Below are 72,089 nucleotides of genomic sequence, written 5' to 3' on the forward strand. Positions count from 1 at the left end.
GAAGCGGATGACGGGTTGTTGGCGTGGCTGTAGGCGTGGTCGGAGCCAGATGTCCCGTGGTCGGAGCCAGGTCCATCGTGGTCGGAACCGTGTTCACCATGGTCGGAGCCGTGTTCACCGCGGTCGGAGCCGTAGCCGATGCAGGTGAAGTAGTCGTCGGCGCAGGCTGAATCCATGCCTCCCCCGTGGCCATGGCGATGGAGTCATCGGAGCTGGTGGTCCAAGTGATCTGGCCGACGGTGAACGTGAGGCCGCTGGGCGTAGCCATGGAGCCGGAGATGATGACCATCTTGTTTGTTTGGAGAGCAGTACGCACACCCCCTACCTAGCGCGCCACTGTCGACGAAATATGGTCGGCAGTCTACCTAGGGGTATGCCCAAGGTAGTAGATTATCGGCAGACAGATGCGCAAGCCCCAAACAAGATGGTGACGCAAGACAGACACGAGGTTTTATCCAGGTTCGGCCGCCAAGAAGGCATAATACCTACGTCCTGCGTCTGATTTGTATTGCTGTATGTCAATGAGAGATATTTTTTAGAGGGGTCCCCTGCCCGCCTTATATAGTCCGGGGGGCAGGGTTACAGATCTGGAAACTAATCCTAGTCAGTTACAATTGCCATATCTGGCCGGATAAGGATTCCTATTCTAACCGACCAGGATCCTGCTTCGTCGCCAAATCCGTCTTGATTCCTTGTGCGGGACTCCGATCAGGTTAACTGGGCCGCACGTCATCTTTCGGGTGGACTGAACCCATCGATCCGGGCCAGCCCAAGCTTAGCCGTAAGGGTATAGGGGTTAATACCCCCACAGCATCTAACCGGACCGAGCTGACTGTCATCCCCTCGGTCCTCGTGGGGTCAATGAGGCGTGCCTGCCCTTGTCATAGTAGGTGTACTTGGTGGGGCTCGACCTCGCCCAATCCCTTTCAAGGGTCACGAAGGGGGCAAGGTCGAGCGCTTTTTGAGCACCGTGCGGCTAAGGTAGGGGAAAGAGGTCGTGGCTGATCCTGGCCCTAGTGTCCAGCCTGGATCGCTCAGCTTGACTAGGCCTTGGTCGTTCATGCCTTCACCAGCTAGTGCATTGCAGGCCTCGTGGCCTGCTAACTAATCAGTGCCTTGAGACACCCTAGGGTTATAGCCCCGACACCAATTACTTGGAAACTCGAAATTAGAGAAATAAACCACTCATGAGTTAGCCAACAGAGTAAACAAGGTATGTAGAATATATCTAGGAGGTACAACCCTGCAACACAAAGATTAGAACAAAGAATAAATAAATTGGGCGCTAGGGAGAAATACTAGACGCGTCTGTTATACACGGGTTCTGCCCACGATGATAGAACTTGCTCCTCTTGTTTCCTCCCTTCGCACCAAGTTCAAGGCACTCATTGGTGACCTATTCACAAGCTCAAGCAACACACAAAGATCACAAATACCAAATGTAAAGAGAGATCGAGACATGGTATTTGTTTTACCAAAGTTCAGACTCTGTCGAGTGCTACTCTCAGTTGAGGGGGCTACGTGTGACCCGACGAAGGTCAGCTCTAGAGGACCACGGAGGCCATTCTAGCTGAAATCTTTTCCAACTCCTTTTTCTCCCTCCGCTAGCTTGATTCCATACCTTGCGGTGGTAGAATCGAACCATTACAAACTTCCCGAGGCACACCACAAGCTCTTGGGTGCTCTCCGATGACGCTTAGCCATCTAGGACCGAAGAGTCCAAGAGTAACAAATGCAAATCACGAGATCGACAAATATGCACAAGTGCTCAAGGGTGGCTTGCTCTCAATTTGAATCTCACTCAACTCACAAGATGGATTTTGCAATTTTGAATCTATCACTCACTAAGAGAGGGTTAAAGAGTGCTCTCAAGGCTCAAAAACGTGTAAGAAAGTTAGTAGAATAGCAGCCTCCAAAGGTGGAGGCTAAGGGGTATTTATAGCCCCTTTGAAAAACTAGCCGCTGGGGAATATCGGACACGTTCGGTATCAATACTGGACACGTCGTCCGGTATTGCCTGTACAGCTCCAACAGTCACTAAGTCAGTGGCGCTGTGAGGCGTCGTAACTCCCTATGATTGCTGGAACTTCTAACTCCCAGAACTCCTGACATTTGTCGAAACTCTCGACAAACCAAACCGAGAACACCAAGAAGATTCCTCTGGCTGAGAAAATACCAGACACGTCCGATATTGCCAGACTCAGCAAAAACAAATTAGATTTTTTGGCTCTCAAAACACTCAAACTTCACATAGGTTGGCTTGAGCACTTATGAATAAGTATCTATCAACATGATGCATCCCTCTTAACAGTACGACATACCTATTAACTTAAGATCGAATAAAAACAGAGTTGAGTCGCTTGAGTTGATTTCCTTCAAACCAAATGCCATAGCCTTCAATCATCATCAAGTGAGGGTGTCAACATGTCAATTTTTATTTTCTCCTTAAACATAGCCATCTTGAGAATGTGACTTGATTCCATTCAATGATTATGAGTTAACTTCAAATGCATCAAGTCACTTCCAACAATTCATCCAAGATTTGATTCTCCACTTTAAATGTGATCATCATGGTTTGATTGGTACATCAACTAAATGCAAGTACTTCCTTCTTCACCCTAGCTAGGTTCCTCGGTTGCCAAGCCATCGCTTGCCCTTCACCCTTGCTTAGTACCTCGAAGCCTTTCCTTGCTATCTTCACCATCTCAAGCCATCAATTCACACTTGGTGTTGAATCATTCATTAAGATCATTTGTATCATTGTCTTTCAATATAGTAAGCTCTAAAAAGTGAGACCATTCCATATGTAATCCCTCATGTCTTATTAATTATCTTTCAACGTGCTTGCTTTCATATGAGTCATCGAAATCCCACCATGAATAAGCATTGCATGAGTTACATTTGCATTGTTGTCTTGTGTTTGAACTAGATTGTTTATACAACAACACATCATTTTGGCTTTCATCAAATACATGTGAGATAACCCACTTTCTGTCCAACACTTAGCAAACAGGTTAGACCTTTAATCACGTTGTCATTCAATCATCCAAAACCCACTAAAGGGCTTGATGCACTTTAGGGGAGGTGGCTCTGGTGTTTAGGCAAAGCGCAAGACGGCATGAAGAGGAGTTCTGGTGAAGGTGATGAGTGGTTACTGTCAACTTTTTATGAGAAACTAGTTGTTTTTTAAGGAAGATGATCATATTAAAACTCGACACATTACGCCCTCTAATTACACAAAGAAATACGACATTCTTTCTAGATTCTTCCATCATCTTTCCTCTCTAGTGTTTTTTCTTGATGCAGAACATATCCTTGCTAAAAACCAAAGTTAAAGTGTTCTCCTTATACTGAATACAATGATAACTCCAAAACATTGGACATGCTGCAAGATCCAACATTCCATAACCAATAAAAAATGTATCTAAAACTATGAAACAATATCGATAGTTATATCGTCGAGTACAACATAGGCTACAGATTCAACATCACCTCCAACCATTGATTCATCATGTATGCCTAATTTCCTCTTCGCAACCATCGACGTTAAGTTCAATGACCTTGAGTTATTGTCCTCGTGGGATGTGCCCAGGGGCATCCCTCCTCTTGCAGGTAATGGCAAGAAATAATTGGTGTCCTACCAACAATGATATCGACATCTACAACGATGACCCCATCATGGCAATCACCGAAGTCACCATATGTAACAAGATTCTGACAAAAAATAACCTAATTTTGTCGGTAAATCTATTTAGGTTAAAACCTAAGCAAACTAGATCAAAAAATTGTTATAAAAGAGAGATGGGTCACCTCTACTTTTTTGCCACCGAAAGACTTGCTAGAGAGAATGGAGAGGAGCCCTAGACAGTGATGAGGAGCAAAAGGGGCAGCAACAGTGTCTCCTGAATGGCGTCCGGAGACACTGTAGGGCTAAATTGTATGGAAAATGCATGTCATCTCCTGGTCATATTTAACCGTTTGTTATGGATCCATGAAATCAGCTCGAATGAAGAAGCTTGGAGGAGAGCTCTGCCAAAGAAACCTGAGTAGTGGCTAGTGGAAGCCTGGAAAGTGTTGTCTCTCTGACATGTTTAGGTTGGCCAGTGTATGAAGCTCAGCTTGTGTCATTGAACATGGATGAAGTAATAGTCCGCTCAAGGACCTTGCATGTCCTTTTATGCATCCCCTTCACCATTGAGAACAAGACGTCGATGTAAGTCCTATGATAGATCATCACTTCAAAGTGTCCATCTTGCACAACACGGTGTGTTAAAAGATTTGGGTATAGTTGTGGATATGACGGAAAGCTTAGTGAGGATGTAGTGCAGGTCTATGCGAGTACGCGAGTACGCAGAACACCAAAAAAATTGTTGTCACTTGATCTCCTCAAGCCACTAACTGGGGTTAAAAGGTCGTCCCTTCTGGGACATGGTGACAGAGGTTTCTTTGTCTTTCCTTTAGTTGTGTTGTCTTCAACGTGGATAGTTGGTTCGCTTAGATTGCAAGTGGGTTGTTGTTGGTAGAGTTATCTAAGGTAGTTGTTTGTTTTTTGTCGCTACTGTTGTTGTTGTTGTTGCGTTGTTGGTGGTGTTGTGATAGTCATCTCTGGTTGTTATGACTGTTGTTGTTGTTTTTTGTTGAACCTAGTTTGGGACTTCTTCTATATCAATATAATCACCAGTCTACTAGAATTGTGTTAGTCTCTTTATCGTGTTGCAACAATCAATGATTCGATATCAAGAGCTTCATCATCCTTTTGACGCTCGAATTTTTTGCTTCCTTATAAAAAGAATGCTCGCTAATGGGCTTGACTCACTCAACGTGTGCGGCTCCATGGATGAAGCCCATGTCGTTTTTTTCCAAAAAGAAGAAGCCCATGTCTGCCGCATTTCCAACTAGCCCAATACAATGAGACCTCTGAACAGTCGGCCTAGCTCTTAGTTTGTCAATCTACTGGCTTTTGGGGCCCAAGATTGACAGTATGGTATAGTTTTTCTCTCATAACTCATAAGAACGTGCCAAATGCCCAAATCTGTGCTGTGGCTCTTGGATTAGCGTTCCAAAGCGGCCAGGACGACCAGATTCATGTCTGTGCTTGTGCATCCAAACTATTCCAAAGGATAGGACAAAAGAGGCTTCTCGGCGACGGTAGCTGCAGTGCGCCCATCCATGGACTGAAACTATCCAAACACTCCAATACCGTGGGCCCGTGGCATGTAAACACATGCAGTCTCCAATGCAACGCCATGTGCTTCTGGAGCATAGAGACACAGTTAGTACAGTAGCTTTTTTTTCAAGAAAAAGGGAGGCGGGACATGCAGCCCGATCGGCTGGGGCGGGTTGGCTGGGCTGGCTGGCCAGCCCCTCATATAGATACTATTTATATGAATTAGTCAGCAGTATTTCTCTCTCACATAAACGAACCAGTAACGATACGAACCAACCAACCAAACAGGCTGATGGTTAAAGCTTTTCGAGGGAAAAAAAAGATGTGTTCAGACAGAGCCACATGTGACGTGATTCTTTCTCCAACAGCGCTCTGTTCTGTCGCTCATAATGCCTAGAACCCTTTTCCTGGACATACGGCCAGCAGCAATGATAACCTGGACTGCTGCCTTGTTACCGATGTTAAATAGAGATTTAGAGTTGTTAACGATTAAAAAACGATTTAGGAGTACACATACCAACCAGTCGTTTGCTCGATCCAAGATCATTACGTACGTCAAGTTGGTGGGGTGCAAATCAAAAGTAGCCAGCTGCCCCGTGATGAAGTGAGGAAAAAAGCCCGTCTTTCTGGCCACATGGAACCAACTTTCTCATGTTTCCTGCCTCCTTGAGCTTCAGAAGGCAGGCGTGGTCAGCGCACAAGTTTATCGTGACAAGGATCACTGGACATTGCAAGGAGCCAAGGATTGACCCCTTTCTCCTGATCAGGAAACACAGGTCGTGAGTGAAGCACGGCACTGGTCAACATGTTGTTGCTCGACGTCAGTGTCTCTGCCATCGCAGCCACACATCAGACATCACACTCACACTCACACGGATCAGGTTCCGACCTCCGACCTCCGAGGCCCCGATTCGATGCCAACCCAGCCACTCGCTCGAACTGACTGACAGGTTGGTCCCACGAGCGATACTTAAAATACACACAGGCACCTTGGCATCGCCGCCTCACTTGAGCTCACCTTTCGCTTTGCATCGGGTTCTCTTCCGCTCGCCCACCGGGATGGCGGCGGTGTGGAAGTGGAAGCATCCCGTCCTCCTCCTCCTCCTCCTCCTCCTCCTCGTCATGACGCGCCCGTCGGTGGCCGAGGTCGGTGGCGCCAACGCCACGGCGGCGTGCCCGCTCGACCTTGGCTACGTGGCCACGCTCCCGTGGGACCGCGCGCCGTGCGAGCCGCCCGTGGCCAACGGCACGGCCTGCTGCATGACGCTCCTCTCGGTGCTCGGCGTGGGCCTCGCGTCGCGGCTCCGCGCCTCTGGCCGCTTCCGCCTCCCGTCCGCGCGGGCCTCGGCGGCCTGCCTCCGCGCCTTCTCCGCCGCGCTTGCCGCGCCGCCGCTCTCGCTGCCGGCCTCCCTCGTGCCGGGCTGCTTCCCGGTCCAGTTCCAGTTCGCCATCTCCCCGGACTACTGCGCCGGGGTCACCACCGCTGCGGAGTACGTCGCGGTCGCCGGCAACGCCTCCGTCGCCGGCCTCAACGCCTCCTGCGGCGCCGACGTCACCTCGATGTCGCTCTGCAACCGCTGCCTCGCCGCAGGGATCGACGCCTCGGCGCGCCTCACCGCCGCAGCCGGCAACGGATCCAAGTCCCAAAACTGCTTCTACCTCACCGTGCTCTACGCAGCCGGGATCTCCAGCTCCGCCGGCCCCGACTCCCCCGTCACTGCGGCGTGTGCCCTCGGCCTCGCTCTCTCCGCGCCTTCCCCCGCCACCTCGTCGCCAACCTCTAGCTCCGCCAGCCACACCAACATCGCAGTCGCCGCCACCATCCCGATCGCCTCGCTCCTGCTCGTCTCCCTCGTCGCTCTCCTCGTCTGGAGGAACAGACAGGAGCACACCAAGGACAGGAGCATCCAAATCTTGGAGGAGCGGCGTTCGATCCCGCGGCCAAACACCGGCTCCGTCATGTTCGACATCTGCGAGCTGGCGAACGCGACCGGCGGTTTCGCCGAGCGCAACCTCATCGGCCGCGGTGGCTTCGGAGTCGTGTACCGCGGCGTGCTCGCGGACGGCACCGTCGTCGCCGTCAAGAAGATGCTCGAGCCCGACGTGGAGGGCGGCGACAAGGAGTTCACCAACGAAGTGGAGATCATCAGCCTCCTCCGGCACCGGAACCTGGTGCCGCTCCGCGGGTGCTGCATTGCCGACGACGACGCCGACGAAGGCAAGCAGATGTTCCTCGTGTACGACTACATGCCCAAGGGCTCGCTGGACCAGTACATCTTCGAGGACAGCCAAGGCAGGCGGCGGCCGGCGTTGTCGTGGGCGCAGCGCAGGACCATCCTCCTGGACGTGGCCATGGGGCTCGAGTACCTGCACTACGGCGTCAAGCCGGGGATCTACCACCGGGACATCAAGGCGACCAACATCCTCCTGGACGCGGACATGCGCGCGCGCGTGGCGGACTTCGGCCTCGCCCGGCGGAGCCGCGAGGGCCAGTCGCACCTCACCACGCGCGTCGCTGGCACGCACGGCTACCTCTCGCCGGAGTACGCGCTCTACGGGCAGCTCACTGAGAAGAGCGACGTGTACAGCTTCGGCGTGCTGGTGCTCGAGGTGATGAGCGGCCGCCGCGCGCTCGACCTGTCCGACCCGTCCGGGGTCGTGCTGATCACCGACTGGGCGTGGACGCACGCGAAGGCTGGCCGGCCGGGGGATGTCCTCGCGGAGGCGCTGCGGAAGGAGCCGAGCACCAGCGTGGCGGCCATGGAGAGGTACGTGCTTGTCGGGATCCTGTGTGCCCACGTCACGGTGGCGTTCCGCCCGAGCATGCCGGAGGCACTGAGGATGCTGGAGGGGGATATGGACGTGCCCGACCTGCCGGACCGACCACAGCCGTTCGGCCAGAGGATTGCGTTCGACGAAGGCGAAACCAATTTCAGCGCTTCATCGATTCTGAGCGGCGGCGGCCCACTCGTGGACTTTGGAGACATGCTCAGGTGATGCACGACTGCACAGCAGCGACGATGGATGCGTGCAGGTTGCAAGGTGACCGACGTGTCAGGCCGGGATCACACGTACTCTAATTATAAGATGCGTAATATCCACAGTTCCACATGCTATGTTACACTGCTGCAAGTGTTGGTTAACTGGATTTCAGAGTGATGTATAGCCTTTCAGCTGATGTAAATGGATTATATGTAACATATAGTGAAAAGCCAAATACGTGTCATTGACAGATCGACACAAATATTACATCATTGTTTGACCCACTTTTAGTAGCGCAGAGAAACTATTCACTGTCCGGCAGATGCAGTGGCTACGCAATCATACAGTACCAAGTTACTCACGTTGCAGCTCCGCTGCTGGCGCCATCCTGAACAAGGATAGACCAGCTGAGAACGTGTGCCACAGATCGACGACATCGACACATCATGCGACTGACACGCATTATACATTCATCCAAACATACTGGAAAGAAAAGATACAGTTGGCAACGCATGAGGACATACAAGCCAGTGGTGGTGGGTGAAATCTTCAGATGAAACGGCAAGTGGAATGGGGTATTCAGCCGTAATTGTTGTCCTGCAAGTTGGGATGATTGGGCTGCACGCGGAAGGTGATTGGCATCTGGGCCGCCAGGTCCCGGTCAGGATGGTAACCCAGCTCAAGATCTTTCATGCTGCCGCTCAGTGCAATATCCTGCTGGTGCTGCAGATAATGAAGAAAAACAATTGCTTAGGCAAGCTTTCTAGTTTCAGATTCAGAATTATTTCGATAATTAACTAGTAGTAAGTAGTAACTACTAGTGCATAGATATTGTGTACCAAAATTTCCACACAACATCTAAAACCACGAAGGCTAACATGACATTTTCTTTTACATCCCACCGACTTGATATAGGAAGCCTGACATTTACTTATCCAGTTTGATTAGACTAAGCAAACATAATAAATACGATAGAAACACACTTCATGACATTCTAGTTGGTCGATAGGTGGTCCTAAAGCATGATGCATAATTTTCACTATAAGTTATTTGCATGAATTGTTTGTGCTTTCAATCACCCCCCCCCCCCCCCCCCCCCCCCACCCCCACCACACACACACACAAAAAAAAACCAGAAACTTTTTAATGAAACAGTGGATTAAATTGATGTCTGAAAACTGTACGCATCACACATAATTTAAACACCGAGAAGTACCCACAAGGTAGTCTTAAATTTCAAATTAATTTTTCGAGGAAAGAGTGATCAGCCTTTTCAAGTACAAATTCAACTAGTGAAATGCAACCCTGCAAGGACACTTACCAGTTTAAAGGCCAGCAATTTGTTCTCATCTTCCATCATCTTATTCTACAATCAACCAATAAAACAGTGGATGAGGGAAAGAATTAAAAAACAACCATACGCTCAAATAAATTCATAATACAGGTCAGATTAAGCTCATACGTTTGTCACACGCCTTTCCCAGTGCTCCATCTGCATCAACAAAACAACCAATATCAGAATTTATTACACGGATGATAATACCTGCAACATCAACCACATTGAGATCGACTGATTGAGTAGTGTTACCAGTTTCTCATTCAGGTTCGTCAGTCCATTATCAAGTGCCTCCTCAATCATGATCAGGTCTTTGGGTTGCAGTGAGTTTAGATCTTCACCTTTCAGGTGCCTGTACCATCACATAGGAGATCACATTCTCCATAAATATCAACATGAAACTGAAGAGGTAAATTCCCCAAAAGAAAAGAGTTTATTCTAGCTTAAAAGATTACTATGAGACCACACTCTATATAAATAGAAACTTGGTATGAAGATGGAAATTCCAAAAAAGAAAAAGACAATTTATTGAAGTCTAAGCATTTACCGGAGCTCAATCTGCATGGTGTCGTTCTCTTTCTTTATACGATCAATCTCTGCACTAAGGCTCTGAAATGGTTCATAGTGCCCATCAAATAGTCAGTCAATATGTTCAACTAATTCTAGGAGGTTAGCAAAATGATAGTTAAGCTCTAAAAAGGGGGTTTCCATTCTGTTTGCAAATCAAATATTACCTTGTGCTTCTCATCCCACAGTATCTTTCCAGAATTGGTCTGATACTTCTCCAAGATTTTTGATAGCCTACGGCATACCAAAAGGATATCACATATATATGCATGTATATTGCTAGTGTGTCAGTTCAACATAAACCAAGCGAATCAAAATTACGCAAGTCATAACGATTTAGTAAAGAGAAGTATAGGTGGTTCACCTATATACAAATAGAAAAATATTACATTGCCTGTTCGCTTGCTCGTATCTGGCTTATAAGCCATGGCTTATCAGCCAACAAACAGTATTTTTCTCTCACACCAAACCAGCCAACAGTACTTTTAGTCATGGCTTATAAGCCCAACCAGACCAAACGAACATGGACAGTCTTAAGACTTTACAAGCTCGCTCATGACAAATAGATAAGAAAAGTAGCAGCACCGGCAAAAATCTTATCCTTTACCTAATTGCGCTGTCTCTTCCCCAATCCAAAACAACTTACAATTGCATAGTTGCTATAGTAATGGAAAGTATAACAATATCCAAATCCAACTAAAAAAGAACAGTATATATATAGTAGCAGACTAAAAAATATAACTTTTCTCCAGTCCGGCAAAAACTAGAACAATATACTAAGGCACTACTGAAAAGATAATCAGACACTGGAAGCAAAACAGGGAGTAGGTAACGGCACGCACGATGTTTTGGGGGAGCAGTAGTCGTAAAGCTTGCCGGCGCTGGAGAAGATGACGACGCCGACCTCGGCGTCGCAGAGCACGCTGATCTCCCGCGCCTTCTTGAGGATCCCGTTGCGGCGCTTGGAGAAGGTCACCTGGCGGTTGGTGGAGTTCTCGATCCGCTTGATCTCGATCTTGCCGCGCCCCATCCTTCTTTCCCTTCCCTCCTCCAGCAACTTGCCAAGAAAGGCTTGCCTCTTCTCCCCTTCCTGAGCAAGAGCCGGGAGCCGCTCGTTTGGTGGTGGTGCCGGTGTGGTGTAGTTGGGAGCGGCGGTGGTGGTGGGAGGGGAGGAGTAAAGGGGATCGCCATGGCAGGAAGAGGAATGGTGATGAGGGGGCTTTCGGGTTTGTTCAGAGGCGCGCGCCGGAAACGGCAAATGGCCTGTATGCTTTGCGTCCGCGGGGCAACATGACTTCACCTCGCTGTCCGATTGCGGTTGATGGCAAAGCCGAAAGCAGGGGGAGAGGTACTGTACTTTGTGCGGTAATGGCGTTGTGTACTTCATGAGTTCGTGTCGTGTCTTGTCGACGTTTCTCCCGGTAGGCGTACAAACTGTAGACCCTTTGTCAAGTTTATGATATCGCGATTTCCTCAGCGTTTACAAAATCCGACATTTAAGTCGCTCAGTGTTTTTATTTGCCATCGATAAACTTTCATCAGCGTTTTGAAGGAAAAGTACAAAAATTCAACTAGCAAGCTGATCGTACAAATAGGACGAATAGCTAGTTTGTTTAGTGTAGTATTTGGATTTTTTATTCATATAGTTTTATTTATTTAACTAAATATAATTGTTTGTTCTTTGTATACCTTTGTTTATCTGTATGATTTTTTACTCTGGCTCGCTGCTATTGTCATCTTTCGTATCTCTTCCTCTTTCATCGTGTTGATTTTTACTCCTTCTGTTTTAAATTATAAGACGTTTTGACTTTTTAGATTCATAGTTCTTGCTATGCATCTAGATATATGTTATGCCTAAATACATAACAAATGCTATGAATCTAGAAATGTCAAAATGTCTTATAATTTGGGATGGAGCAGGTATGTCTGAGGACACCTTTACTTAGCATTGTTTGCTTACAATACGATGGATGTAAGCAGTGACGGAGCCAGAAAAAAATTATAGGTGGGGGCAAATTGCAACGAAGAAATGAAACAAAAAACACCATATTCACAATGGTGCCGTACTACAATCACACAAATCATTGCGAAACCGCTGCAATCACATATTATGACGAAAAGTAGACAAGAAACACAAGATGTTACCTCAAATTGAAGAATAAACTAGTAGTTCTTTATATGTTGATCCATACATTGCAAAATACAAATAACGAATGGATGAACCTGTAAATTGAGGTGCTGCCGTTGGTGCTCTCTAGCTAACTGTCCACGACCGTGGCTAGCCCCAGTGCCGGGTACACCCTCACCCTCCTCGTGGTGGACCTCCTCCTATCCTCCTCCGGTCCTCCCTACATCGCAGCAGCCAGTAGAGAACAGAGCACCAGTAGGCCAGCAGGCAGTAGCGGTCGGCCACAAACGCAACGCCACAACGGACGGAGGCCGGAGCCGGGCGGGCGGCGCGGCGTGGGCCGGTGGGCGGTGACCAGCTCTCACAGTCTCTCCTAGGGCATCTGCGTTTCGTCGATTCAGAAATTGGGGATGGGGATAGGGGAAAGATTCCAACGGTGGGCTTTGGTGGGCCTCTCGCCTCTACCGAGTTAAAGTGAATGAAAAGGCCTCTTGGTTTCTTCTTCTTCAGTGTTGCAGTCGCTCTGCCCGTGCTCGGTTGCTCGCTCCTCATCGCCGCGACACCGCCGTGGGCCGGGTTAGGGAAGAAGTAGGGGTCCGAGGGTCTAGTGCGAACTCGCCGGTAGCTGGGGCGGCCGCCCCACCCCGCCCCTAGGGTGGCTCCGCCAGTGGATGTAAGAGCAACTCCAAGAAACTTTCTATATCCTTTCGTACTTGCTATGAAAAGAGATTTTAATGAAAAAATACACTCTAGCAACTTCTTTATTTGGTTTTCCAAATATAATGAGATTCTATTTCAGATTCTCGCTAGCCAGAAATAAAAATGAGAATGACTCGTGAAGTGCACACACGATATAGAAAAAATTCTTGAAGAGCGAAAAGACATATAAAGCGAGTTTTATGGAAATGACATTATAAATGATGATTTAGAAAGTGGACTTTAAAAAAACTCATAAAGATGCTCTAAATAATAAAATATATTTCAAGTCAAATAGCTTTGTTATTAGATAAGGTCACCTTTAAATTCACCCAACTAACTATTTTTTATCTCTACCCAACTCCAGTAACTATTAATTGTGTTAGCTGAAAATCATTATTAGCTAATTGTTATTAATTAATTAGATGATGGTAAGACATTAACTAATAAGAATCCAAACAAACCTCTTAGCTGTGAGGGATCTAAATTGACGTTAAGAGTCTGTTAGAGGAGCCATAATAAATGTTTTAGAAAGAGCCAGTTTTATAATGAATAGTAAAGGAGGCGAAGCTGTTTTTAGGCCATGACCATGTGGCTCATTCTCCAGTGACATGTCCCTAATTTTTATAGAAGTTAGTTATAAATGGTTCTTTACTAATGGTCTAATTTCAACTAATCAATACAGTGTAATCAAGAAATCGGAAATGCAGTGCAAATTGTTGTTTCGACGGGTAGTTGGCTACTCTCCCAGACACAAGACAAAAAAAAAAAAATGATGCCAGCTTTAGGCGCTGGCCGTCGCTCAAGGAGTCAAGGTGGAAGGTAAGGCTCGACGAAAAACTCAAGAAGCTCGTCAGGTCGCTCGGCTCGTGGCTGGACTCGGTTTGGCTTGGCTTGTTATGATAACGAGTCGAGCCGAGCCAAGATTTTAGCTTGTTAGCTATAACGAGCCAACTCGAGCCAGCTCGCGAGCTAAACGAGTCAAGCTTCTAGGGAAAAAAAGTATTAAAACTTATATTAATTTTTGTATTACTTCATGTCTTGCACTTTACAATTGACTGGTAACTGGTCTAGACCTTATAAATTGACTGATAACTGGTCTAAATGTATTTCTTTTATATTATTATTATTATTCTCAAACTTTAGATAAATGCAAATATTATATTTTGCGTATTTTTTATGTCTAGCTCACGAGCTTAACGAGCCAGCTCGAGCTTTTAACGAGCCGAACCGAACCGAGCTAGCTTTCTGGCTCGTTAGAATAACGAGCCGAGCCAAGAGCTCGTTATCTTAACGAGCCAGAACGAGCCGAGCCGAGCCAGCTCGTTATCCAGCCTTAGTCGAAGGAGAGCAAAAATCTCTCGTTTTTTCTTCACGCATCCTTTGTCGCTAAAAAACGAGAGAGAATTATGTATTTGACACTAAAATAAATCGGTCTTTTATATTTGGCACTAGAAAATTTGAACTTTCTTATCTAGCATCGAGTTGAATTTTTCTTTCGTAAATGACACTACCGTCAATTTAGACCAGTAACGGTGTCAAGTGGATAGCAAAATGGCATAAATGCCCTTGATTGTAGCAAAAATCCATGGTGCTAAATAGGAAAAAAATAAATAGACAGATTGTCAAATAAGAAAATCATAGAGATACTTTGAACTAAAATATAGATTTTTGATAATTAAAGATTGCAAATAAATAATTAATAAATTTTAAATTGGTAATAGCAGGTACAAATTATGCCCCTCACTCTTCCTTTCATCTCGGCCACAGATCAAAGATGCATGGCTCAGGATGGCTGTCGGTAGAAATACGTAACTTATATTTTCAAGATATTTATCTTTTAGTTTTGTAAAAGAAAATGAGAGTATATGTCGTCATGACCGTACATCATGGCTCAAGACATGGCTCGGCCAGCGTTTGACGCCGAGCACACGTGGCTGGCGAAGCACGCGGCCCGGGCAACGCGCGGAGCTCGCGGCCTAGGCGCGCGGTGCGCGGAGCACGCGGTCTTTGCGGAGCTCTTCCGACGTGCTGCTACTCGCCATCGACTATCGTCACGAAGCTCGCCCGATGTGCTGCTGCTGCTGCTCGCCATTGGCAGCACACGGAGCTCACGGCCTGGGCGGCGCGCCGAGGACGCGGCCGGCGCGAAGCGGGTGAACTGGGCGGCGCACGGAGCACCCGGACGGCGTCGAGCGGGCGAGCTGGCGAGCCGCGGCGACGGCGGCCACATGGCCATGCGGGCAAGCAGCACGTTGGTCTAGGAGCTTCGACATCATGCGGGCGAGCAGCAGCAGCACGCCGGCCGCGTCCTCCGCACGCCGGCTGCGTCCTCCGCACGCCGCTCACTCAGGCCACGAGCTGCTGTTGCGTGTAGGAGAAGCCGCGTTTTGCGTAGCACAGCCGCCGCTCGTCCCACGCCCGGAGCCACATGACCGACATCGCGTCGAGCTCCAGCGCCATCACGTCATCTCTGGACAGAGAAGTTGCTCGACGACGTCCTCCTCCTCGCCGAGACGCACGCTATGCATGAACGGCCAGTCGCGGAGCTCGCCCTGTCGCGTCCCCCGCGTCGCGGCCTGGCACTAGCGTCGACAGGCGAGATCGCCCCGCCTCGCCCCCCGCGCTGCAAGCTGGGGCCAGCGTTGGCGGGCGAGGGACTCCTAGCGCGTTCCCCGTGCCTCCATCTGTCGAGTCCGGCGCGAGCTCCGCCATGCGTCGGGGCACACAAGGCACGGCGACGAACACACAGGACACGACATCGGGGCACATAGGGCACAACATCGGGGCACACAGAGCACGCATGAGGGCCGCCATGCCGATGCCGCCCATACCGCCACGCCTGTGCTTGTGTGCTGTGCGCTGCAGGAAGGACGCGCCCCCTTCGGACCGCTGCCGGTCGCCATCGTTGACCAGCCCACAGGAGCCGTGGGTGCGGACCCGCCTGGCCAGGTGCGGCCACGAGGAGGTGTGGTGCCAGGGGCGGCCACAAGGGAGCACCGGTGCCTTTGCGGCGAGGCCAGACGTGGCCAGGAGGGAGCACCGGCGGTGCGCGGCGAGGTCTCGACGACGGTGGCGCCGACGTCGGCGACAGGGCCCGCAATCTGGGCGGTTCTGCCTCCCGCCGAGCAGTCGAGCACGGACTGCTCCATGGCCAACAGCAGCGCGGCGTCTCAGGCCCCAGGGAACAACGTGCGGACGCACCGATGGCCAGCTCGCCTGAGACCTAGAGCACGTCGTCCTACTTGATAGTCTGGTCCTCACCCTGTGGCCTCCTCGGGCCTCGGCTGCCCTTGGCTCCTGTCGATCTCCAGTCTCCACCACTTAGCACGTACGGGTGCTAGCTAGTGAGTGCCTCGTGCTTGACAACCGGAGCGGTGGCGCGCGGGCCAAGCAAAGCGGAGGTGCGAGCCCCGGTGCTGGTCTGTGCGAACAGTGGCGCGGCACGTGTGCGCGTTGGCCCAGAGGGCGGCGGGCCGAACGATGGCACAGAGCGTGCGTCCAGCCGCGAGGAGCAGCAAGCTACGGTGGAGCACCTCGCCGGTGGCCTACACGCTTGCCTCGTGAGTCCGCGAGCTCCTGGGCAGGAGACGAGCCGCCGGGGGCATTTTGGTACTTCAAAAGAAACATGACGAGAACGTAGTCAACTGACGGATGGATGCTTTAAATGGACGGTAGTGTTATTTACGCAACAAAATTTTAACTCGATGTCAAATAAGAAAATTTATCAAATAAGAAAATTTAAAATTTTCGGTGCTAAATAAAAAGACCGATCGAGGACCATAGCCATCGCGACGGAAAGCACCGGCGATCGCACCTCCACCAACTGAATGTCCAGGTCCCTCCCGTGACCAGCAACATTGGCTGCTTCGCCGGCTGTTTCCGCCCGTATCCGACATCGTCTTCCCCCGTCGCGCACGGCATCAGCTGCATCGAACACGGCCACGGACACGGACACGGCCACGGCCACGCAGACCGTGGCCGTCGTCCCCGTCTCTGATCCGGTCGCCGTCGGCGTGGATCAAAGCACAGGGCCAGAGCCTCGGGTCTGGCAGGCACGCGCGTCGTCGTTCCGGGGACTTCCAGTGTGACGCCCTCAGCTACGTGCGTAACTTCGACGAGGGCGGCACGGACGGTGAGGGCGAGGAGGAGGCCCCACGTCGCCACCGCCCGAGTCCCCGTCGGGGATGGCCACCAGCGGCAATGGCAAGGCAGTGGAGCTGCGCGAAACAGGCCGCCTGAGATGTGAAGTTTTCAATCCCATAGAGATACGCTAATCAGCGTTTGCTTTTGTTTCATTTGTTTACGTTGTTGTAATGCACTGTACTTTGTAACATGTTCTTCGAGTGGAGATGGGTATAGCTAGCAGCAATGCCTTTTGTTTCCTTCACCAACAATAAACGAAGTACATGGAAGGCAAATACTAAATCCGTTCTAAATTATAATTCATTTGATCTTTTTTTACCCTAAATTTTGACCACTCGTCTTATTAAAAAATTTATGCAAAATATTACTTCTTTGATTGTGGCTTGCTTTATTAACAAAAGTTCTTTAATAACAACTTAAATTTGACTATACTTGCACAATTTTTTTAAATAAGACGAGTAATCAAACCTGGGGCAAAAAAGTCAAATGAATTATAATTTAGAACGGAGGGAGTAGACAATAGGCATGTGGGCCTGTTCGGCTAGTATTAAAGCCGGCTGATAAGTTGACTGAAACTGTTTTGTTATGAGAGAAAAATAATGTAGATTCTAATTGATAAGCTGGCTGATAAGTTCAAGCGAACATGCCCAGTTTAGGATCAAAATTTGATATCATAAAGATTTGTCAAGTAAATTTTAGGCAAAAAGATTTACTATAGATTTGGTAAGTCAAATGTGAAACCATGATTTGTGATCATTGGCTTGGCATTTTTTTAGAATTACACAGTACAATATCGACACCCACAACACTCACGTACACTCACCTCTATGAATACACGTACATAAACCCTACCTCTACGAGCACATCTGAAGGACTGAGGTGACAGATTTCGAGATTCACAAAGTCATCACAAGCATCTCGCTATCGAGGGGGACGTTGTTTACCACTAAAAGTATAGTGTCGTTAAATCCTAAAATAAATTTAGAAAAATGCGAGAACACGTGTCAAGTCGAGGACTTAAATCTAGGTGGGCATATTCTACCATAAGAAATCCATCCAACTAATCTATAATCAGTTCGTCTTGACATTTTTTTTTAAAGCGAACCAAACAGGTCCAATACTCCAATATAATCTAAAATTTCTTATTTACATGTTCCATTAATTTTCTTCCATTTTTTCACCAACCCTGCACCTTGCTTTTGGCGTGGGCCAGTCACGGACTCGCGGCCCATGGGCGAGGGGTCCGCGCGACCATCCGCGCGGTAACGCTTTTGTATTCCCAAGGCCCAAGCCCAAGAACAAGCAACCACCGGTCCCACAGGTCCACGCGCGCCCGTTCCGATTCCGAAGGCAAGGACGTGTACGCGGCGGCGAGACGAGGAGCCAACCCAACGGCGACGAGAAATCCACGGCGGCTAGTTCACCCCATCCGGCGCGCGCGACTCCCTCCGCCTCGACCAAAACCGAGGGCGTTTTCGTGCCCCCCTTCTCCAAACTCCGGAGTCCGGAGCCCACCTCCTCCTCCACTCCCCACTCACCTGTACCACACCCCACCCCCGCTCCCCAAAACCCTAGGTCCTTCGATCTAATGCCGTGACCTCTCGAATTCCCAATTCCCGCAGCCTCGCCTATGGAAGACCCCGTGGCGGCCCCCTCCTCGTCCTCCACCGCCCCTGCCGCTGCCGCAGCGGCTAGGGTTCCGGCGGCGGTGGCGGCGGCAGCCCCTGCCGTTACCTCTGCGCCGCCCGCTCTCGCTCCGCCGCAGCCACCTGCCACCGCCGCGGCCGCGGTCCCTGAAGCCGCGGCGGCGTGCCGGAGGCAGCTGTTCACGGTGGAGCTGCAGCCAGGGGAGACTACCATCGTGTCGTGGAAGAAGCTTCTCAAGGAGGCCGGGCACACCGCCGTGGCACCGCCAGTGAAGGCGGAGCCAGCGTTCGCTGCACATGCGGGCCCATCTGGTGCGGTAAGCAGTCATTTTGCGATTGTTGCGTGTTGGTTGGTTACCTGCTGCATCGCCATCGCTGTAATTTGTGCGCTACCTAGCTATTAGCTTTTTGAGTAGATGAAAATAGAAGGATTCTCTTCTGGAGACTGAAGGTAGGATCCACGTGAGGGCAGTTTTGGTAGGTAGCAACATGTCCATCCTCATAAAAACATACCTTTAGGGAACCTGTTTGTAGTGATGACGATGACAACATCGATGTTCTTAATTATTATATGAACACAGTGTGGTTGTATTCTGTTCGGGTTGAGCTATGTATATTTTTTTATGTTATTAGGTGCTTGTGCTGTATCTTCCAGAGATGTTCTGCAGTGAGTATTAGTTCTTCTCTCTTGTAACCTGCCAAAACCTTGAAAGCCTATATGCCCAAATCAATGAAATCTCATCCTGGTGGATTGTTGTACATGTTCATGCCAAAACCTTGTCATTCTTCAACATGATGCTCTTAGCATTCAGTATTTCAGTGTGAAAAGTATGTTAAAATTTTGGAATCCACTTAATTGCTTGACATTCAAGAAATGCTGTATTTAACATCTACTAGTTTGTTTTATCATTTGAATCAGGCACATCCTGCAGAAAATGACCCAAAGGATCCAACGCAGCCAAATCGGTTCAACGCAGTCATTGAAAAAATTGAGCGTCTTTACATGGTATACTAAACACCATGTTGCATTTGATCCCATGTTCACCATGCATGATGTTTTGACTCCATGTACAAATTGCCAGGGAAAACATAGCAGCGATGAAGAGGATCTTAATGATGTGCCAGATGATGATCAGTATGACACTGAGGATTCTTTCATTGATGACGCCGAATTGGTTAGTTATATTCAAACTTTTGTTTCTTTTGTCTACATGAGTTTGGTTTGTTGCTTCTGGATCTTTTTCTGGTCTCAGCTTTATGCTTATTAAATCGGACGCGTTAAACTGACTTGATTTTGTATGTGATATAGTTATTATGTAGGTTACATCAAATAGTATTAATATTTACCCTATGTTTTACTTTGGTTCAACCTTTCTGAACTCTTGCTTATCGGTGTGGGAATTCTATTCTGATATGGCATTGCCACTTGAGCTGTAATAGAATATATGATAGTATATCTCACAACCTGAGCTATATGTCTGGGAAAGGTTCTTCTAAAGATTTCTACCATGTGAACTACCTGATGCCTATGCAATTACTCAATTTAGACCGAAATTGTAGTGTAGTTTACTAGTTTAGTCATCTTGTGTATGAGTATATTTATAAACAACATCTGATTGTCATGAGCTATGCTAAAATCTATCAATTGAGAATGAATTTTCTTTTCTTACTACTGATTTATTTAATGTCTGCCTCTTTGCAGGATGAATATTTTGAAGTCGATAATTTGAAAACTAAGCACGATGGGTATTTTGTGAACAAGGGAAAGTTGGAACAGATGTAAGGTTCCCAAAATAGTTAACTTTGGAGTCAATAGGGATGCAGGCAGTGAAATTTGTGCTCCATACTCTTCTGCTAACGCCTGTTAATTCCTTTCTGGGCAGCACAATTGATATTTGTTTTTAGCTATTAAATGTACATGCTGTGCCAGCTGACATAAAAAATGTCATGGGCACGTGTGAATAAGCTCATAACATTGAAAACAAAATGAGAGTAACAAATCGTTGCTTGTGCTTATGTTAGGATTGGTCATTTACATCAATTTATTCAAAGCAAAGGATCAACATAGCATAATTACATGCTTTGCTTGCACACCCACACCTGCATTGCTATATTCATGTCAGCACTGATGAAATGATATACATCAATGTGATCCTATTTTGCAGTGAACCTGGCACATCAGCAAATGTCGCTCCAAAGAAAAGGAGAAGAAAGGATGCATCAAGTACTTATCTGGAGACTAATCACCTTGCTCCAGTTGATTATTTCGATATTGGTGATGTACCTGGAAAATCCTCTGCAAGAGGATACTGTGCAGGCGGGAAAACAATTAGCTAGTAGCAACATAGGTTCTTATGGTCAATACTACAAGGACAATAGAGTGGTGAAGAACAAAACCAGTGGCCCTGGAGGAGCCCCTAAAAGAAAATCTTCTGAATTCTCGGGTGGTGATGCTGCAGCACGCGCTAAGATTATTAAGGATGTCTCACATGCTCCTTTGGAGCTAAGAGACTTTGAAAAGCATAAAGCTGCAGCACTACCTGTTGACTATGCTCATAAGTCAAAAACCAGTGAGACATTTGATTATGCTTATCCAGCTTACAGGGATAAAGGCACTTCAGCGCAACTTGATTTCCAACAAAGAAAGGTAAGCGGAGAAAATCAAGATCCATCAAATAGAATCTATCGCAAAGAGAAACATGGAACAGGCGAATATCCTGGCATGGCTATGGCTAGTGCTGTCTATTCTACACAAACAATGGTAAGAGTTTCATTCTTATATTCTGTTTGTGGCACAAGAGAAAGTTGTCAACCTACTTCAACATGGTCTGTTGTTTTCAGCACCCAGTTGTTGGTAGGGAGGGTTCAGGTACTAAACCCAAAGGCACCAGGCTTGAGCGAGCTATTCGCGATCTCCAGAAGATTGTTGCAGAATGTGAGTGTTGTACCATATACCCCTGCTGTGCTAGAGTCTTTCTGTGGACAAAGTAGTGCTGGAAGTAGTTTTAAATGCTTGAAATTCTGCTTGCAGACAGACCACCTACAATTGATATTAATGAGGTAGATCCAAATGGCCAGGCAGCAGTTAAAAGACGGTTGCCTCCTGAAGTAAAGCAAAAGCTTGCCAAGGTTGCAAGGTTATCGGTATGTAGCACACTAGCACCACAGCCAAATTTACTTCAGATTCAAGTGCGGATACTACTCTGTCTGAACTTTTAAAATTTTGTTTGCAGCCAGATATGCATGCATTGGCTTATGCAATTTTGTTTTTTTCTTCTTCTAAAGTTCTAGCATACATGATTTATTTGAATGCGTCTGTTCTCTAAAATCTTCTGGCACTGATGTTAATTGCAGTATCCAGTTAATGTGATTTTCTTTCATTTGTACTAATCACTAGTATTTTGATTTCTTAATCAAAGGCACGCCATGCATAATCCTTTCTAGTACTTTGTGTATACTTTACCTATCCATAATACTGTTGTGTGGTGTAGGCAAATCAGGGAAAGATCCAAGAACATGAGCTAATGAATCGCCTAATGGGCATAGTTGGACACCTTGTTCAGCGCAGGACACTGAAGGTTAGTGATGGAAGTTAATTAGCTTATCTTGCACATGTATTGTTATTGTAGAGCACTGGTTGGTTTTGGCCTATGTTCATCTTAATCTATGCTAGCAAAAATTACAATATAGAGTTGTGTGAGAAAACCATTTTTCTTATCTACACTAGCAGTATCGTTTAGAAACGGATCACTTCCACTTGTTGCATACATATTACTGGTTCAGTTAGAAGACTGAGTGGTTGCATTTTCAAATGTCATATTAGGGTAGTGCGGCAAGTTAAGTTATGGCAAAATTTCCAGTTTGTTATTTTTCATCAAATATGAATAGAGTATAATGAAAAAAAATATATTTTTTGAGCATGCCAACTCAGGTCCTTATCTCTTTATCTGTAATACTTCCTTTATGTTGCAAAGTAATGGCAATCGTAGAAAAGCTATCATCATTTGGCTATTGAAAGTAGTCAAATAGCACTGCCAATGCTGATCTATGAGGTCAATATAAGACAATGTGCAACAAGAAGACCAACTGAGCAACAGATATAATGCTTTGGTATTTGATGTGGTGTAAAAAAGAAATCTGCTCTGTTTAAAAAGGCGATTCCTAGATCCGCCTAGGCGTGGTGCCGTGGCACTAGAGGGAGCTCCACCTTGCCTGACACCTTGGCGTTTTTAAAGTTTTTTTTTTCACGTAGAGGTGTTTTGAGCTTGATATATGTGTGAAAATGGGGCAAATTAGAGATGCAGAAAGGTGGACTACTGTCATATTACTCATGGATGCATGATAACATCATTTTTTTTACTCTCATCTGCTAAATTTTCTTTATTTAGCATGGCATTAACCTACCTGGCCATAGAATGTACAGACGCCTAGTATTGCCTAGGCGGAGCCTGACTGCCTTCCTAGCGCCTTGTGCTTTTTGGAACACTCTAATGCTGCTACCGAGAATATTTTGTTGTCGGTTAGACCATTATGTTATGGTTTCTAAGGATGTTTATGTTATAGTATATTGATCCTGTGCGATGACCATTCACTCAAACTACATGTTCACGACAATTATTATAACTTTGAGTATGTTTGCTTCCATTTCTAATAAATGCTATTTTAAACAGAGAAACATGAAAGAAATGGTAGAATCAGGTATATCTGCTAAACTGGAGAAGGCTGACAGGTTTCAGCGTGTAAAATTGGAGATCAATGAAATGATCAAAGCACGTATGGCTGCAAAGTCCAAGGTAAAGATATAATTGGTTATATGTGTGAGACTTCCTTCTAGTCTATTGAGATATGAACTCTTATTAATCATATATTTTTCTTATATATTGTGGCTAATGATAGATGTTCTGTTGTCAACATGCCACCAGGTCAATGAACAACAGGATGGTTCAGCTGATGATTTTCAGGTTGCTAATGATGACAGAAGAGCTTTAAAAACAAAGTATGCAATGGATACTGCATTGGAGGACATTTTGTGTGATCTGTATGATCTGTATGTTGAGGTATAAACCTATAAAAGTTTTTGTTCTTTTTGGAGCCTGAAAAGGCTTTAGCATGACGGGAATATTATTTAGACTTTGTTAGCTTTATCATTTGCATAGTGAAGGTACAGTTACATATGGGTATATCTGATCCTTGTTTACTCTATCATTATTATTCTTTATTAGTGAAACATGTAGATGAGTTTGTATAGAACGAAAGTGGCTTGAATGAAATCCTATCTGAATCCTTGTCAGGGTATGGATGAAGACAAGGGCCCTCAAAGCAGGAAGTTATACGTAGAGGTATTGCTCCTGAAGCCTCACCTCGTTTCTCATTTTGGTTTCCTTTAAAAAGATTCTTTGGAATAAGAGTACTGATTTGGTAGGGATCCCGCCTCTTGAAAAACAGTTTTTTGTTTCAGTTTCTTCTCCTAAGAGATGTCTGTCTGTTGTGTTTCTGTTTCTAGGGAAATTGTTTGGCAAACAAGGGCTTCTTTATTTTGTTTTGGGTTCTTGAAGTGAGAAACCGTATTTTTTTGTGTGTTTTCTGCCTTGCAATTGGATAAAGAGAAACGGTTTGGCTGGTTTCTGTTTTGAAACACCTGGTTTTGGATGGGTTGGCAGGGTTTCTATGGTTTCTGCCAAGAAACTGAAACCAGAAACACGGCCAAGCCGGCCCTGAGTTTTTCCCTTTGACTTGTTGACTGCATCGACTTGATCATGATTAAAATGTCATTTTATTTACACCAGCTTGCAGAGTTATGGCCTCAAGGTTACATGGATAATGTTGGAATCAAAGATGCCATTTATAGATCAAAGGAGCGAAAAAGATTATTGTACAGCCAGCAAAAGGTCATCATTATAAATATTCCTCTTTTCCCATTCTTTGTTAATTGTATGAGTTAAAAGTTGAAACAGTAACAGATGCGGCATTAGAGTGTATAGGTTAACTTTATATTTTGTATCATTCTGTCGCTCATTTTTCCCCCTAATAATTAATCTAGGTTCACAGTGAAGAGAGAATGAAGAGGAAGAGGATGGCGGCAGCAGCAAAGCTGCAAGATGGCTTCCCCGTTGTAATGCAAAGTGGAGTTGTCCCACAAGTTGCACAACCACCCATAACAAATTCCATCACATACCATGCGGCTGATTATGGACAGAACCAGGGGTCGAAATTTTTTGAAAGGGCTCGTGAAACGAGCTCCAGTGCAATTCCTGATGATGGCAACAGAAATGCTGGCGAGATGAAGAAGAAGAAAAGAAAACATGAATATGATCTTGTAGATACAGAAGCTAACCTACCAAAGGCTCCCTTGCAGCAAGGGAGCGGGAAGCAAAAGCCTTCTAAGCCTGCTGACGAGGCCAGTGCTGGTAGCCTGCCCTCCACGGCGACAACTCAAACTGTGCTTGGTCTACCAACAGTGCTTGGTCATAACCAACAACCTAGCTGATTATTTCGGTAGTGTTGGACATTTGGTTCTCCTTATAGGCTCTTTTCAGCTGCTGTAAGAAATTTGGGCCTTTCCATGTGTTCAGCATCGATTGTCGAGACTAACATGTTTCCGAGTCGAGAGGATATTTGATCATTTGTAATTTTCTAGCATTGCATGGTTCCTTTGCCCAGATTATCTGTGCAGCGCTGATAGATATGATCGGATGCAGATTTGCACCCGTCCAAATATCAGTTGTAATTATGAATCGTTTCTATTGCTGGTAGGCGAGACATGTATTCATATCGTTTGATGTAAAATCTCATTCAGCGATCTGCAGATTTTCTTTTACGTTTGTTCAAGTAGGTTGAAGACGTCCAAGCGTCGAGAGAAAATATATTGCCTCTGTAAACATCCGCATCGTCCAGGATAGCAACCAATATCCTGGACAATCGATTCAGTGCATGCTTGGATTGTACTTCCTCCGTTCTGAATTAAAGACATTTTGACTTTTTTTTTTTTCAGATACATTGCTTTCACTATGTAACAAAAATTATGAATCTAGAAAAACTAAGACGTCTTATAGTTTGGAACGGATTGAGTAGTAGGAATTACCTAGGAAAATGCTTCTATTTCTTTAATTTTTTTGGCAGGGTAAGAAATTTTTTGAATTACCTAGGAAAATGCTTCTATTTCTTTAATTTTTTTTGGCAGGGTAAGAAATTTTTTTGGCCCGAGCTACAGGCAGTTAAGTATATAGTTTGGACGGGAAATCGTTGAAAATTACGTTGCAGAACAACCCCTTTCTTTTTTACTTTCACAATGGAAAGCATGTGAGATTCAAAAAAAAAAAAAAAAAGAGAAAGAAAGAAAGCATGTGCGGAAGGGTGACATAGTGACGACAACTGATTGACACGAAAGAGCCCGAAGATGACACATGAACCACTTGAATCATTATTTGGACCTATACATTTTTGACAGAAGATCAAAATAAATCGCGAGCCATCTTAAGTTGCTTCTGCCTTCTAAACATCCATCATGTTCTTCCATGCCGCACAGGAAGCTTGTGTTTCGTTGTTGGATGCTTGACGTTTAACCCACAATATATGGTTCCCTGGTCATGACACTCTTTTTTTTGGATTTGTCTATACAATACTCAGGTGTTTTGGGCTCTCCCAACACTCTGAATTTTTTCTTCGTATCTTCTTCTTTCTCCCAACGCCCTGCCGTGGTAGGGTCTCGTCGGAGCTCCACGGCCGCGACGGTCTCCTCCCTCCCCCCTCCTCCCTCTCCATGCCGCCATGTCCATGGGTGCCCTCGCCCTGACTTGACCCGGCCACCTCCTTTGCCGCCAGAACCCTAACGCCGCCCCCTATCGTCCTCACCGCCTAGCCACCCTACCTTCCCTGAGCCCCTTCTAAGCCCGTCGGAGTTGGAGAAGAAGAGAGAAAGAGACCAGAGATGGAGAAGAGAAAATTCGAGTGTTGGATTTTTCCAAATCACTTGAGTGATGTTTAGCTTTAGCCTGTTTGGTTTGGGGTGACTAAACTTTAATCACTTTTAGTCCCTAAAATATACCAAACGTAGTGATACTAAAGTGGTTTAGTCACCTTTTAGGGCCTGCTTGGTTCACCACTCCTAAAGTTCTACTAAACTTTAGTCACTTTAGCTACTAAACCACCAAACAAACTGACTAAAAAGGGACTAAAGTAGTTTAGTCACATTGCTAAAGTGGACTAGAGTGCCTAGTGGACAAGGGCCGCCTCTCATTATTGTCGGTCCCCCATCTTGATTTGTGCATTTATTAGGGATAGTTTGGTCTTTGTTGAACAATTTTAATGGCCTTTAGTCACTTTTAGTCACTAGAACCAAACAGGAGTGACTAAAGTTTAGTCATTGATTTTAGTAACTAAATTTTAGTCATGGAAAACTAAACGGGGCCTAGTCAGTCAAATGACTAAACTGTAGCCCAATAAGGCCAGTCTCAATGCAAGGTTTCATGGCTCGGTTTCCAAACTGCCACGTTAATTTTATAGCTTTGAAATGAATAATGAAACTGGTTTTCTCAATGCACAATTTTATTTCACTATTTCATAGGCTACCAGGAGCATTTAATTCCTACATGTTGTTGTGATCAAAATGTGCCATATGATCTGTGTAGCCATTTAGTGATCGCAGTGCTGCATGCTTAAAGATCTCAGAGACAAAACATCGAGCGCGCTCGCGCACACACAACAGAGGAAGCAAGCAAATGTTCTATATACCGCATAAAGATGCATTCCTTCTTGCAAGATTATCAAATGGATCCAGACATCCAGTAGAGCCGTAGAGGTCAGCATGAGATAGCCGGCAACAGCCGCTTGAGTGCCTTCCCCAAACGCTCCGCACCGCCGGTGGCGGCCCACCTGGGGGTGAGCGGATCGCAGGGGCTGCCGAGAAGAACGACTCCCCTCTCGACGCCGCCGTCCGCGTTGCCGGCGATGAGCACGGCGATGGCTCCCGCGGTGCGCCACCGTGACGTGGCTGCGCATGTCCACTCCATGCCTCTCGCGTGGTACGGCGGCAGACGCGGTGCCCCTCGTCCGCAGGACAGGCGCGCGAGCAGGAGCCATCGGGCCAGAGCAGCACAGCACTGGCGAGAAAGCTGGAGGCGGGGATGGCGCACGGGAGGCGTTTGCTCGTAAATTTGCAGGCTGTTTTTCTCTCACCTCAGATCAAATCAGCCAGCGTGATTATTTACGACCTTCCGAACAGGCCGCAAAACTCGGAAACTGCCCTTTAATCGTTTCACCCCTAAGAAACGTTTCCTGTCTCTCTCCTCTTCTATACGTGCAAAGATTCCATTTTTCTAATGTGTCATCTTATTTAATTTAATGTATATAAACTCTCGTTACATCTCCATGGAGACAGGTCTAGACTCTTTTTTTTTCATTCTAGATGTTAATAAAACCTTTCTGCTGATCGTACCTTCACAGCTAGTCCCTGAGCGTCTTGTATCCGTTGTGCAACATTGTCTTGAGCTTGTCCGAGCAGGTGCGAACAAAGCTAGGTAGTCAAACACATGGTCCGACCACCATGATGAGTTGCCGAGCAGTTATGAGCAGTTGCCGAGCAGCGTGAACCGTCGTCGAGCAGCGTGAGCCATCACCGAGCAGTGTGAACCGTTGCCGAGCAGCATAACCCAAGTACGGCTTGCCACAAGGGTGTAAGGAGCTTAAGTTTAGAATCAAAAAATTTCTTCGCAGTGGACCAAGTGTACCCACTTAGTCCGACCACGAGAAAGGGAGATAGTCTTATGTAACTTCAAGAGGCGCGAAGTCTTTCAGATTAAAGCAAACACACTCATCGCAAGGTGAAGTGTGCCCACTTAGTCCCCGAGCCTGACAGTAGATGATGTAGTCATGTGGTGCTAGGGTCCAAAGTAGAAGAATAGTAAAAGACCAGCCGAACAGGCAGCCAGTCCCCGGGCGTAGCCCCTTAGTGAGAAAAAAGCACATTCACCGCAAGGTGAAGTGTGCCCACTTAGTCCCCGAGCTTGACAGTAGATAACGTAGTCATGTGGTGCCAGGGTCAGAACACAGCAGTCAATTGAAGAAAAAACCCCAATGCGATGAGGAACCGAGACGTAATACTGACGCAGTCCCCGAGACACTTTAGGAGATCTTGGAGAAGTTAAATCGCAGAGAAAATACCAGAGTAATGGCTGTACAGTAGTGGTTACTGAGCCTCAATAAATGATGGCGAAGTCGGTGAATTTTCGACGAGTAATAACCAATTGCGGCGATAAATGGGCGATACGAGCTACGGTTGCGCGAAGGCCTAGGTATCGGCCCATTAAACCACTTTGGAGAATTCGGAGAGGCGCAAATCGTGGGAACGATTTCCCAAAAACCCTCGAACGCAAAATAGTAGAGGGAGTGCTTTATAACTGCGCCGCCGCGTCCCACGCTCCCACCTTTGCCACTTTGCCGTTTCATCTTCCTCCTCAGCTCTTGTTCTTCCCGATTCACATCCATACGCGCATCCGCCACCAATCTCGAACCAGATCTGAGAAATGGTGTCGAAGAAGGGAGCTATGAAGCCGAAGAAGGTGGCCGCCGGAGTCAGCCACGACGAGGAATGGGTGCCGTCGAAGATGGGGGAGGTGGAGCTCAATAGGATGGTGGCGGCGGGCGTTCTTCCAGACTGCATCACCGCTGGATGGCGGCCAGCCAGCGGTGAGCCCTTCCCGATGCCTAACACTGATGAAGCTGTAGTGTTTGAGGATTATTTCTGGCATGGGTTGGGGTTCTCTGTTCATCCTTTCCTGCGGGATCTGCTGGAGTTCTAGACGATTAGTTTGTGCAATCTCCACCCAAACACCATATTGCACATCTCGGTCTTTATCCATTTCTGTGAGACGTATCTAGGGGTTCTGCCGCACTTCAACCTCTTCAGACACCTGTTCTGGTTGAAGAAGAAGGGCGGCGGTGGTTCCAAGGTGGTCGGCGACATATATCTGTAGCTTGGGATGAGATGGCCAACGAGTATATTAATATACCGCTGAACACTTCTCTGAAAGGGTGGAGCTCCAGGTGGTTCTACATGAAGCAGAGCCACCCTACAATCCACTGCGACGTCCACCACATCTCAGAGAGCCAGAAGAGTTGGTTGGAGAAACTGAACAACGCTAACATGGAGCAGGTGAGGGAGCTCCTTGACTTGATTAAAGGCGTGGAGATTAACGGCGAACTGGTGGCGGTAAGCTTCATAGTGCGCCGCTTCTAGCCTTGCAAGGAGAGAGCCCACCCGAGTGTCGATGTTTTACCACCGATAGCCTGCCACGGGGGTCTCCGGGGTAGTATTGTTCGGGCTTCAGCGTATGCAGAACTTGATGGTGAACGCAAGAGACAAACGACTTATCCTAGTTCGGACCCTCGATCGTTGATCGAGTAACAGCCCTACGTCCAGCCAGCGTTAGCCTCTACGTTGAATTGATTATGAAGTGTTGTACAATTATTGTTCTGTTGTTTTTTTCCCTAGGAGCCCTGCCCTCCTTTATATAGTTAGGAGGCCAGAGTCCTAGTCGGTTTACAATGAGAGTTCCTAGTAGGATTACTGAATACTACTACTACTAAGATTACATGGGAAGAATCCTAGTTAGACTAGATCTTCTCTCTCCCTTGTGGGGTATCCTGTGGATCCCGCATCGACAAGCCCCCGAGCACTTCATGGTTGAGCTCTGAAAGTCTCGTTTTGCTCCTTCAGGTCTTTGTTGAGTAGGAACAAACATCATCCGAGTGCTTTCTAGAGTGAAACCTTGTAGTGCTTCCTGGGATCTTCGAGTGGTGAGTGCTTTTTTGAAGAAAAAGTACATCCATCTGGTTGTAGCCCTCGAGCCTCTTGCTATTTGGAACAAGGAGCTGGAGGATCTTGTCTTGAAGTTGCTCTGATTGTTTGTTGAAGTTTTATCAAAAAGAACTCGAATATGACTCGTCCCGGGTTCTTTTTGTCGTAATGTCTTGAAGTGGTCTGCGTTGAGAAAGTCTTTTGGTGACGTGCGCTTTTTCGAAGAAAAAGGGCACTCACTGAGTGTAGCCTCCGAGCCTCTTGCTATTTGGAACAAAAAGTTGGAGGGTCTTGAATCTTTATGTTGTTTGAAAATTTGTGTTCTGAAGTAGTCTCCGAGACTTGGATTATGTCATCATCCGAGTAGTTTTGCGGCATCTTTCCGAAGCAGCCCTTTAGTCTTGGATTAAACCATTATCCTTGTAGTTTCGCGGCATCCAGCCTCCGAGCTTATGTCCGGGTTCTTTTATTCGGAAAGAACTCGGTTACATGGCCTTGGCATACTCTCCGCTAGTCTTCTGTTGTCGGATGTGGTTGTGTGGAGTTGGTTGGGTGTAAATGCTGTTTGTTGATGGGTTGTACTGTGGTGGTATATCCTTCCGAATATGCTTGTCCTTGGTCACTGTTCCTTCACGCCTGAGTCCTTTTTCATTGAGTTCTATCTTTTCACTGTTTCCTTTGTCAGGTCTTTACCTTCGGTGCTCCCGGTTCATGTGCACCGCTCTTTTGGTCTATAAATACCCTCCTGTGGTGCTTGGTTTTGAATCATTGAGCATTCTGTTGTGTGGCCTGAAGTCTTTGTAGTCATGGATATGGTAGTTTGTGAAGTTGAGCAGCCCCCGGGCGTATCTTGTAGTTGTTGTGTATCTCATCGTTGCTGGAGGAAGTCTTGTGATAGGAGTTAGAGGTAGACTAATCCCGTAGTGGCATTGCATCAGGAAGTTGGTGGCGGTAGTTAGAGGAAGTCTTGTGATGTGGGCTTCATCCCTTCATCCGGCAGTTCTTGGCTGGCGCTCTTTGTCTGCCCTGCGGCTGTCCGGTGCAGATCAACACCTGATCCTGCATCACGTCGGGCTTGGGTAGACAGATGCCTGCCAGCCTCCTTTGGTCCATGCTTTCCTGCTGTGCTGCTGATTTTTGTCTTGGATGCACTGTGTTCGTCCTTTGAAGAAAACAGTGTAGCCGAGGGCGGTTTGTTCTACCTGGCAGCAAATTGGAACACGTAGTCGTTCTAGAGCCTAGCTGTGTCCGGGTTCCTCTTTGCTACCTTGCTTGTTGTAGTACCGAGTTCGTCGGGTCTTGTAAGATGTGTAATCTTGTACTTCTTGATTTCATTTGTAATAAAAAAGATTCTTGTCTTCTTAGTTGCCATGCTTTCTCCTGCTATATTGCTTATGGAATTTTCGAGTTCTTTTTATCAAGAACCAGATTCTTTTGTTCCTTCAGAAGTTACCCTCCATTTCTTCTTTGAGAATGGGTTGTTCTTGCAGTTATCTGATGGCTCCACAGTAGTGTTGGATGGATAAGTCTGAAATCTGCCCGTTGGATTGTACCATTGTGTGGATTTGTGCCCTCTGTCGTTTTAGCTGTGTCGGTAAATGGACCGTTGCGTTCTCACACAGTGTTTTAACGCGCCTGGTGGGCCATTTCTAACGCTGTAAAATTTATTTATAGACACTTCGTCCTCTTTTTCTTTACTGCCTTTCTTTTCTTGTGTATCGATCATTGAAAGTGTAGCAATTTCCGATGGTGTGCTTCCCATTAGGGTGCAATGGGCAACATATGTTTTCAATGTCATCATATCTTCTGGGTTTGGAAAACTTCTTTGATTTGTCGGCCATTGCCACGGTATTGTCTGGTCTACGTTTTCTTTCTTGATGTCTGCTATTTCGATGATTTTGCTTGTCCGGGTTGTCCTGGTTGCTTCTATCCAGGAACCTCTCTTGTGTTTTTTCTTCTGCAGTAATCATCTTTTCTACTGTTCGTCTGAACTCTTCATTGTTTCTCGAATTTTCTTTGCAGAAGTCTTGAAATTGCCACCTAGCCATGATTCCGTGAGAGAAAGCTTCAATTACTTCTCGTTCGGTGATGTCATGCACTTGAGCCCGTAGTTCGCCGAATCGTCGATAGTAATTTCTAAGACTTTTGCCTGCCTTTTACTTTAGTCCTTTCAGTTCTGCATGAGTGATTGGGTGTGTAATGATTCCTGCGAATTTTTCACAAAAAGCTCTTTGCAAGTCCTCTTAATTTCTGATAGATCCTGGATTTAATTTGTCGAACCATTGGAGGGGCATGGCTTCTAGTGCCATGGGAAAGAACAGGGTCTTGATATCGTCGTCTCCTCCGGCTAGTTCAATTGATTGTGAATATATTCTGAGCTATTGCCTTGGTTTGGTTTTGCCATCATACTTAGAGTGGTTAGACGGTTTGAACTTGTGAGGTAATAGTACCGATGCAAGCCTATTCGCGAAACAGGGGAATCTATCGTGTGTTCCGGCTTCTTTGAATTCGGATTCGGCACCTCCTTCTAACCAACTATTGTTTTGATGGGAATAATTCTACGAGGCTGTCTGGGTAGGCACCCTACTCCTAGTCTTTCTTGGTTGTTCAAATTGGTGGCCTTGATTATGTTCCTTCCTACTTTCTCCGTTATGGCTTCCACCTGGCCCAAGTCTTTCGAAAGCGGACTTCCTTTGATTTTGATCTTCTTGCCTATGGGTTGTTGATCTGGCGGGGAGTCTTGATTGGGCTCTCTCTTCATGCATTCTCGGGATCGTCGACCGGAGCAAGTCTTGGAGCTGTTCATACTTCTCACCGGGATATGAAGTTGCTCTGAGTTCTTCTAATGCTTCTCGAATCTTATCGTAAGGTGTATTTGCCGTGCGTCTTCCTTCGACTTCTCGTTGTGATTTTCTTCTATCGTATTCAGCCAACTCTGACTCATATCTGATCCAGGCTTCCCTGCGCTGCCTAGCACGGTGTTGGTGCCCTTGCTTCAACTTGTTTTTTCTTTCTCTACCTTGTTTCTGACTCTCGGTTTCTCCATCGTAGCCTTGGGCAAAGGGTGATATGTTGGATTTTGATTCATCTGATGACCTGACATCGGGTGCTTCTGGGGGATTTAATGGTGACCGAGGACGGCGAACCATGAGTACTTCCCATGCGTGAGTCGTTCTGTTATTGGTGTTAGTTTTCATACTGTCGGAGTTGCTGATGACTTTAGTAGATGCTTCGATGTCGCAGATCGAGTCTCCTTCTTGGTAAGGTAGAATAGCCGTCGTCGTTGTGTTGTCCAGTCGGGTACTGTTATCCTCAGGAATAGAGTCTGGCCAGTGAATGATGCAGTCTTGAGATGTTACAGTCAGGACGAGACCTTCCTGAGCTCCCTTCAGTGGCATTCTTAGTACTGGATCGAGGACTTCTCTGAGCTGTGCCTGATAAGATGTTGCCATGTTTAGGAGTCCAAGTGGAGGAAGATCCAACTTCTTGAAGGGATTCTGTGCGTACTCCGAGTTGTATTCTTGATAGGTCAGGGCCACGTTCTTAAGTCCTATCGGAAAAGAACTCGGTTTCCCAAAAGGACTCGGATAAGACTCCAACTCAGATGCGGAGCTCGAATTCGAGTCGGATGCGCAAAGCTGCGGAACCTGAGTTGAATCAGACACTATGAGCTACGCGAATCCTTCGGAGATTTGATCTGTCGTGGTCGTCGGAATAGAATCGTCTTCATGGTGTTTCGAATCCTCGAGGAGATGACTTTGGAGCTTGCCATTGTTGTCCGCCTCACAGATCCATGGGCCAAAGATGAAAGTTGACCCCATTGAGAAGATCATGTTGTTGAGGTCCATCGAGCTCTCGGATGTAAATTCGCCGAAAGTCCCTACCTAGCGTGCCAGCTGTCGATGTTTTACCACCGATAGCCTACCATGGGGGTCCCCGGGGCAGTATTGTTCGGGCTTCAGCGTATGCAGAAATCGATGGTGAACGCAAGAGATAAACGACTTATCCTGGTTCGGACCCTCGATCGTTGATCGAGTAACAGCCCTATGTCCAGCCAGCGTTAGCCTCTACATTGAATTGATTATGGAGTGTTGTACAATTATTGTTCTGTTGTTTTTTCCCCAGGAGCCTTGCCCTCCTTTATATAGTTAGGAGGCCAGAGTCCTAGTCGGTTTACAATGAGAGTTCCTAGTAGGATTACTGAATAGTACTATTACTAAGATTACCTGGGAAGAATCCTAGTTAGACTAGATCTTCTCTCTCCCTTGCAGGGTATCCTATGGGTCCCGCATCGACACCGAGCTTTGACTTCAAGGGTGATGACGACGGGACCTAGGAGAGGACGGAGCGACTGATGAGGAAAGATGTGCTAGAGCGGGCCACAGAGCTATTCGCTCCCAATGCCTCATTTAGCATATCAAGGCAAACGAGGGCCTTCAACTGTACAAATCCGCCTCCTCAGGTAACCATCTCGATTATTTTGCTCATTCTGCTTTGTATCCATGATTATTGCCGAGCAGTGAACTAATTCACTAATGTAAAGATCTATTCACAGGAAAGAGCGGTGTACTTCTCAGGCATGCTGAGGGGTGATTGGTCAAAGGGACTAGACGCTCGGCCACCAGCTCGGCCTAAGGAAGATGCGTCCAGTGCCTCATCGAAGTCTAGAGGCATAGACGCTTGTCGGACGGAGAGTTCTCCCCATTGTCGAAGAAGGTCCAGGGGAAGAGGGTAGCGGTAGATGAGCTGACCCGAAAGAAGAAAAAGACGGCGTCCATCGCTCCCCTCAAACCGGGTGGCATTTCGCTTCACTATGACTAGGCCACTCAAATACGAAGGACCATGGTGTTCGAGTGGTCTGATGACAACGAAATTCCAGTTGCTCCTCCACCGAGCACCTCCACGCAACACGCGCGTGGAGGCACAATCGAAGAGAGGCAAAGAAGTCCCCGAGCAGCGAGCGAGGTCAGTCCCCACACAGCATGCGATGGGAGTCCTTGAGGAACAGGAGGAGGAAGTCCCAGAGCGGCGGGCAGTGCAGAGGCCGATGGTGGAGGAGGCGGGACCTCCACCTCAGAGCACGGGAGTCGACCCCACGGCCGCGCCTGGGGGCTCAAGTATGAAGCGCCGATTCAAGAAATTGTACCGGCAGACCAAGCCGTAAGTATCCTTGCCTTGGAGTTACTTTGCTATCATTCCTTAGCTTTTTTGGCGCTTGATGAACTGATCTAATATAGTGCGAAGCATGCGGAGGATCTGACCCTGCTAGTCCAGACCATCGAACAGCCGAGGGCTGATCCTGGGTGGAGGCAACGCCGGCGGCTCCTGTCCTGGAGTCCCCAAGTGCTCAGCAGCCGGAGGAGGAGTCAACCACCACTGTTGGCAGACTTGGCGATGATGAACAGGTGGCATTGACAATGGACGGGTCGGCGGCAGTGCCCGAGGCAACGGCAGGAACCACCGAATCTTCGGGAGTAGAGGCTGGAGTTGCCGGTGATGTGCCGGAGTCTAGGGTGGCGAAGCCAGTGGCACTCGAGGAGCAAATGACACCCCTTGAGGCATCATAGGGCATGGTCGGACCCACTGTCCGGCCACGGAGCCCCCCGGTGGTGCCTCGAGCTACGACAGAAGAGGACGAGGTGGAAGAGATCGAGCATGCTGAACCTCGACCCCAATCTGTTCGAATCCTCCACAAGCGCGGCGACGAGGTGATGGTTATCGAGGAGGAAGACACCACTAGGGAGATGAGGAGATTGAAGACCGCCCTTACCGGAGTGATGAAATAAATTGAGGTTAGTACTGCATCTGGAATGCTCGTCTATGACATTTGAGATCGGAGTTCATCATTATCATTGTGCATTTGTAGGGGATAACTTGGACTGCCGAGTAGTGGCACCAGCTGATAAAGAGGATGGAGCCCCTCGCTGAGGAGAATGAAAAACTCAGAGAGGCGATGAACCTGATGGATAGAAACATCTAGAGGGCCCAGCATGAGCGAGACCTTGCTGAGTCCAATGTGCGGGACCTGGAATACCAGAAGGGGTCCTATCCGAATAGCTGGTGGCTGTGTTCGAGCAGCTATGGTGCAAGTCTGAAGAGCTAGCGAGTGCCTCCACACAACTAGAATAGAAATCCAAGCAGCTCAGAAGTGTATCCGAGTAGAAAGTAGGTACGGTATATCGGCGAATGTGCTTTGTATTGCTGAACAACCATATTTTTTGTGATGACTGTTGTGCTTATAGAGCAAAACACGGAGCTTAGCTAGCTGCGCCAGGCTGTCGAACAACTCTGAGAGGAGAAGGCAAAGGAGACAGGGCGAGCAGACAAACTGACCGAGGAACTGAACGATGAGTACTTCCTGGTCGGAGTTACTACTGAAGTAGTTTCCTTGCTTGATGGAACCTTGTAATGCTTACATACTACCGTCGAAGGGTCAAGGTACAGTTCGATGTGCTAGAGCAGGACGCCCAGACCCAGAGGGACAAACTTGATGCCATAGTTGCCAGAGTCAAACCAGTGCTCGACTACGTCGACCTAGAGGTGGCACCTTAGCCCGACGGTAGGCCGCCATGCCCGGACATCATCATCAAAAGGTGCAAGACGGCGTGGGAGAGCTTCAACCACGACGCCATTGTTACCGCCATTACTCATGCCCTTGCGGTGGTTTGATCCCACTATCAATCCGTTGACCTTCAGGCGATAAGGGCTGGATTCACCGAAGGGATGGGCGAGGCGGAGACCCAGTAGCTAGAGGATGAGGTGGAGGACACGATGAAAAAGCTAGCCGGCGACATCGACCTATTTGGTGAGACGGACAGCGATGGCGAAGCTCGGTGATCTACCCGGAGATTATCATCTGTAACATCTGGACAGTGTAGTTAGAACGCGCAAAAGCACAAAAAACATTTATGAATGTGTATAAATGTTATAAGGTGCATGTGTATGTAGTTTGCTGGTATTTCGGTGAAAAAATCTTTATAGTTTTAACCATAACACAATTATACATAGTATAAGTAGCATCCAAGCAATTAGTTTGCTATTGAACTCTTTGGCCTTAGCTAGCCCATAGTCCATAACGTCGAGCGTGGAGCCCGTGCACGTGTAGGAGGAACAGGTGTCACCAAGAAACCACAGCCGACCACCCATAACGTAGAGCGTGGAGCCCATAGCACGTGTAGGGAGAGATCGGAGACTGGGTCTTCTCCATAGAGCGCAGAGCAGAACGTGTGCTGCTCGGCGGTTGGTGAAATAACTTGGAGATAAACATAGTATAAGTGGCGTCCGAGCAATTAGTTCTTTACTGAGCTCTCGGCCTTGGCTAGCCCATAGTCCATAACATCGAGCGCGGAGAACGTGCACATGTAGGAGGAATAGGCGTGACCAAGGAACCACAGCCGACCACCCATAACGCAGAGCATGGAGCCCATAGCACGTGTAGGGATAGATCAGAGACTAGGTCTTTTCCATAGAGAACATAACATAACGTATGCTGCTCGCTGATCGATGAAATATCTTGGAGATTTGGAGAAAAATGTTCGGCGATTTAGAGAAACATGTTTGGCAAAATACGTTGGCGATTTGGAGAAAACGAGTTCGGTGATTGGTAGAAAACATGTCCGTCAATTTGGAGAAAAACCATTCAGTGAAAAACATTGGAGATTTGGAGAAACATGGCCGGCGATTTGGAGAAACTCGTTCGGTAAAAACATTGGGGATTTGGAGAAACATGGTCGATGATTTAGAGAAACTCGTTTGGCGAAAACGTTGGAAATTTGGAGAAACGTGGTCGGTGATTTGGAGAAACTCATTCGATGAAAACGTTGGAGATTTGGAGAAACATGGACGACGCAGTTATGATGATTTCATATTGGAGTTCATTATGGAGTAGCTGAAAGCTCAGCGACCATAAGTGGAGATTAAACCATAATGGAGATAATTATGGAGACCAAAACTTTATTCATCATGAAGTGGAGAGTACATATCTAGAGCGTTTCAAGGATAGAAACGTATAAGGTGCTCGATGTGCCATGAATTGGGGACATCGATTCCATCTAAGTCACATAGGCGGTAAGACCTTGGTTGGGTAACCTCTTTGATGATGTAAGGCCCTTCCCGCATGGGGAGGAGAGCTTGTGCATCCCTTCGGTTTTTTGTTTTCTGTGGAGAACGAGGTCGCCGACAGCAAATGAACGACCTTTGATGTTGCGGTTGTAGTACCTCCATAAGCCTTCTAGATACTTGGCTATGTGGATGTAAGTGATTAGGTGTTCTTCCTTGGCCCTATCGACGTCCTCCATTTGAACAGCTGCGGGTTACTCTTCATCATAATTTTCCACCCTAGGTGCTCAGAAGGCAATATCCGCTGGTAGTATGGCTTTTGAGCCATAGACCAAGAAATATGGAGACACACTGATGCTGCGACTAGCTTGAGTGCGCAGTCCCTAGACTACAGCTGGTAGCTCGTTGAACCATCTACCCGGATGCTTTTCTTCTTTCTCATATAGCCTCTTTTTGAGGGCATAAAGGATCATGCCGTTCGCCCGTTTGACCTGGCCGTTGGCTCTAGGATGGGCAACAGAGACGTATTTGATGGAGATGCATCGGTCTTTGTAGAAGTCCCAAAAGTGATGGCCAGTAAATGTAGTTTTGAGGTCGGTGATGATGCTGTTCGGGAGACCAAATCTGTGGATGATATCTTTGAAGAGCTCGACTGCTTTCTTTGTAGTAGCCGAGACGAGCGGTTTATACTCGATCCACTTGGAGAACTCATCAATGGCGATGTATACGTACTGAAAGCCACCTAACACTGGCTTAAAAGGCCCAATCATATCCAGTCCCCAGCATGCGAAGGGCCAGGAAACTAGGATGGTCTGTAGCTCTTGTGCCGACACGTGTATTTGCTTGGCAAAAAATTAGCATCTTTTACAACATCGAACGAGGTCTACTGCATTGGAGATGGCATGGGCCAGTAAAGACCAGCTCAGAAAGCTTTTGCCGACCAGTGTTCTCGAGGCCGCGTGGTTGCCGCAGGAACCAGAGTGAATTTCGAGAAGTAGCTTCACTCCTTCTTGTTGGGTGATGCATTTTTGCAATATCCCTTCCTTGGCACTTTTTCCTCATCAAGTTGTCGTCCACCAACACATAATGCTTACTTTCGATGGATTAGGCATTCGGTTTCAGTCTTATCGGTGGGTACTTCGACGCTGGAGAGATACCTGATGAATTGTTCCCTCCAATCGATGATCGGCAAAGGTACCATAAGTACCAGCTGCTCAGCGGGGAAAACTTCCTAAATTTCCTTATCTTCCTTAATGGATGGTGCCAGATGACCTTGAATGAAGACCCTCGGTGGAATCATGGCGCGAGAGGAGCCTAACTTGGATAGGTGATCGGCGAGCTAATTTTGATCGCGTACCACGTGGTGGTACTCAATACCGTAGAACTTCCCTTCAAGCTTCCTAATTTCGATGCAATATGCATCCATCTTCTCGCTAGAGTAGGACCAATCTTTGTTGAGCTAGTTGATGACCAGCTTAGAGTCTTTGTATACCATGAGGCATTTGACGCCGAGCTCAACAGCTATACGGAGTCCTTAGAGACATGCTTAATATTCAACGGTGTTGTTGGAGGCCAGAAAATATATCTAGAGAACGTACTAGAGCTTATCCTTGGTCAGCGTAATGAATAGAATGCCTACACTAGCACTATTGATGTTAAGGGCACCATCGAAGTACATCACCCAGTGCTCAGGGCAGGTGGCAGCGATGGTCTCTTGGATCTTGGTCCACTCAGCGATGAAATCAGCAAGCGCTTGAGACTTGATGGTGGGCCTACTTTTGAATTCAATGGAGTAAGTGCTGAGCTCGATAGCCCACTTGATGATATGGTCGTTGGCCTCTTTGTTGCGGAGGATGTCCCCCAGAGGGAACTTGGTGACCACGGTGATCTTGTAATACTCAAAGTAGTGGCAGAGCTTGCGTGACGTAATAAAAATGACATATAATAGCTTCTAGACCTGAGGATAATGAGTCTTGGGCTCATTAAGAACCTCACTGATGAAATATATCAGATGTTGCACCTTATAGGCATGCCTGGCCTCCTCACATTCGACCACAATGGCTGTGCTGACGATGTGAGAAGTAGCGGCGATGTAGATCAGGAGAGTTTCATCTGGCCATGGCGCCGTCATGATCGAAGGCTTTGCTAGGAACAACTTGAGCTGCTCGAAGGCTGTGTCTGCCTCTTCTGACCAGGAAAAGCACTCAGAGGCCTTGAGGAGTTTGAAGAACGGTAGCCCTTTTTCGCCAAGGCGCGATATGAAGTGGCTTAAAGTAGCCATGCAGCCTATAAACTTTTGTATATCCTTGACGCATGTTGGCCGTTTCATATTGGTGATGGCGGAGACCTTGTCAGGGTTGGGCTCAATGCCTCATGCGCTAACAATGTAGCCTAGGAGTATACTGGATGGAACTCCAAAGATGCACTTTGAAGGGTTCAACTTCCATCGGTAGCTTTTAAGGTTGGTGAACGTTTCTTTGAGGTTGACAATAAGATCATCGGCGGTCTTGGACTTGACGACCACATCATCGATGTAAGTTTTGATGTTGCGGCCGATCTGTTGATTGAGGCACATCTAGATAGCACTTTGATAAGTCGCCCTGATGTTCTTGAGTCCGAAGGACATGGTGGTGTAGTAGTATGCACCGAAGGGCATGATGAATGATGTCTTGATCTGGTCTTCTTCCTTGAGGGAGATCTAGTGATAGCCGGAGTAACAGTCGAGGAAGGAGAGCAGTTCATAGCCGACGGTGGAGTCTACAACCTCGTCTATCTGAGGCAGACCGAAGGGGTCTTTAGGGTAGTGTTTGTTAAGATCAGTGTAATCAACGCACATTCTCCATTCTTTATTCTTTTTTCGAATGAGAACAGGGTTTGCTAACCACTCAGGATGATACACTTTTTTTGAATCTGGCAGCTAAGAGCCATTTTATTTCTACCCTAATAGCCTCCTTCTTGTCTGGTGCGAATTGGCAGAGTTTCTGCTTGATTGGTTTAGCGGTCGGCAAGACATTCAAGTAGTGCTCAATCTTCTCACGTGGTACCTCCAGCATGTCTGTAGGTTTCCAAGCAAACACATCGGCGTTGGCACGTAGGAAGGAGACCAGCGTGCTTCCCTATTTGGGGTCAAGGTGAGCCCCAATCTTCATGGTCTTGGAGGGGTCATTGAGGCCGAGGCCAACCTCCTTGATTTCCTTGGACTTGGCGGAAGCGTGAGGAGGCTCTAGCTCTGGGATCTCCATGTCATCGGCAGGCACCGTCTTGGCTTTGATGACCATGCTAGCCATCTAGATGGAGAGGTCAGTGGCTTTGACGAGGGCGAGACTCTCTGTCTCATAGGCGTAGGCAATGGAGAGGTTAGCCCACAGGGCCAGGACTCCTGCAGGTGAAGGCATCTTCAACACTAGATACATGTAGTGTGGTACATCCATGAACTTGGCCAGAGCTAGCCGACCAAGTATGGCGTGGTAGGCGGTGTTGAAGTCGGCGACGTAGAAGTTGATGTGCTCGACACGGTAGTTGCTTGCTGTGCTGAACTATACTAGTAGGGTGATCTCTCCAAGCGGTTTGGAGGCCTTGCCAGGTACCACACCCCAAAAGGAGGAGTCGGAGGGTGTGAGATCTGCTAACCCGAGACCTAGCTCCTTTAGGGCTCCGTCGAAGATGAGATTCAGAGCGCTCCCACCGTCGATGAGCATTTTTCTAAAAAGCACCTTCTGGACGGTTGCGTCGAGGACGAGGGGGAAATGCCCTATGTTGGGGATGTCCACCTACTAGTCAACCCTGCTGAAGGTGATGGGGACCTTGGACCATGGGTGATAGCTAGAGTTGGAGGCAACATCTTTCGTAGTGACGGCGAGCACCCGCCGTGCGGCGAGCTTCTGTTCTCTTCTGCTCTCGGTGGGGGTGAGGCCCCTAAAGATGGTGGAAACCACCTTGTCGTGGTCCTGAAAGGCATTGTTATTGCCCCTAGGTGGTCAGCGGCCTCTAGCTCCATTGTTGGTGTCGTCGTCCAGCTTTTTGTCCTAGAACTCCTTAGCCAAGCCGAGGCAGTTCTTCATCTTATGTTTGGTGTTCTTATGGAGAGGGCACAGACCGTCGAGGATCTTCTTGTATTACTCATCGTAGTTGCGCTTGGCCTGAGATTCATTAACGGCAGTGGTGATGTGGTTTGGCCGACGGCGGCAATTTTGGCCAGACTTGGGTCCTTCAGGTCGATCACGGCCGCTGTCACGATGGTAACTACGGTCGTCGTAGTGGCGGTCATTGTGGCGTCGGTTGTCGGGGCGATCATCATAGCGGCGTGTTGGGCGATGAGTACCCACATCCTCGTTGAAGCGCACTTCAACTTCCTCGATGTCAGCATACTGGTTGGCGGTTATGATCATCTTGCCAATCCCTTTGGATGGCTTACGGTTGAACTTGGAGCAAAGGTCGTGGTGGTGGAGTCTTTGGATGAAGGCGATGATGACCTCAACTTCCATGATGTTGGGAATAGAATTCCTCATCTCAGAAAAGCGTCGGATGTAGCTACGGAGAAGCTCGGACAACTTATGGTTGATGCAGTTCAGATCATGCTTGGTGCTCGGCCGAGTACACGTAGCCATGTAATTGTCAGTGAAGACTTTTTCAGCTCTTCCCAGCATCCGATGGAGTCTGGGGAAAGGCTTGTAAACCAACTCATGGCGGCCGATGTTAGCATGATGGGAAGATAGTTCGCCATGACACTGGTATCTCCTCTGGCGGCGCGGACAGCATTGGCATAAGCCTATAGCCACCGTGTCGGGTTCATCCTTCCTTCGTAGGGCTCGACCCAAGTGATTTTGAAACCTCGGGGCCACTAAAGTGTTTAGAGCGCCCTTGTGAATGTTGGGGGCCCCTCGGGGTTGTCGGCGCCATCGTCTACAGCATTGCCATCGGTGAGCGGCTCGAGAGCTGAGTCTAGGTTACCGTACTCTTGCTTGTACTCCTAGTGGTGGTGTACTTCTTCTTCATGGCGACCGAAGTGGTGTTCATCGATACATCATTGTGCATCTCAGAGATTGTTGAGGTGCACTCGGATGTCTTGGTCGACCTCCTAGTAGGGTTGGTGGTGATTTTCAATGCGGTTGCCCCTAGCTCCACCCTAGAGGGGTTGCCTATCGTCGCGGCGTTGGTCGGTGAAGCAACTTGGGCGGCGATCTAATCTTGTGGTGACTGATCGGCAAATCAAGGTTGTGGAGTAAGAAGCTCTCTGATCCTGGCGGATCTCATTGACTTGGCAATGCGCCGCTTTAAGCATTGCGATGACCTTGGTGACCTCCAATGTCTATGGGAGCCGAGCGAGCTCATTGGCGGCCATGACCAGGTTGGTGCTTGGAGTCTTGTAGATGTCATGGCCGTCAACGTGGAGAAACTCGTCGTCGAGGTTGCGCTGGAGTGGCCTTCCTTACGAGGCAAGCTGCTGCTCGGCCATCACAAGGGTAATCTCGTTTGCTCGGTGTTGTGCAGTAGTTGAATGTTCCGGTTCTCACGAGCGGCGCATTCCTCCTCGGTTTCACTGTTCTGAGAGGGGTTGTCGACACTGACGTTGAAGATCGTGCCACCCTAGAAAGGAGGGAAAGGAAGTTGCTTGGTGAATGTTTCGGCGAGGGTCTCTATAGAGCCCTAAGACTCGGAGTCTAGGATTTTCCTCCGGGATGGTCTAGAGGGACGCACCGGGGCACCGGTCCGATGTGTAGCATGTTGACAGCTGGCAGAAGCTGGTTGGCGATCTGGTCGGTGAGAGGATAGATGTCTCCCATCTGGTCAGCGAATTTGCCCCTCAGGGCGTCTTGGAAGGTGGCGGTGATGTTGGTGAGCCCGAAGGGTAGAGCCGCAACTCCTAGAGTTTTCCAAGCAGCCTCTAGTAGATATGGATCGGAGGGTGGTCGGCGCTAGACCAGAGTGTCCAGAGCCGATTTGGAGATGGAGAGGTAATCGGCGAGCTTCTGACCAACTTGATCTATTGATGCGATCAGATCGTCGTTGTTGATCTGCCTCCTCTAGGTAGCGAGGAAGCAGGGCTGGTGAGTTGTTGATGAAGGTGACCTCGGAGGTGGTTCCGAGATTGGATCTGTAGTTGTAGGTGCGGGGTGATCGGCGTAGAATCGATCTGCATCGTCTCGAGGAGCTCTCTGACTCCAGTCAGCGTTGATGATCCACGAGATCGATCCAACCATGAAGATCTAGGCCAGGCTGCGGGAGGGACGAAGAGCCTACAAAAAAGCCATCTTGTTCGATAAGGAAACAACACACAATCCTCTACCTAGGCGCACCAACTATCGATAGAATATCGTCGGCAGTCCTCTGAGGGGTATCCTACGAAGGTAGATTGATCGGTAGAGAAGCATGTGATCAAGAACAAGAAGGAAATAGAGACACACAAGTTAGACAGGTTCAGGCCGTCAGTATGACGTAATACCCTACTTCTATGGTCTGTTGGTTTGTATTAGCTATCGTATGATATTGCGTGAGTTTGGAGGGAGTCCCTGCCCGCCTTATATAGTCTGGGGGGTAGGGTTACAAGTTGGTTAGATCTGAGAGATAACTAGAAAGTAATAACAGATTACAAGAATCTTAGTATCATACGTATCCTAATAGATCTCATAGTATCTTTAGTATATCTTCCTAGTGTCTTGCGAGAGGTGCCGGGCAGAGTTGTGCCCCGTAAGGCTTTGTCTTGTAGGCTAGGCCACCCCTAGGGGCGCAGCCCTTGTGGTCTACCATGGGTACCTAGGGTTGTACCCCCCACATTATAGGTCTTCACCCCAACATTTGGGAGATTGTTTGCAATGGATTTGAGCCACCGATTGATCCCAAGAACCCAACACTAGAAGAGATGAGAATCATTCACCTCAATGGTCAAGCCACAAGTGTGTTGCTTAGCACTTTGAATGGTGATGAGTACAATAGAGTGATTGGGGTTGATATTGCCAAGCAAATATGGGACACTTTGCACCTATCACATGAAGGGGTTGACAAAGTGAGAAAGGCCGGAACTGATTTGTTGATGTCAAAGCTCAACCGGTTTGTAATCTTGGATGGAGAACGGCCACAAGAGATGTTTGATAGGTTGATGACAATGATGGGCAAGATTAGAGGCTATGGTTGTGATGAGCTAGATGATCATAAAGTTGTCAAGATTATGTTGGAGGCTTATTCACCTAGAAATGAGACCGTAGTGACTCTAATTAGAGACAAGAAGTTTGAGTACTTCACACCAAATAATGTACTTGGGAGGATCTTGACCTTTGACATGCAAAGAGAAGAAGCAAATGAGAGGAAGAAGCTTGGTAAATTGCAAGCAAAGCTAGAAGGCATCAAGATCAAGGATGTAGCTCTCAAGGCCAACAAATCAAGTAAGCAAGGCTCTACAAGCAAGTCCAAGATCAACAAGCAAGCTTCAACTAGCAAGCCCAAAGCAATCAAGCAAGTCCAAGAAAGAGTAGAAACCATATCATCTTCAAGTGAAAGTGAAAATAATGATGATCAATATGAGAAGGTTGATGATGTTGCTCTCTTTATGAAGAGGTTTCACAAGGCCCTAAAGAAGCAAGGCTACAAGGTAGTGAAGAGAAACTTTCCAAACAAGAAAAAGAGGACATGCTACAATTATGGTAGTACCGATCACTTCATTGCCAAGTGTCCATATGAGATTAAGGACAACAAATACAAGAAGGACAAGAAAGAGGAGAAGGCCGACCATGGAAAGATCAAGAAGTACATGGGTGAGGCTCATATTGGGCATGAATGGGACTCAACTAGAGATAGCACAAGTGAGGAGGATGAGAAGGTTACAACCATTGCTATTCACAAGTCATCACCTACACCAAGGCTCTTCAACAACATGTCCGACGATGACTACTACTCCCCTCACATTTGTCTCATGGCAAAATGTGAGAAGGTAAAATCCAAATCGAAGGCCAAATCTCCTCCACCTCCTAGTGATATCTCTAGTAGTGATATTAGTGATAGCTCTAGTGATGATGAATCTAGTGGTGAAGAAATAAACATGATAATTAAAACTTTTGATGAAAAGACCAAATTATTCATCACTAAGCTAATGGAGGATTTATATAGTGTCCAAGCCAAGCTAGAATCTAGATAAGAGATTCTTATCCAACAAGAGGATCTCTATATTGCTAGCAAAGAAGCTCTTGCATTAGAGAGAAGTGAGGTGGAATCCTTCCGCAAGGCTTTGGCCAAAGAGCAAGAGGACCATGCTATTACAAAGAAAGCAAATAAAGCTCTCAAGAAAAAGTATTGTGACTTGGATGAAAAGCACAAAGAACTTGAGATGCAATATGGCATTCTTTGGGATAGCAACTCACATCTCTCTAAGGCAAAGGAAACCTCTACTCCCTCCACTAGTCAAGGTTGTGGAAAATGTTTTAATCTTGATTTGAATGTCTATTCCACTAACCTTGCAAACATGGAGGCTATAAGAAAGGAGATTGCTAGGCTCAATGAAATCATTGGAAAAAGGTGGATGGGTGAGACCCAATCTAATGACAAGAAGAATGATGAATCAAAAGGGCCACAATTCAAGCAAGGAAGGCATCCCTCAATCAAGCATGGGCTTGGACACACAAAAGGAGCCAAGACAAATGAAAGAAGGATAATGAATGGCTATGAATATGTGCAGTTTGAGAGGAAGGGCAAAATTGGTATAGATCAGCCTACATAGACCACGACAGTGCCACGGTGAAGGGCAGCAGTGCCGTGCCCCACAAAAATGAGAAGACTACCAATTCTGTTCCTAGTCAAACTAAGCCCAAGAAGAAGGTGTACCAGTAGAAACAGGTTTCCCAGAAGCCTAAGGAATCAATGTGGGGCGACAAGAACAAGTATTCCTATCAACCAAAGATCTATGCACCTCAACAAAGCTTGACATCATGCTTTGTTTTGAAGAGCAACAACAGTGGAAAAGTGGTTGCCAAATATATTGGAAAGGAAACCAACATATATAGGAATACTTATATTTGGGTTCCTAAGTTTCTTGTGACTAACATGCAAGGCCCCAAGTCAAATTGGAGACCTAAATCTAGCAACTAAACTTGTTTTGTAGGCATACTCCTCTGGTGGATCAAGTTAGGTGCTTGATAGTGGATGTACAAATCACATGACCAGAGAAAGGAGTATATTCTCATCATATTCCCTGATGACACACTCAAATGAAAATATTGTCTTTAGAGACAATTCAAAGGGGATATGATTGGTCTCGGTAAAGTTGCTATAACCCTTGAGCATTCAATTACAAATGTATTATATGTTGATTCGTTAAGTTACAACTTGTTGTTCGTTTCTCAATTATGTGAGATGGGCTACAATTGTCTCTTTATGGATAAGGGTGTGGAAGTCTTTACAAGGGAGGATTCCTCTATTGTCTTTATGGGTCGATTAAAGAACAAGCTTTACTTAGTTGATTTCAACAAAAGTAAAGCTAAGCTTGAGACTTGTTTAGTGGCAAAATCTAGCATGGGTTGGCTTTGGTATCACCGACTAACTCATGTTGGGATGAGGAACTTGGCCAAACTTCTAAAAGATGAACACATCCTTGGACTAACAAATGTTCACTTTGAGAAAGATAGGATTTGTAGCGCTTGTCAAGCCGGAAAGTAAGTTGGCGTACCTCACCCACCAAAGAGGATGATGACCACCAAGCAACCATTGGAGCCAATACATATGGATCTCTTTGGACCAGTCACCTATCTAAGTATCGGGGGTAACAAATATGGTCTTGTTATTGTTGATGACTATTCCCATTTCACTTGGGTATTTTTTCTTGCATGACAAGTGCCAAGTTTAAGAGAAGGTAAAGATATTTGTTAGAAGAGCTCAAAAGGAGTTTGGTCTTCCTATCAAGAAAGTGAGAAGCGACAATAGGACCGAATTCAAGAATACTCTAGTTGAGGAATTTCTTGATGAAGAGGGCATCAAGCATGAGTTTTCAACTCCATACACACCTCAACAAAATAGTATAGTAGAGAGGAAGAATTGTACACTCATTGACATAGCAAGGACAATGCTAGATGAGTATAAGACGCCGGACATCTTTTGGTGCGAGGCCGTCAACACCGCTTGCCATGCCATCAACTGCCTCTAGCTACACAAGAAGTTGAAGAAAACTTCATATGAGCTTCTAACCGGTAATAAGCCTAAGGTATCTTACTTTAGAGTGTTTGGGTGCAATTGTTTCATACTTAACAAGAAACCCAAAACCTCTAAGTTTGCACCTAAAGTTGATGAAGGTGTTCTTCTTGGTTATGGATCAAATGAGCATGCCTATCGTGTCTTCAACAAAACCTCTAGGAGAGTTGAGATTGTGGTAGACGTGACATTTGATGAATCTAATGGCTCTCAAGTGGAGCAAGTTGATTCAAGTGTTGTAGGAAAGGAGGATCCACCATGTGAAGCAATCAAGTAATTAGTCATTGGTGATATTAGACCACAAGAAGATGAAGTCACTGAAGTGGAGGTTCCTCAAGTTGCTGCTGCGCCTATTTCCGTTGACATACCTGATGCTAAACAGCAGCAGACACCTGCTGCAACACCTGCACGTGGTAGTGCCATACTTGAGAGCGGTAGTGCTGCACCTACATAGTCAGCAGTAGCTGATTCAACTCCAATTTGTGGACAAGACCTACAACCCATATTTGAGCAAGAAAATGATGAAGGTCTAGAAGATGAACAAGAGGCCTTTGAGCATCCAAGTCTAAAGCAAATAATACAACAGGATCATCCCATTGACAACATCCTTGGGAGTCTTCAAAAGGGGGTAACAACTCATTCACATTTAGCAAATTTTTACAAATATTACTTGTTTATTTCCTTTTTGGAACCTCTTAAGGTAGAACAAGCACTTGGAGACCCGGATTAGGTGATGGCCATGCAAGAAGAGCTCAACAACTTTGAAAGAAACCAAGTGTGGACCTTGGTGGAATGACCCAATACCAATGTCATTAGCACCAAGTGGGTCTTCCGCAACAAGCAAGATGAGAATGGAGTGGTGACAAGGAACAAAGCAAGATTGGTTGATCAAGGTTTCACTCAAGTAGAGGGCTTGGACTTTGAAGAAACATATGCACCGGTGGTAAGGCTTGAAGCAATCCAAATGCTTCTAGCCTATGCCACTCATCACAACTTCAAGCTATATCAAATGGATGTGAAGAGTGCATTTCTCAATGGCCATATTCAAGAACTTGTCTATGTTGAGCAACCACCGGGCTTTGAAGATCACAAGTTTCCCAACCATGTCTACAAACTCCAAAAGGCGCTCTATGGGCTTAAGTGAGCACCAAGAGTATAGTATGAATGCCTTAAGCAATTCTTGCTTAAACAAGGCTTTGAAATAGGCAAAGCTGATCCTACCCTTTTCACTCACAAAGTCGACAAAGATATATTTGTGTGTCAAATATATATCAATGACATAATATTTGGTAGTACTAATCATTCTTTTTGTGAGGAATTTAGTAGGATCATGACTAAGAGATTTGAGATGTCCATGATGGGTGAATTAAAGTTCTTCTTCGGATTTCAAATCAAAGTTTTGTTTGTTAGTTTGAAGTGGCATCTAGACTCAAGTATTTCATCAAGAATTCACAAGTGATGTCTAGATCAACTCACAAGTGATATCCTATAAGTAGTACTCATGAAGATCCTATGTGTGTTATCTCAAGGGCTACAAGTGGTGTCATTCCAACAATCAAGTGATGTCCATAAAAAATGCAAGATTCAAGCTTCAATCATCTACCCCAAATGCAAACCTTTGCATCAATGAGAAGCACACCTTTTATAGAAATTGATGACAAAGGGAGAGAGATTGTACAAAGATATAAAAGCTTTGGGAGAGATTGAGACAAAAAAGTAGAGGTTGGACATGGACATGGACAAAGAGGGAGCAACATTGAAGAAAGAGATGTGTCGCACCCGATTTTTCAAAGAATACCGAGCGCTAACTATATGTGTGCCCAAGATGTCCACATGACACATATAGCAACAAATATAGAGAATATCAAGAACAATACTTTATTATATATCAAACATAATTACAATAGAACTTACAACTATTACAGAAGCATAGCGGAAACTACTCTTAATCTTCTCTTTGGGTATCCATACTCCACAGGGACGGTTGACTGGGGGAAACACTCGCCTAGTACTCATGGACTCCATAAGAAACTCTTCATTTGATCCACCATCTGGTACCCATCTAGGATTTTTGTTGATTGTAAAGCAAGTGTGAGCGCAACATACTCAACAAGTATAACATGAGAGGATGCAAGGCTCAAAAGGCTAGACACGGCTAAACTGCGGTAAGCACTTTTAGTTGGTCATATTTTATTTATTAAACCTGTGTTGCAAGGTTATGCTTAAGCTCCCAAGGTGAAAGTATATTTAACATCAAGGTTGATCATATCCCAAACCATCCATAGAGCCATCTATCTCAAAAAGGATCCAGGCCACTCGTATCCGTGAGCACGGCTGATATATCAGTTTTATACTTTGCAGAGTTTGTACACTTTCACCACGAGTCGTGATTGCTCTTTGCCCGAGGCGATTAGCCTCTTGACTCACTTCCAAGATAAGTCGGCAGGGATCACTACGAAGCTTTTCACTAGTCGTTCTAATAAGTAGCAGCCGCTAAGGTTTCATCCATCTTACCATATGCAGCCCTCCTCCAGAAGTGGCACTCATGGTCGTGGCATGGTACACACCCTGGTAGGAAAAGAGACATACCAACTAGTGCCCTCCTCTTGCCCTTTCGACAAGTTGCTGACGAACTAGAACAGATCAAGATACTAGGCTAAGACCGAAGCCATGTAGTTCTCGTGGCTATACAGGTAAGTCCTTGGTTTACCGCTTTAAGATTCAGCCCTTATGGAGGGCAGACTAGAGCACCTAAAAAGACCCAATGCTCTAGCCCCCTTATGTCCATATTGCTAAAAAACATCTTTTAATATCATATTGCATATATCTTTAGTTGTATTCTTTAGTCAATATTAGTTGGAGCAAACTAAGCATACTATCCATATGCAAAACCCATAGGTAAATCAAGGACAGGATAATCAATATCAAGGTAAATAGACTCTAGACGGTTTATTAACATATGCATATGAATTGAGATTGCATTAAAGTGAATAGGTAATAAGGAGTCTCATATTATACTTGCCTTAAACTTTGCTTTTCGCCCAAAACAACTTGCTTAGGAGAATCTTCAGACTTCATCTTTCAATATTGCAGCTTCTGGCACTTAACTTCTAGTCTCCAACGCTTACGTATGGTTCACTTCTATTCGTAACAAACACCAAGCACAAAGAGACATACAAAGGGACAAAACAAAGACAACTAATAACAACACACCAATCATAACCAAAAGCTTTAAAACAATATACTAAAAGAGAGGGATCGTCGCTACAATTATAGGAACATAAGAATCACCGATAACGGAACTATCGTTAAAAAGAAACGACTATCGGGATTTTATATTATAGAAGAGAGAAAAAGCCTATATGCTTGATTTATTTTAATTGAGCAAAACTATATGAAGCATATTAATTCAGATTACATAAAATCACATTTAATTTTAAAAGCTGAGTTGAACTAGTCATATTTTATACATAAACATGCATGTATCATTTAATCAAATTAAACTTTAACTTTGCAAGAGAAAAATGCATGTGAAAACATCTTAACTGGCTTTATATAAATCAAGTTTAAACTAAGCAAATTATAATTAATAAATACATATTTAAGTTGACATTAATTAACAAGTAATTATAAAAAGGTGGATACTGTCTTAGGTTGCTGTTATTTAGAAACAAGTTTATGTAATCATTAATCAGATTAATATTTAAATTATAATATTATGAACATGTGACACGATAAACGTTGCTACTAACGCGTACCTTACATTGGCACGATTTAACACGATAAGAACAGAGTTAACCCTATGTAGTTGCTTTTAATTAAAAGCTATTGAATAAATATAAATTAAATTAATACCTTATATTAGAATTCAGAAACATTTGTTATATTGGATGACGCTGCTAACATGTATCACACATTGTGATGAAACTCGTGCAATCGAATCAAAATAAAAAACCTAAATCAATTTTTCTTAAACAACGATTAATTAATTATAACACAATTAATATTTTAATAAAATAAATTCATAAACATGTGACATATAAACTAGTAACTCTACTATGTAGATCTCGACGATATGAAACTAACGCAACTGGAACGAACTGAAACAGAATTAAAACGAAGAAATGGCGAAGATTTAAAGAACCAGTGACATTCTTGTAAATATCTTGTCTTCTTCCTTAAGATGCCCGTAGGTATGTAACATGGCTGGCCATGGGAGGTGCTGCTGCTCGCGGGGGGGGGGGGGGGGGGGCAACACGGGGGCAAGGGGCCTTGGCCGCGGGGCCTGCTGGCCGGCCAGCGGTGGTACGCGGCGATGCGCTGGGCCCGTCCGTTGGGTCACAACGGCCAATGCAGGGCCTGCACGGTCGAGCCCGCACAGGCCGGCGGCGGCGCCTGCTGTGTAGGGTGCGGGAGGCCACGAGGCCGGGGACGCAACATGCATGGGCCACGGGGGCCACGTGGGTCAGCGGTGACGGCGGGGTCGGGCGCGGGAGGAGGCTACTGGAATGGTCGGAGAAGAACAGACGACCCCGTTCATGGAGAAGTTCGCCGGATACCTCGTCGAAGAAAGAAAAACAAAAAGGGAAACGATCAAATGGTGATGGATTCCATAAAAGGGATATACTACGATGAAGAGAACGATGAGATCTACCTTGTGGTGGTGGTGGTTGATGCCGGAAAAGCTCGCCGAAACCTAGCTGTTCCGAACTTCACGTCCAATCTGCGGGGCTACGAGTGGCGGCTCGAAAAATGGGCTGTACTTCTAGAATCAGCGCATCGAGACGAACACCGACATATATATAGGTCTAGGTTGGAAGATTTTGGAAATTCGAGATATTTTAGGAATTATTGATTTTTGGAATTAAAATAATTCTAGAAAATCTAGAATTACTGTTTAGGACTCCGAAAAATATCTCTGAGCTCCGAAAAATTCCATAAAAATTTCTAGGGATAGATGGAAGGATAAGGAACACAACCAAAGTGTTTTTAGCTCCCAGAAAAGACTTTTGGATTGATCTAGGAAAAAAGACAGCTCCAAGAAATAGGAATGTAATCCTAAAAAGGTCGGAAAGATTTTCGAAAAGAGAGGCATCGTTCTAACACGTCTTAAAACCTTTTATAGGCCTTTGGATTTTGAAAACAAAGCATCTTATCTTACTTTTGTTTTTGTAAGTTTTCAAATTCTTTTTAAACCACTACTTGAAAATAATGTTTTGAAGATTGAGATTTGAATTTATTTTCCAACCACTCATCACAAAAGTACCAATGCAACGGCATGTATGCGCAAACATATTGCTACCCTTAAGTTGGATTTTAATTTAATTTTTTTTCTTTTACCTATGTTTTTATGAGCACAAAACAATTAACAGAAATTCATTTTACTCTTTTTAGAAAGTAGCTAATTTTAGGGTGTTACAAGATGGATCAAATTTCCGGACAAGAGAAGCACACAAATGGGGGAGCAAGCTAATGAACTTTGATTGGTTGCATTTGATATGAGCATAGTCATGTGCTTGCTTGCATTGGCAATTTTTTTTAAATTTGATATGCATACTTGTATGGTGTATGCTAGTTGTAGAACTCAAATGATGATTTGATAACTAGCATGCATAGGATAGGTAGCTATACTTGTATTTTTACACGTGGTACTAGAACCTTGCTTATAATGTTGATCTCACGGGATTTCTAGTATTTTTGTTGTCTAGCTACTCATGGTGTTAAGGATGGTGTTAAAAGTGCAACTCTGATTGGTATCACACTTTAAAGGATTTATTCTATACATCTTAGCATCATTTGGTAGTAATTACTCTCCCATAATTCGAATCTATGCATATGTGTGAGCTTCAAACCAAACACTCTAGCACATATGTAGGGGGAGCTAATACTACCATTTCAGGTTTATGGTACTTGTCCAAAATTATTTACACATGGTAAAATTGCTTCGGCAAGCAACATGAATCCAAAAGAGCTTAATTTCCACATCTTTATAGAATTATCATCAATTACCAAAAAGGGGGAGATTAAAAGGTCCTTGTTTGGTTTTGATAATTGAGTGACAACCCTAGGTGGACTAATTATGTTTATCTAAGATACATAGGTGATTAGTCCGTAGGTACATGTGTGTGAGCAACATATGCTATGGAGGTGGAAATGGCTTGGAGATGTTGCAAAGCTCACACATGTGATGATGAAGGAGCTCATTGCATATGAGACATGATATTGAGTCATGTGATCAAGGTGGAGAAGAGCAAAACATGACTTGGCTCGATGGACCGGTTGCAAGTGTGAAGGGTAAGTTGAGTAATGACTTGGCACTGATGGACCGAGGCAACAGTGAAGAGAAAGTGAAGTCAAGATCGATGAACCAATATGATCACTTGATGATATGAAGTGGATCATATCATTGTTGACCATGTTGGTGCATGTGTTGCATCGATATTGGAGGAGATAGAATGGAATACGCAAGGCAAAGGTATAACCTAGGGCATTTTATTTCACCGGTCATAGGTTGTGTAGAGAAGTGCTTGACCGAGTTTAGGATAGATGGCTGTACTATCAAGAGGGGCAAACTTGTTTGCATATCAGTCATCCAGTGCCACTCGAGTGATCTAACTTTGCATCGTTGCTAGGATCGAGTGGCGTGGAAAGTTGAGTGGCTAACTCCTTTAAAATGTTTGTGAAAAGCTAACACACATACACATGGTGGTGTACACTTGGTGGTGTTGGCACATTTGCAAAGGAGAAAGAAGTTGGAGTTGAAACAGATCAACCTGGCGAAGAAACAGAGGCGATAAGTGGTCACTGGAGGTGACCGAACGCTAGCTCCAAGGGGACATGCACGTCCGGTCATGCTCTACGGTGAAGGCATAGGCTTCGGTCTTCGACCAGAAGCTAAGTTCCAAGTGACCAGACTCAGGGTTCCAGCGTTCGGTCAATTATAAAAGAAGGTGGTGCTCTCAGGCTTGATTTGCCCTATGATCGGACTCGGAGAAGAAAAGTGATCGGACTCTGGCTGAACATTGTTCAGTGTCTGGTCCTACTGATGTGGCAGCACACAGAGAAGAGGAGGAGGATCGGACGCACCTATGTGTCTGGTCACATACGAACAGACGTGTTCGATCACGTTTTTAGCTCTTTGGGAGCTCTCTGGAAAGGACCGGACGCTGAGGTGTGGTGAGTCTGGTCAAGCTAAGCAGTGCGTCCGATCGATGGATGAAGGTGCGTGCATGAGGTAGCCATTGGCTACAATGGTTAGTACAAACGGCTGGTGATACGTGGAAGCGTGGCAGCGACCAGATGCAGGGATCGGCATGTCCGGTCAAGTGGACCTACGCATCCGATTGATGCGCAGAGTGCCCAGTGAAGGGGTACAATGGCTCTATTTTTGTGGGTGCTATAAAACCAAGCATTGGTCAGCCTTGAACCAAGAGCTGAGCACCCTTGAGCCTTGGTGGCTTGTTTAGGTGTGCTTGGGAGCCCTCTAACTCACTTGAGCTTAATAGTGTTCATTTGATCGAGTGAGTGAGCGATTCTAGTGCGATTGCATCATGAGGTTGCATCGAGTGGCACTAGATGATCGAGTTGTAAGCCGGTGGTACTTGTTACTCTTGGAGGTTGCCACCTCCTAGATGGCTTGGTGGTGGTCTTCGTTGAAGCACGTAAAGAAGATTGTGCGGTGCTCTGGAGAAGTGATTGTGTGGGGGATTGTGCTCAGCCCTGCAAGAGCCACGAAGAGGAACTCTAGTAGAAGCGAGATGCGAAGAGTGACAAGTGGTCCAGCTGGGTCAAGTGCTAGAGCTTGTGGTAAGCATTCCACATGGGAGAGTGTGACTTGTGGGTCACCACTAGCAAGAGGACCGACGACAACCTTGGAGCTTGTCTTAATGGGGACTAGCGTGTTGGCAAGCACGTGAACCTCAGGATAAAAATCATCATGTCATCCTTGTATTCCTATTGGTTCGCATCCTCGTTACACAAGCTTATATTTACTTATTTTACATTATGCTTGCATAGTTGCTCTTGTAATTAGTTAGCTTGTGTAACTCACTAGTTACCTTCTTGCTTTTGTAGCATAGAAGTAGCTCCCTTATGTGGCTAATTTGGTTTGTGTAACCTGGTTAGTCACATTGCTTAGTTTGTATAGTTAAGTATTTGTGCTCTCTAATTTAGCATTGGTTGCCTTGTTATTGAGCATTACTAGTGAGCTTAGGAGCTTTTTGCTTTTGCTTACTAGAATGTGTAGGAGCTCCCCCTGTTGTGCAAAGTACTAGTGCATAGGTTGTGTGACCTTGCTCTAGAATTGATTAGGTGAGCTCTAGCTAGCTCGACAACTTTAGTTGCATAATTATGATCTTTATAAGGTGCTTGTGAACTTAGATAGAGGGGTGTAGTCTTGGCTAGACTGTTAGTTTTAATTCCGCATTTATCTCGGTTAGCCGACACGTTTAATTTTAGAAAGGACTATTCACCCCCCTCTAGTCCGCCATATTGACCCTATAAGTGATATCAGAGCTAGGTCTCTCATTTGTGGTCTTCACTGACCCAAGAGGATGGCGGCTTATGGGTTAGATGTTGAGTGTCTATACACTTTTGATGGCACACACTTCGGTGGAAAAATTAGATGATATACAATTTTAAGTTTATTTGCCCTCAAATGTGGTGGATGGTAGATGTAGACTTTTCTCATGTGTTGGATGAAAATAATCTAACTCAAGCACAAGAGAAATACCTAGATCTCGACACCCAAGCTATTTGTTGAGGACCAATACTAGGGTACCCGAAGAGGAGGGGTTAATAACCATCAACATTGATACGTCCAAGCAGTCAAGAGCGCGACTATAGCTCCAACCGACCCCCAGGTGTGCAAGCTCTACCTTGCCCGACCTCTGAGGGCTAGCTCCTCCTTGCCTGGCCTCTGAGGGTTGTGCTCTGCCTCGCCCGACCTCTAGGGGAGGAGTCCACCTCATCGAACACCGAGGCCATAGGCTTCGCCTTGCTCGACCTCTGAGGGCTACTCCGCCTCGCCCAACCTCGAGGCTGTAGGCTCTGCCTCACCCAAACTCTAAGGGCTAGCTTTGCCTCGCCTGACCTCTGGGGGAGGACCCCGCCTTACCCGACACCGAAGCCACAGGCTCGGCCTCACCTGACCTTTGAGGGTTGGCTCCACCTCGTCTGACCCTCGGGTCTACGCTCCACCTTGCCTGACCCTTGGGTCTGTGCTTCGCCTCGCCTAACCCTTGGGTCTATACTTTGCCTCCCCTAGCCTCTAGGGGAGAACTCTGCCTCGCCCGACCCTTAGGTCTACACTCTGCCTTGACCGACCCTTGGGTCTATGCTTTGCCTCACTCGACCATTGGGTTTGACTTTGCCTTGCTCGGCCTCTGGGGGAGGACTCTGCCTCGCCTGACCCTGAGGCCATGGGCTCCACCTCACCCGACCTTTGGGTCTGTGCTCCACCTCTCCCGACATCGAGGCCGTGGGCTCTGCCTTGCCTGACCTTTAAGGGCTGGCTCTGCCTCGCCTAGGCTCTGAGGGTGAGCTCTGCCTCATCCGACCCTCGGGTCTATAGTCCACCTCTAATGAGGACATCAGTCCTTCGGATGTACCCGCTGATCCTCCAACCATCATGCAAGGTCTAATGACCTGAGCTCGAATGCATCAACTCAATTTAGAGGTGAGCTCGTTCTTAAGCGATCCTTTTTATACTTTTGAGAATAGACTACTACCTAATGATGTTATCTTGCTTAGGAACATTGGAGAGGGTCATGAGGGACTTAGAGGAAGAGGTGGAGGCATTGATGACCAGCAAGGACGTTCAACAGAAACCAGAGGCCCGGTCCAATATGATTTCAAGTCTGCCTCGGCCCCTAGAACTAGTCTGCCTTAAACTGGTCACCCTGGATGCATTTGGACTCCATTTTTGACGATCCACATATGGTTGGAAAGCTAATTTGATAAGGAAGCCAATCCAGGTGGTCTCATGTCAAAAGGCCTCTAGAATAAACAGAAATTGTTGAAACAAGTTAGCGTCTAGAATCTGCCAGGGTGCTGCGACACCGTCTTTTGGTCTGATGGACCGTGTATCGTGTTTGGGCCCATTAGGGGGCGTGTCCAGGGTAGGCGACGACCCTAAGACTTTTATAATCATACATCACTGCCATCATTAGGTTTTGGGTTTTGCTTAGATTAATCTATCAAGAACAATTTCACCGTTCATCGGTTTGTGAGACCCCAACTTCGTGAGATTAATCAATCATCTACAATTTGGTTACTTTCTTTCTTATTCTTGCTTGTGTCCTTCATTGCGCAGGTAGGGATTAGCCTTCTTGGCGAGGTCAACTAGATCCGTGTCTCGGTTGATAACCATAGGAGTTGTGGTGCTAAGATTGCAGGGTTCGATCTTTCGATCTGAAGCCAGATCGGTGTGTCATTCTCCACCACAACGATAGTTACCTCTACCTGACGGAAGATCGGGATCCCCATTCCCATTAAGTGATAATCAGAGCTAAGGTATACTATCAGGTTCATATTTATCCCCTAGTTTGGAGTGTTTCGCATTCGTCCCATAGTCCAGTGCTATATTTTTTTCCTATTCTAGAACCTTTCGCGCCATAGCATTTGCATATTTCGGTTTTAGAGTCCATTGTGTTGAGTTTGTGTCCTGGTCGAGGTCTTGTTGCTGGTTAGGTTGTGTTAGAGTCTAGTTCGTGTGTTTTCCCCCATTGTTTCCATCAAATCTTTGCTTCCGTGACCAATTTTGCTCACATTGTTCCCGTTTTATCCCCTAATTCGAAACCAATTCTTAAAACTGGTCTAGTTTTTACATACGAACTCGGATTTCGACGTTCCATATATCAAAATTGATCAAAAAAATTTCAGATAAAAAAACTAGTCTAGTTTGCCAGGGTTGGAGATTTTTAATTTGGTCAAAAAATGGTCACAAGATCCTCTTTTCGTGGCCACAATCTTTTTGTCGATTTTGAGCACGTCTTCTGAAATTTCCACAGGCCACGCCTTTCACTTGTTTAAGCTCATATTTTCTGTGGTTACTTCTTTTGTACTCCTAAGTGAAGGAAAATATCAAAAAGATAAAAATAAAAAGTTGAAATTTCCCAAAAACAACGACAACCAAAAAAATAGAAAAAGAGGGGCAAAAGATGAACAATATCTAGAGGAGCACATAGAGAAGGCCAAAGTGAGCTGTGTTAGCATGTGCTATCTGATTTCTTATTTGTGTTGCTGTTACCATCCACCATACTTGTTTTTCACGCCCCTATCACCTTGCTATCCACCATACTTGTTTGTTACACACCTGGTACTTGGAACATTTTAGACCAGCATCGAGAACAAGTACTTTGGACTATAATTTAGCATTACTTTCTGTTACTGACTTGTGTGCTAGATATACATATTATTATTTGTGTGCCTTCCAAGCTCCACAAACTCTTCATATCAGTACAGAAAAAGGGCCTTGCAATCTTGGTACCACTGCCTCACAAGTATCACGAACCAGTCGTCGGTTGTACCACCCACTGCTTGTGTTGGTAAGAACTTTGTAAGAGCTTGGTAAGACGCTTCCACTTGCTATGAAAAGTGACACCACTGCAACTGCAACCACATAGTCATTTGTTAGGGATAACTTTCACCATTTGTTCCTATTTTTGTGTTTACAATGGCAGGAGGTGATCAGACTAGAGATAACAATCCTAAGGGTTTCAATGAGTGTGTCAGCCAAGAGCAACTGCAATCTATTGTAGGGGATGCCCAAAAAAGGATGAATGAGGCCATCAGGAAGGCCATCACTGACGCACTCATTGAACTCATTATTGGCAACAGCATGGAGAGATTGGACAAATGAATTTCCACGCTAACCGACAAGGTTACTGAGTTGAAAACCTTTGTGGTGGGCAATAACGACGTCTCCGGCAACAACACCAATGGTCTCTTGCCAGAAGACATGGTGCATGATGCCAGTGGAAACATAGAACGATCAGCCTTCCAACAAGCAAGATTACGACGATGTCTTCGTCGCAACACGACAGGTATGGGTGGTGTCCACCACCATCAAGGTAATAATCACCGTGTGCCCGATGATCCTTATGCTAAGATTAAGTTCACAATACCATCTTTTTCGGGTCATTATGATGCTGAGGGATATCTTGATTGGGAGATGATAGTAGAACAAAAGTTTAGTGCCCACCTTATGCCTGAGCATCGTAGAGTTCGACAAGCTACTAGTGAGTTTAAGGATTTTGCCATTATTTGATGGAATGGGCTAGCTGCACAGGATGCTTTACCTGGTTTGTGGAAAGAACTTAAGGTAGCTATGCGTGATCGTTTTGTAACTCCTTCTTATCATAGAGACTTGCATAAGAAATTGATGCATTTAGAACAAGGAGATAAATCTGTACAGGATTACTATGGTGAGCTCCAAAAGAGATTGATGCGTTGTAGTGTTGTCGAGGGGAACAAAGATTCTATTTGTCATTTTTATTCAAGTTTGAGGCGCGAGATTCATGACATTGTTGATTATAAAGAATTTAACACTGTCAACCCCCAGTTGTTTCAGTTTGCTATGCTTGTAGAAAAGGAATTGTAGGGACGTGAACAGCAGAGCAAGAGTAAGGTCAGCACCACATACACGCCACGCTCGGCACCATCTTTAGGGCTAACCAAGCCAACCACTTTTTGGGCGCCTCCACCAGCGAGCAACTGACCAACAGCCTCTGGAGTTACTGCTACACCTAAGGAACCTCCCGCATGACCTTCAAATTCAGGTAAAAATTCTTTGCAGGTGACTACCAAGAGTGCCTCATCCATTGCATCGACGGGACGCACTTCAGGCATTCACTACCACCGCTGCCATGGCATTGGCCATGTGCAGAAGGACTGCCCAAGTCAGCGAGCATATATTGCTATAGAAGATGGTTACATCAGCACCTCTGACATTGAGGATGAAGAAGACCAAGATATAGATGAGGAGGACAGCGAAGTCCTTGGTGACGAGGCCATGGTGGCCTATAGGAGCATCATTGTATAGTGGGTGCTCAGCTCACAAGTGCAGCAACCTAAGAAGCTACAACACCATAACCTGTTCTAGATTTTCTTCGTCATCAGCAACTGTCGAACACGTGTCATTATTGATGGAGGTAGCTACAATAATTTGGTGAGTTCTAATTTGGTCAAGAAGCTTGGCTTGACCACACGCCCACACCCACATGCATACCATATTCAGTGGCTAAATGATTCTAGAAAAGCAAAGGTAACACAAATTTGCAGAGTTTCATTTTCCATTGGTTCTTATGCTGATTCTGCTGATTATGATGTTGTACCTATGCAAGCCCGTTCACTCTTATTAGGTCGTCCTTGGGAACATGATAATGATGCTACACACCATGGTAGAAGTAATAAATACACCTTTGAGCATAAAGGAAAGAAAATTACTTTGGTACTTTGACCCCTGCTCAAATTGTACAAGCTGATAGAGAACGTGCTGCTAGTTTGAATGATGTTCAATCTAAAAATCAGCAAGTTGCTAATTCTATTCTCCCACCTAAAAAGGATAAGTCTATATCTATTTCTAAGGTTGAGGGGATTAAATTGAAGGGTGGTGTTATGCTTGCAACAAAATATGACTTTGCTGAAATTTCTGATGATGATATTTGCTATGCTTTGGTATGCAAACGAGCTATGTTTTCGCTTGTTGATATTGTTAGCTCGATGCCTCCTGCTATCACTAACCTTTTGCAGGAGTATGAGGACATTTTTCCAGCTGAGATACCCCCGGGGCTGCCACCTATGAGAGGGATAGAGCATCAAATCGATTTGATTCTGAGAGCAACCTTGCCCAACCGTGCTGTCTATCGAACCAATCCTGAGGAGACTAAGGAAATTTAGCGGCAAGTCTAAGACCTTTTGGACCATGGGTATGTATGTGAAAGCCTTAGTCCTTGTACCGTTCCTGTACTTTTGGTTCCTAAGAAAGATGGAACTTGACGTATGTGTGTTGATTGTAGAGCCATAAATAATATTACTATTCAGTATCGTCATCCTGTTCCTAGGCTAGACGACATGCTTGATGAGTTGTGTGGTTCTATAATTTTCACCAAGATTGACTTGCGAAGTGGCTACCATCAAATTAGAATGAAACTTGGAGATGAATGGAAAACTGCGTTTAAAACTAAATTTGGGTTGTATGAGTGGTTAGTAATGCCTTTTGGTTTGACAAATGCACCTAGCACTTTCATGCGCTTAATGAATGAGGTTTTAAGAGCTTTTATTGGTCGTTTTGTGGTAGTTTGCTTTGATGATATATTAATTTATAGCAAGTCTTTTGATTAACATATGGATCACTTATGTGCTGTTTTTAATGCTTTACGTGATGCACGTTTATTTGGTAACCTTGAGAAGTGCATCTTTTGCACGGATTGAGTTTCTTTTCTTGGCTATGTTGTAACTCCACAGGGAATTGAGGTGGATGAGATGAAAATTGAAGCCATAAAGAGCCGGCCGGTCTCCTAAACCATCACATAGGTGAGGAGTTTTCTTGGTCTTGTAGGATTCTATCGCCGGTTCGTCAAAGATTTCAGCACCATTGCTGCCCCGTTGCATGAGTTGATGAAGAAAGGGGTGGTGTTTCATTGGGAAAAGGTACATGAGGAGTCCTTTGACACTTTGAAGGACAAGCTCACACACACACCATTGCTACAACTTCCAAATTTTGGTAAGACTTTTGAGCTAGAATGTGATGCTAGTTGAGTTAGCATTGGGGGTGTTTTGATGCAAGATGGTAAACCCATTGCTTACTTTAGTGAAAAATTGTATGGTCCTGTTCTTAATTATTCCACGTATGATAAGGAATTGTATGCACTTATCCATTCTTTAGAGACATGGCATCATTATTTGTGGCCTAAAGAATTTGTTATTCATTCTGATCATGAATCACTTAAGTATCTTCGCTCTCAACATAATCTGAATCGTAGGCATGCTAAATGGGTTGAATTTATTGAATCTTTTCCTTATATTATCAAACACAAGAAAGGGAAGGATAATTTGATTGCTGATGCTTTGTCTAGACGATATACATTGCTGTCCCAACTTGATTGTCGGATTTTGGGCTTGAATCAGTAAAAGAACAATATGTGCTTGATCCTGATTTTAAGGACATGTTGCTAAATTATAGAGAAGGACATATATGGAATAAATTTATGATCAATGATGGGTTTTTGTTTAGAGCTAACCGCCTATGCATTCTAGTTGGCTCTGTTCATCTTTTGTTGTTGCAGGAAGCACATGGAGGCGGATTGATGGGACATTTTGGAGCCAAGAAGACAGAGGAGGTGCTGTCCACACATTTCTTTTGGCCTTGGATGAGGCAAGATGTAGAACGGTACGTGGCTCGGTGCACCACATGTCAAAAAGCTAAGTTGCGGTTGAACCCACATAGTTTGTATATGCCTCTTCCTATTCCTTCTACTCCTTGGGCTGATATATCTATGGATTTTGTGTTGGGTTGGCCAAGGACTAAGAGGGGGAAGGATAGTATTTTTGTGGTGGTTGATCGTTTTTCTAAGATGGCACATTTTATTCCTTGTCATAAGAGCGATGATGCTGTTCATATTGCTGACCTTTTCTTTCAAGAAATCGTTCACTTGCATGGTATGCCTTCTACTATTGTTTTAGATCGCGATGCAAAATTCTTGAGTCATTTTTAGCACACTTTGTGGAATAAATTGGGGACCAAGCTGCTGTTTTCTACAACATGTCATCCCCAAACTGATGGGCAAACTGAGGTAGTGAATCGAACATTGTGCACCATGTTGAGAGCCATTTTGAAGCACAATTTGAAGATGTGGGAAGAGTGTTTGCCGCATGTGGAGTTTGCATATAACAGGGCGGAACATTCCACCACCAAGGTAAGTCCTTTTCAGGTAGTGTATGGTTTTAACCCTCATGCTCCTATTGATCTTTTGCCTTTACCTACCACTGAGAGAACACATAGTGATGCTAGAGAGCATGCTGAATTCATTCGTAAGTTGCACGAAACAACTAAAGCAAATATTGAAAGAATGAATGAAAAGTATAGAATTGCTGGTAGTAAAGGTAGAAAAGAAATTAAACTTGAACCGGGTGATTTGGTTTGGTTACATTTGAGAAAAGATAGATTTCCTGAGCTACGTAAGTCTCAATTAATGCCAAGAGCAACTGGTCCTTATAAGATAATTAAGAAAATAAATGATAATGCCTACAAACTTGAGTTGCCACCTGAGTTCGGGGTTAATCCCACCTTTAACATTGTAGATTTGAAGCCTTATTTGGGAGAAGAAGATGAGCTTGAGTCGAGGATGACTCAGTTTCAAGAGGGGGAAGATGATGAGGACATCACTCCTTTGGATGTACCCGCTGATCCTCCAACCATCATGCAAGGTCCAATTACCTGAGCTCAAATGCGTCAACTCAATATAGAGGTGAGCTTGTTCTTAAGCGATCCTTTTCATACTTTTGAGAATAGACTACTACCTAATGATGTTATCTTGCTTAGGAACATTAGAGAGGGTCATGAGGGACTTAGAGGAAGAGGTGGAGGCATTGATGACCAGCAAGGACGTTCAACAGAAACCGGACCAGTCTGCCTTAAATTGGTCACCTAGGGCACATCCAGACTCCGTTTTTGATGATCCATAGATGGTTGGAAAGCTAATTTGATAAGGAAGCCAATACAGGTGGTCTCACGTCAAAAGACCTCTAGAATCAATGGAAATTATCGAAACAATTCAGCATCCAGAATCTGCCAGGGTGCTACGACACCATCTTATGGTCCGATGGACCGTGTATCGTGTTTGGGCCCATTAGGGGGCGTGTCTAGGGTAGGCGATGACCCTAAGACCTTTATAATCATACGCCACTGCCATCATTAGGTTTTGGGTCTTACTTAGATTAATATGTCAAGAACAGTTTCGTCGTTCATCGGTTTGTGAGACCCCAACTTCATGAGATTAATCAATCATCTGCAATTTGGTTGCTTTCTTTCTTGTTCTTGCTTGTGTTCTTTGTTGCATAGGTAGGGATTAGCCTTCTTGGTGAGGTCAACTGGATCTGTGTCTTGGTTGATAACTAGAGTAGTTGTGGTGCTAAGATTGCAGGGTTCGATCTTTCGATCTGAAGCCGGATCGGTGTGTCATTCTCCGCCACAACGATAGTTACCTCTACCTGATGGAAGATCGGGATCCCCGTTCCCATTAGCCTCGCCCGACCCCAAGGCCAGGGGCTCTACCTCGCCCGATGGAGACCCATACCACCACCAACGACTCCTGGTCCTAAAGAATGGGCCTAGGTCAAAGCTCTGACACCAGGGAAGAGACTAGCGGTGCTATTCTACCTATCCCTCATACGGGCACTAAAGGGTGCATTAGTTCACCATGATGTTCGCTAGGATGGAGTGGAGCGCCACGATCGGGAGATGATGCCTGTGCATGGCGTCAGTGATGGATAGGGCCACAACATAGAGCTATCCCTGTTGACGTCCATAGGGTCGGTGGGACCCGCATGAAGGAAAAGATGGACCCGACAATCCTGGAGGACTTCTTCTCCTTCTCCTCCTCCTCCTCTTTTCTCTCTGCTGTAACCCATGTTTTCCCTTGGTCTATAAAAGGGAAAGCAGGGTGTCCCATGAAGAGGACCTAAAATTGACTCCACTCGACCGGACTCGACTCGTCTCGACTCAAACGCATCACAACACATAGCCAAGAGACGATCGAGCTCTCGGCACCCATTCATTCCTCTCACCAGAGACTTGGGACCAGTCCCTCTCTCGACCATTTGTAACCCCTACTATGAACTTTCAGTGCTAGTAACACGAGCAGTAGCAATGAACTAGATGTAGGGACATTTTGCCCAAACCAGTATAAACCTCGTGTCCTCTTATTACACCATCCCGGCCAGATGTGCAATATTAGAAATTTACTTGTTGGTGGAAACTCGAAACACCGACACTATTGACATCATGTATAAATCTTTGGATGATAGCATATTTGGTGAGATCATAAACATGAAGACCGCCCATGAGATTTGGATTTATCTCAATGAGAAGTATGGGATGGTCTCCGATGATGATGATCCCATGGAGGAGGTGCATGAGGATGTTGAGCATGACCACAATTAAGTGATTGTGGAAGATTGCTCCACCTCATGGTCAAGTGATGATGATGATCGATCCACTACAAGTTCACTTGACAAGATTGATGATGCCACAAGTGTTGCAAATGATGATGCTACCCCATGCATACTTGATGGTTATGATGATGGATCATGCCTGGATGACATTGCTACTACAAGCTCTCCTACATCACCACATTGCTTCGTGTCACAAGGTGACACCAAGGTATCTAATGCTAATTTGATTGATCATGTTGATTCATATGATGAGCTTGTGAGTATACTTGCTAGCATGACCATATCTTTAGAAAATGAGAAAGCTAAAACAATGAAATTAGAAAATAAAAACTTATTTCTAAAGAACTCATGTGAAGATCATAAGCACTTGATGTTCTTAAATCTTCACATGGTGAACTAAAATTGACTCATGAGAAGCTTCTTGTGTCTCATGAAGAATTATTATAACAACATGCTTCTCTCATTAAAGCTTTTTCAAAGAAACTTAAAAAGAATGAGAGCTCATCACATGAGTCAAGTGATCAATTGCAGCATGTGACTAACTCTTGTGATGTAGAGAAGAAGCATGTATCCACCTCTTGTGACGATTTATTAGAAATACCATGCTCTTCACATATAGATTCTTGTTCTACTTCCTTGTCTTGTGAGACTAACCTTTTGAAGAAGAACAATGAGCTCAAGAATGAAGTGAAGAAATTGAGCAACAAGTTAGAGAGATGCTACAACACCAAAATCACCTTTGAGCATATGTTGAACAACAAAAGAAACTATGGTGATATGAGTGGCATTGGATTCAACAAGAGCACGACCAAGGGGGAAAGAAAAAGAGAAAGAAAAATGAAGAAGCAAGAACAAAAGAGGCTCTCTCATTTCATGTGCTTCAAATGCCATGAAGTGGGACATCTTGCAAATGGTTGCCCCAATGAAGAAAAACTCAAGTTGAAGAAAGAAGAAGAGAGGCTAAGGCATGTCAAGTGCTTCAAGTGCTGCACATGGGGTCATCTCACCTCTATGTGCCCAACCAACAATTGGTGAAGCAACAAGTGAAGCCTCAACCAAAGCCACAAGTTGAGCAAGAAAAGACACCCCAAGAGCAAGTCAAGATCTATCATGAAGATGGTGGTGACTTGATGATGAAGAAGAAAACAAGAAGGGGTGGAAAGGCAAGGCATCCAATGCAAACTCAAGATGCCAAGATGATGAGCAAGACACAAGATGAGAAGAAAGTCTATGCTCACATCAAGTGCTTCAAGTGTAGAAATACAGGACACTTTGCATCTAAGTGTCCTACCAAGCTTGAGAAGAAGGCTCAAGCAATCCATGAAAGGCAAGGCAATGGGAAGCACCACATGAGCAAGGAAGAGAAGGCTCAATCAAAGAGAAAGTGCTACTCATGCCGGGAAAGGGGACGTATGGCTCATTCATGTCCCCTAGGTAGCAATTCTAAGCCTATTTCAATTGTTGATAATAATGTGCTTAGAAAGGATGGCAATGGTACCTCATTGGTTGTAATTGCAAAACATCCCACTACTCATATTAAGGCTATGCCTAAGTATTTTGGTCTTAACTTGAGAGGACCCAAACTAGTTTGGGTACTATCAAAAAGTGGATGATTGAATGTAGGTACCATTGGAATTGGAGGCTTGGTTCAAATGGTATTCATCTTATTGATCATGTAGTTGAGCCAAGTATTGCTAAGTGATGATCCCAATGCCATGACAAATTGAGTGAAGTCCAAGTGCTATCAACAAACAAGTACATTGTGTCAAGTTGCTGGCGATTTATTAGAATATTTGATGGCTTGCAATTATTTGAGTTAAAGCTTGCTAATCGGATGATCATAAGCTAACCAAGGTATATCTATTGTTGATCATTTCATTTGGGTGCACATGAGTTGATTGAATTGAAAATATATGCATATGTTGCTTGCTATTAGATGTTTGAATGGATAAATTGATTAGTAGTCAAGTTTGGATTGATTTGTGTTGGATAAATTCATGAGATGACTTTTAGTAAGTGGTTGAATGGATTTATGTCTTGTGAAAGTATTTAAACAAGTTGATTTCAAGGTTGATTCACATTTGATGAAGTATAGCTCAAGTGATTGAAATCTATCCTAAATTGCAAAATCTGAGCTAGGTATAATCTTAGCCATGTTTGAGTAATCATATCTATTTGGATTAGCTTAAAATTTGGTATGCATCCTCTAGACTTATGGTATGAGATTCTATAGAAATTTCATGATAATTGGGTAAGAGATGCTTCGGTTTTGGAGTGGATATTGTCAGCTATAGTGCAACAGTTTTCAGCATGTAGCAGCGGTGGAAGATCTGATTCTTGGCACTTAATATGAGATCAAATGAAGCTCAAATTTTTACATCTGCAATATGACTTAGTGAAGCACATCTCCACCAAATTTCATGGCATTTGTATCTATACATTGGAAGATATATATTGTTCATTGAAGGGTACAAAATCTGTCAGAAAAGTGACAAATGTTGGATTGATCTAGAGTCACTTTGATTGAAAGATCCTCAAAGTTGGAAACATGTTTATAAGTGGTTGAGGTACCTAAGTTTGGTTTTGGATTAATCTAGAAGCATGACAAGCAAAGAGTACAAGGACATTTGATTGTGGTGTGTACTTTGCACATATTTGGTACTCAAAGTGGAAGATCAAGATCAAACTCGAGATGAAGATGAAGTTTAAGTTCTAGTGACTATTGAAAATCATTTGGTAGAAAGAAAAGGACTTAAACAAGTAGAAATGAAATGACTTAAAGAAGGAATCAAGGTTACTCATCAAGTTAAGTCCATCACTTAGATCAATCAATCAAGCTATTTCAAGTGAGTGTCAAGAATGTTTCTTTAGAGAGAGGTCACTTCTCCCTAGTGTAGGAGCTTGCCGTCTATGTGTAGATAAACCAAGTGTGGTACTTGGAAGACTAACATAGAAGTGGTGATCCGAGGGACATTTGAGATGCTTAGTTGAAGCAATCAAAAGGGTTGATCAAGAAAAGCAAGCAACACCCAAAAGAGAGCTAGTCGTGGCAATTCAAGTGGTATTCAAATAGTTCTCTCATGCAAGCATTGATCAAAAGATGAAGCAAGCTAACCACAACAAAATAGTGTACTTGATCATTAGTGGTTCTCATTTCATACGGGTGGAGAATGGACTCTATCTATGATGATTGGTCTTCACCAAGCTATAAATTAGACTTCACATTGCTATTGGAGTAATGAATTGGAATCTATGTGACTATCCTCTACTCCAACATAGCAAAGATATCATTGTAATGTGCATGATCATTTCATCCCTTACTAGTATACGATTAGTGCATATAGTACATGCTTCATAGGATCATGCATAACAAACGAAATGTTTTAATTCATAGCCTATCACTATTGCTTGAATGATTAGTTGATCTAGTGGTTAGTATATGAATTAGCTCATGAGCTAGTGAACCCAAGTATTTGATTTAATTTGGATTGCTAACAAGTGACAAGTGCAACATTGGCAAGATAAACCTTGCAAGAGGTGTGAAGAAGCTTGTCATTGGTTCAAACCGGACTTAGAAGCTTAGGTAAATCAATTTAGTCAAGTCAAAATTAGAAGCTCATGATAGTGATAAGAGTACAAGCACAAGACAACAACGCAAATGAATATATAATTTGTTTGTTTCAAGTGGCATCTAGACTCAAGATTTCATCAAGAATTCACAAGTGATGTCTAGATCAACTCACAAGTGATATCCTATAAGTAGTACTCATAAAGATAGCAAAGGTTCAAGAAATGGTTTTTATTGATAAATCCAACAAGTGGTTCCATACTAGAAATTTTTTTCAAGTGGTATCACATCTACATGTGGTATCAATCATACAAGATGATGGTTCCACAAGTGATCCTCAAATTTAAGTGATCATCAAATGAAGAATGCATCCCTCACCTACAAGATCAAATAGATGACCCATGCTATGACATAGGGGGAGGTGTCCTAGTCCCCCAAATTGGTATCAAGATCGAAGATCCTATGTGTGGTATCTCAAGGGTACAAGTGGTGTCATTCCAACAATCAAGTGATGTCCATAAAAAAATGCAAGATTCAAGCTTCAACCATCTACCCCAAATGCAAACCTTTGCATCAATGAGAAGCACACCTTTTATGGAAATTGATGATAAAGGGAGAGAGATTGTACAAAGATATGAAAGCTTTGGGAGAGATTGAGACAAAGAAGTAGAGGTTGGACATGGACATGGACAAAGAGGGAGCAACATTGAAGAAAAGAGATGGATCAAATTCTTGGACAAGAGAAGCACACAAGTAGGGGGAGCAATCTCATGAACTTTGATTGGTTGCATTTGATATGAGCATAGTCATGTGCTTGCTTGCATTGCATAAATTTTTAAAAATTGATATGCATGCTTGTGTGGTGTATGCTAGTTGTAGAACTTGAATGACGATTTGATAACTAGCATGCATAGGATGGTAGCTAGACTTGTATTTCTACATGTGGTACTAGAACCTTGCTTATAATGTTGATCTCACAGGATTTCTAGTATTTTTGTTGTCTAGCTACTCATGGTGCTAAGGATGGTGTTAAAAGTGCAACTCTGATTGGTATCACACTTTAAAGGTTTATTCTATACACCTTAGCATCATTTGGTAGTAATTACTCTCCCACAATTCCAATCTATACATGTGTGCGAGCTTCAAACCAAACACTCTGGCACATATGTAGGGGGAGCTAATACTACTATTTTGGGTTTGTGGTACTTGTCCAAAATCATTTACACATGGTAAAATTACTTGGGCAAGCAACATAAATCCAAAAGAGCTTAATTTCCATATCTTTGTAGAGTTGTCATCAATTACCAAAAAGGGGGAGATTGAAAGGTCCTTGTTTGGTTTTGATAATTGAGTGACAACCCTAGGTGGACTAATTGTGTTTATGTGAGATACACAGGTGATTAGACCACATGTACATGTGTGTGAGCAACATATGCCATGGAGGTGGAAATGGCTCGGAGATGTTTCAAAACTCACACATGTGATGATGAAGGATCTCATTGCACATGAGACATGACATTGAGTCATATGATCAAGGTGGAGAAGATCAAGACATGACTTGGCTTGATGGACTGATTGTAAGTGTGAACGGCAAGTTGAGTGATGACTTAGCGCCAATGGACCAAGGCAACGGCGAAGAGCAAGTGAAGTCAAGATC

At 45.2% G+C, this 72,089-nt stretch overlaps 2 protein-coding genes and 2 pseudogenes across 2 annotated transcripts; 3 read left to right on the forward strand and 1 right to left on the reverse strand.

Annotated features, from left to right (window-relative positions):
* Nucleotides 1-6,192: 6,192 nt before the first annotated feature.
* On the forward strand, nt 6,193-8,419 carry LOC136498042 (probable receptor-like protein kinase At1g11050). The gene has a single exon (XM_066493977.1). It carries the CDS (start codon nt 6,227-6,229, stop codon nt 8,162-8,164), a length of 1,938 nt encoding a protein of 645 aa, XP_066350074.1. The 5' UTR covers nt 6,193-6,226; the 3' UTR covers nt 8,165-8,419.
* On the reverse strand, nt 8,370-11,200 carry LOC136498043 (MADS-box transcription factor 2). The gene is made up of 7 exons (XM_066493978.1): nt 10,895-11,200; nt 10,220-10,286; nt 10,033-10,094; nt 9,738-9,837; nt 9,612-9,641; nt 9,471-9,515; nt 8,370-8,872 (listed from the first exon to the last, which is right to left on the reverse strand). Exons 1-7 carry the CDS (start codon nt 11,080-11,082, stop codon nt 8,729-8,731), a joined length of 636 nt encoding a protein of 211 aa, XP_066350075.1. The 5' UTR covers nt 11,083-11,200; the 3' UTR covers nt 8,370-8,728.
* Nucleotides 11,201-15,691: 4,491 nt separating this feature from the next.
* On the forward strand, nt 15,692-17,153 carry LOC136496257 (uncharacterized; annotated as a pseudogene).
* A 1,191-nt stretch (nt 17,154-18,344) lies between these two features.
* Nucleotides 18,345-25,483, forward strand: LOC136496508 (ubinuclein-1-like; annotated as a pseudogene).
* The last annotated feature ends 46,606 nt before the right edge of the window (nt 25,484-72,089 follow it).

This window comes from Miscanthus floridulus, chromosome 12 (genome assembly GCF_019320115.1).
Source record: "Miscanthus floridulus cultivar M001 chromosome 12, ASM1932011v1, whole genome shotgun sequence".
NCBI classification, from domain to species: domain Eukaryota; kingdom Viridiplantae; phylum Streptophyta; class Magnoliopsida; order Poales; family Poaceae; genus Miscanthus; species Miscanthus floridulus.

Bases quoted from the DNA above. Each gene is read 5' to 3' on its own strand.
- LOC136498043 (XM_066493978.1), bottom strand. From the start codon at position 11,082: ATGGGGCGCGGCAAGATCGAGATCAAGCGGATCGAGAACTCCACCAAC. The intron at 10,287-10,894 runs GTGCGTGCCGTT...GGTATGCCGTAG, and splicing joins TACTGCTCCCCCAAAACATC to GCTATCAAAAATCTTGGAGA. The intron at 8,873-9,470 runs GTAAGTGTCCTT...CATTATCTGCAG, and splicing joins AATTGCTGGCCTTTAAACTG to CACCAGCAGGATATTGCACT.
- LOC136498042 (XM_066493977.1), top strand. From the start codon at position 6,227: ATGGCGGCGGTGTGGAAGTGGAAGCATCCCGTCCTCCTCCTCCTCCTC.